Source organism: Anomaloglossus baeobatrachus, chromosome 8 (genome assembly GCF_048569485.1).
Source record: "Anomaloglossus baeobatrachus isolate aAnoBae1 chromosome 8, aAnoBae1.hap1, whole genome shotgun sequence".
In the NCBI taxonomy this organism is placed as follows: domain Eukaryota; kingdom Metazoa; phylum Chordata; class Amphibia; order Anura; family Aromobatidae; genus Anomaloglossus; species Anomaloglossus baeobatrachus.
This window is the reverse complement of record NC_134360.1, coordinates 20173410-20245498: the sequence shown is the minus strand read 5'-3', so window position 1 is coordinate 20245498 and position 72089 is coordinate 20173410.

The window sequence follows — 72089 nt, the reverse complement described above, 5'->3', positions numbered from 1 at the left end:
CCTGTACAAAAGATGAAGTTTATAGACAAGGATGAATGATGGGGGAACCTAAACTGGCCCTCAGGCTAGGGGAACACTGGCTCACTTTGATCCCAAAAATACATCTGAAGGTGATGATGATTGGGCCACCTTCCTAACCTTTACTTCTGAATAACCCTGGTCTAGTGGTCTCCCTCTACCCAGGAGAGGACAAGGACAGGAGTGATTAATCTTACACAAATTAACAGACTGGGGGAAACCAAAACTCAAACTCACAGCAACCACTCACAGAGGTATAGACAACACGTGATCAGGAGGAAACTAAAGGAAGCGAGGCGTAACGGGATAGTAGATGGAACTGGCACTAACAGGCTGACCCTAAGTCTGGGAGCCCTGCCCTGTCCCTTATCCCAACAGTAAACTTAGAGGTTGTAAGGTTCGAGTAACCAGCGTAGCCCTGTCTCCTGTCCAGCCCCTAACAAGTCCCCACCACCCAGGGGATTGACCTGGATGGAGCCCAACAACTCAACAAAGAAACAAACGGGGGTAACAAAAACCTATAAACACCAATAACGTGCATCGGGGAATGACCATGGAGTAAAGGTAAGGGTATAACAAAAGGAGGTAGAAGAAACCACTTAACTTGCACTAATCACAGCAGACAGCAAAGCAGCAACCACCACGTCCTCTCTTCTCCAGGTTAGCTCCCAAAATGAATTGAATAACCAGCAAGGTCTCCAGGAAGTAGAGGGATTAAATTCAGCCCGGAAGTGCTCAACTGAACGCAGCTGAGTAATGGCCACTTTACACGCTGCGATATCGGTACCAATATCGCTAGCATGAGTACCCGCCCCCATCGGTTGTGCGACACAGGCAAATCACTGCCTGTGGCGCACAACATCGCCCAGACCCGTCAAACTACTTACCTGCCTAGCGACGTCGCTGTGACCGGCGATCCGCCTCCTTTCTAAGGGGGTGGTCCGTGTGGCGTCACAGCGACGTCACTAAGCCCAATAGAAGCGGAGGGGTGGAGATGAGCGGGATGTAACATCCCGCCCACCTCCTTCCTTCCTCATTGCGGGCGGGACGCAGGTAAGGTGAGGTTCTTCGTTCCTGCGGTTGTCGCGGGCGGAGGAGGGGACGCCGCGCTCTCCCACTGCTCGGGTCCGGCTGCCGCGGCTGCTGCTGCTCGGTGGCTCGAGCGATGGGCCGGATCCCGGGGACTCTAGCGGCGCTCCTCGCCCGTGAGTGAATGGGGATTTTTGGGTGTGGGGATTGGTTATTGTCCGTGACGCCACCCACGGTTGTGGTGATTTGCTGACACCACCGCTGCTCTGTATGGGGATCCCGGGAAGGATGGTATAGAGCAGCCAGTTGTTGTGTTGCCCCTCCGTGGGTAGGGGTTGGTGATCCCGGGGCCCAGTGATTAGGTGGGTGATGCAGGGCTTGGTGGGGTGCAGGGACGCGGGGGCAGCGCTGTGCCTTGCGGCACTGTGGTACTCACTCAGCCTGAGACGTTGACACAGTTTTCGGTAAAACACACGGCTGGAAAGATGGTTCCCACGGACGGCTGCACTTGCTTTCCCCAGTAGGTGACGGTCCCTCTGTCCTGCACCTAAGTTGATGATGGTTCCCACCGGTAACCCGCTCCCCGGCTTGGATATGGGCCGGAGGAGCCCTACTTTGCCCGCAGGTGCTGGCCCTGAGAAACTGGTGCCCTGGCGGTGGCGGTGTCTCTCCGTAACGGTCGGACTGTTGCCTTCAATCGGGACTTGGTTGTTTGGAGACAGACGTCCCCTTCACTGACGGATTTGGCAAATTATGGCGACTCCTAGCCTTGCCGGGATCCGAAAGGCCCCTGCCCTGGTGCTGACTGTTCTTCGTATACTGCTCCAGACCGCCGGGCCACTACCCGTCCGCGGTCCTTCCAGTAACCTCCGAGTAGTCACCCCTGCGGACTCTCAGCGCCGTCTGCTGACCTTGCTGGCACTGTCCGGGGCACACACCCGGACCAACTTCAGGCTTTACTACTGTCACTTCAGCTTCTCTCTTTAGCTTTACTACTACTTCCTTCCACTTCACTTCACTTTCCTCCCTCCACTGTTTACTCTTCACTCTCCTAAACTGTTCTCCACTCAAGCTCTGCCTGAGCTAAACTGTCTGGTTCCTCCCGCCTCCAGGGCTGTGAACTCCTCGGTGGGCGGAGCCAACCGCCTGGCCTACCCCCTGGTGTGAACATCAGCCCCTGGAGGAAGGCAACAAGGATTTTGGTAGCTTGGGTGTTCCTAACTGGGGTGTAGGGTGTGGTGGTGTTATGACCTGTGACCCCTGGCTTGCCCAGGGCGTCACACGGTGTCACACAGAGCGATGTGTGCTGCAGCAGGAACGACAAACTACATCGTTACTGCAGCAGCAACGATATTCGAGAATGGACCCCCATGTCACTGATGAGCGATTTTGACAGTTTTTTCGACGATTCAAAATCGCTCATAGGTGTCACATGCATAGACATCACTAAAGCGACCGGATGTGTGTCACAAATTCCGTGACCCCAACGAGATCACTTGAGCGATGTCGTAGCATGTAAAGTGGGCTTTAGTCTGCTGCTAAAGCAAGGAATGAATTAACCCTTAATTGCTCAAAGAAAAAATAGAAACGCTAAGTTCTGCATGGTCTCAGATGGTAATTGAGAACTCAGATCCTGAGACTGTCCTTATACACGTGACAGAAGGAAATAATCAGAAAGCAAAGGTATTCCCACAACACACCAAACAGAACACAGAGGTTCCCTAGCAACTGGATATCAAAGCACAAGGACCGGGATCGCATAAAGCTAGTGTCAGCATGGGAGAACAGGCTCCACCATCTTAAAAAGGGGGGGAGGTGACTGTGATAGGTCTTCTGAAACATGTGACTCTAGTAGCAATCCACAGGCTAGCAGAAAGTAACTCTTGCAAGAATGATTACTAACAAGAGCACAGCTGGTCGATGCCCGAGCCTGTCTGTGCAACGCAAAAGCAGTGTGTGGAGTGTCTGACTCTGCTGTGTGAAAAGTGTCAGAAATAGTCCTGAAATTAGGAATCGGACACCGTGTGACATATCGCTATTGTTTTGGAAACAAAGGTCCATGACGGTCAAAATTCATTATTAATTAGTGTTCAGGTGAAAAATTATGAAGAACAGGAACTTCAGCTCTCATCACCCCCTAGCAGATACCAGTCTATATTGCCTTTGCCACCTGCACTATCTCTTATTCCCTACGTAGAAACACCATTTTCATCACTTCTATCCTCCTGTCCCTACTTAATCAACATCCCGGTATTATTTTACAATGACTGGTCTTCTCAGCTGGCTGCTATTTTTCATTTCATGGGATCTATAGTAAATCTCTGTAGTAAAACTATCAGCCGAGAAGGTCTTTAGATAATTTAAATTGGTTTTACACTTATGTGAGCTGTAAATGTGGAACCGTAGGGTCGTTTTTCTTAAAAAACATTTTTTTTGAGGCCATAAATTGTCAAGGAATAAACAAGTTGTCATGGTAACTAATGTGGCATAAATACTCTAATATCGCATTTCTTCTTTCCACCTGTTTTTATTTTGTACATATTCCCCCGAGTGTGCAAAAGGCGATGCAATATCATAAATTAATTAGAAGTAAAACAATCTCCTTGGCGGAGGATGCGAGAAATGGAAATGTGTCTCAACGGAAGATTACCTTTAATCTTAAATAAAACAAAATTTTTAGTTTTACTTAATGCTAAAAATTTGCCCAAATATTAACCAGTTCAAGATCGCGTCCATTTACCTCCGTTCCTGACCATGCAACATTTTCCGTTTTTTTCATACATAGAACTTTAAACTGTTTTCTCGCTTGAATTTTCAAATAATATTTGTATCTTTCCTTAACCCCTTCACCCTGGACCATTTTCCGCTTTACAGTTTTTTTTCCCAGAGCCATAACTTTTTTATTTTTCCATCAACCTAGCCACATGATGGGTTGATTTTTGCAACACGAGTTCTACTATTCATTCTGCAATATATTGTACTGAGAAATGGTAAAATAGTAAAAAAAAACTCCAAGTGCGGTGAAATTGCAATTCCATGATAGTTTTTTGGGGTTTTTCACTTACCATGTTCACTATATAATAAAGCTGACCTAGTAGTATGATTCCCTAAGTCAGGACCAGTTCGTAGATAGCAAACATGTATAGTTTTATCTAAGTGGTGAAAAAAAAATTCAGAAATTTGTTAAAAAAACAATTGCGCTTTTGTCACCATTTTCCGAGACCTGAAATGTACTCGTACAGTTAGGTCCAGAAATATTTGGACAGTGACACAATTTTCGCGAGTTGGGCTCTGCATGCCACCACATTGGATTTGAAATGAAACCTCTACAACAGAATTCGAGTGCAGATTGAAACGTTTAATTTGAAGGTTTGAACAAAAATATCTGGTAGAAATTGTAGGAATTGTACACATTTCTTTACAAACACTCCACATTTTAGGAGGTCAAAAGTAATTGGACAAATAAACCAAACCCAAACAAAATATTTTTATTTTCAATATTTTGTTGCGAATCCTTTGGAGGCAATCACTGCCTTAAGTCTGGAACCCATGGACATCACCAAACGCTGGGTTTCCTCCTTCTTAATGCTTTGCCAGGCCTTTACAGCCACAGCCTTCAGGTCTTGCTTGTTTGTGGGTCTTTCCGTCTTAAGTCTGGATTTGAGCAAGTGAAATGCATGCTCAATTGGGTTAAGATCTGGTGATTGACTTGGCCATTGCAGAATGTTCCACTTTTTTGCACTCATGAACTCCTGGGTAGCTTTGGCTGTATGCTTGGGGTCATTGTCCATCTGTACTATGAAGCGCCGTCCGATCAACTTTGCGGCATTTGGCTGAATCTGGGCTGAAAGTATATCCCGGTACACTTCAGAATTCATCTGGCTACTCTTGTCTGCTGTTATGTCATCAATAAACACAAGTGACCCAGTGCCATTGAAAGCCATGCATGCCCATGCCATCACGTTGCCTCCACCATGTTTTACAGAGGATGTGGTGTGCCTTGGATCATGTGCCGTTCCCTTTCTTCTCCAAACTTTTTTCTTCCCATCATTCTGTTACAGGTTGATCTTTGTCTCATCTCTCCATAGAATACTTTTCCAGAACTGAGCTGGCTTCATGAGGTGTTTTTCAGCAAATTTAACTCTGGCCTGTCTATTTTTGGAATTGATGAATGGTTTGCATCTAGATGTGAACCCTTTGTATTTACTTTCATGGAGTCTTCTCTTTACTGTTGACTTAGAGACAGATACACCTACTTCACTGAGAGTGTTCTGGACTTCAGTTGATGTTGTGAATGGGTTCTTCTTCACCAAAGAAAGTATGCGGCGATCATCCACCACTGTTGTCATCCGTGGACGCCCAGGCCTTTTTGAGTTCCCAAGCTCACCAGTCAATTCCTTTTTTCTCAGAATGTACCCGACTGTTGATTTTGCTACTCCAAGCATGTCTGCTATCTTTCTGATGGAATTTTTCTTTTTTTTCAGCCTCAGGATGTTCTGCTTCACCTCAATTGAGAGTTCCTTAGATCGCATGTTGTCTAGTCACAGCAACAGCTTCCAAATGCAAAACCACACACCTGTAATCAACCCCAGACCTTTTAACTACTTCATTGATTACAGGTTAACGAGGGAGACACCTTCAGAGTTAATTGCAGCCCTTAGAGTCCCTTGTCCAATTACTTTTGGTCCCTTGAAAAAGAGGAGGCTATGCATTACAGAGCTATGATTCCTAAACCCTTTCTCCGATTTGGATGTGAAAACTCTCATATTGCAGCTGGGAGTGTGCACTTTCAGCCCATATTATATATAGAATTGTATTTCTGAACATGTTTTTGTAAACAGCTAAAATAACAAAACTTGTGTCACTGTCCAAATATTTCTGGACCTAACTGTATTTCAGGATCTGGGGCTCAGTGATAGCTTATTTTTTGCATCTTGAGTTCACATTTTGAGTTATACCATTTTTGGGTAAATAAAATGTTTTGATCTCGATTTTATAATGTGGCGATACCAAATGTGTATTTTTTTTTATTGTTTTATTTTCAATGTAGCAAAAGGGAGGTGATTTTAACCTTTTTCATATTTTTATAACCTTTTTTTACTTTTTATTGATTTTAATATATATGTCCCCTAACCTGGACCCATCCTGGTATATATGTCCCCTATCATGGTGAATATGTCCCCATCCTAGTACATATGTTCCCCATCCTGGTATATATGTCCCCTAACCTGGGCCCATTCTGATATATATATGTCCCCTATCATATTGAATGAGTGCCCATCCTAGTAAATATATTCCCCTCCTGGTATATATGTCCCCTATCATGCTGATATGTCCCCATGCTGGTACATATGTTCCCCATCCTGGTATATATGTCCCTCAATCTGGGTCCATCCTGGTATATATGTCCCCTATCATGGTGAATATTTCCCCATCCTGGTACATATGTTTCCCATCTTGGTACATAAGTTCCCCATACTGGTTTATATATCCCCCAACCTGGGCCCAGCATGGTATATACAGTCAAATGATAAAGTTTGGGCACCCCTATTAATGTTAACCTTTTTACTTTATAACAATTTGGGTTTTTTCAGCAGATATTTCAGTTTCCTATATCTAATAACTGATGGACTGAGCAATATTTCTGGATTGAAATGAGGTTTATTGTACTAACAGAAAATGTGCAGTCCGCATTTAAACAAAATTTGACAGGTGCAAAAGTATGGGCACCTCAACATAAAAAGTGACATTAATATTTTGTAGATCCTCCTTTTGCAAAAATAACAGCCTCTAGTCGCTTCCTGTAGCTTTTAATGAGTTCCTGGATCCTGGATGAAGGTAGATTTGAACATTCCTGTTTACAAAACAATTCCAGTTCAGTTAAGTTTGATGGTCGCCGAGCATGGACAGCCGCTTCACATCATCCCACAGATGTTCAATGATATTCAGGTCTGGGGACTGGGATGGCCATTCCAGAACATTGTAATTGTTCCTCTGCATGAATGCCTGAGTAGATTTGGAGCGGTGTTTTGGATCATTGTCTTGCTGAAATATCCATCCCCTGCGTAACTTTAACTTCGTCACTGATTCTTGCACATTATTGTCAAGAATCTGCTGATACTGAGTTGAATCCATGCAACCCTCAACTTTAACAAGATTCCCGATGCCGGCATTGGCCACACAGCCCCAAAGCATGATGGAACCTCCACTAAATTTTACTGTGGGTAGCAAGTGCTTTTCTTGGAATGCCGTGTTTTTTTGCCTCCATGCATAACGCCTTTTTGTATGACCAAACAACTCAATCTTTGTTTCCTCAGTCCACAGGACCTTCTTCCAAAATGTAACTGGCTTGTCCAAATGTCCTTTTGCATACCTCAGGCGACTCTGTTTGTGGCGTGCTTGCAGAAACGGCTTCTTTCGCATCACTCTCCCATACAGCTTCTCCTTGTGCAACGTGCGCTGCATTGTTGACCAATGCACAGTGACACCATCTGCAGCAAGATGATGCTGCAGGTCTTTGGAGGTGGTCTGTGGATTGTCCTTGACTGTTCTCACCATTCTTCTTCTCTGCCTTTCTGATATTTTTCTTGGCCTGCCACTTCTGGGCTTAACCCCTTCACCCCCGGCCACTAAAACACCCTAATGACCAGGCCATTTTTTGCAATTCTGACCAGTGTCACTTTGACAGGTTATAACTCTGGAACGCTTCAACGGATCCTGGCGATTCCGAGATTGTTTTTTCGTGACATATTGTACTTCATGTCAGTGGTAAATTTAAACCGATAATTTTTGCGTTTATTTGTGAAAATTTAGGAAATTTTGCAAAAATTTTGAAAATTTCGCAATTTTCAAACTTTGAAAATTTATGCCCATAAATCTGAGAGATATGTCACACAAAATAGTTACTAAATAACATTTCCCACATGTCTACTTTACATCAGCGCAATTTTCGAAACAAAATTTTTTTTCGTTAGGATGTTAGAAGGGGTCAAAGGTCATCAGCGATTTCTCATTTTTCCAACAAAATTTAGAAAATAATTTTTTTTAGGGACCACATCACATTTGAGGTGACTTTGAGAGGCCGAGGTGACAGAAAATACCCAAAAGTGACCCCATTCTAAAAACTGCACCCCTCACTCTGCTCAAAACCACATCCAAAAAGTTTATTAACCCTTTAGGTGCTTCACAGGAACCAAAGCAATGTGGAAGGAAAAAATGAAAATTTTATTTTTTAACACAAAAATGTTACTTTAGCCATAAAATTGTCATTTTCACAAGGGAGAAAAGAGAAAGTACATCATACAATTTATTGTGCATTTTCTCCTGAGTACGCTGATACCCCATATGTGGTAAAAATCAATTGTTTGGGCGCACAGCGGAGCTCGGAAGGGAAGGCGCGCCATTTGAATTTTTGAACGCAAAATTAGCTGCACTCATTAGCGGACGCCATGTCGGGTTTGAAGACCCCCTGAGGTGCCTAAACAATGAAGCTCCCCCACAAGTGACCCCATTTTGGAAACTAGAGCCCTGAAATATTTTTTCTAGATGTTTGGTGAGCACTTTGAACACCTGGGGGCTTCACAGAAGTTTATAACGTTGAGCCGTGAAAAGAAAAAAAAATTTTTTTACCACAAAACGGTTGCTTCAACTAGGTAGCTTTTTTTCCCACAAGGCTATCAGGAAAAAATGCACCATAAAACGTATTGTGCATTTTCTCCTGAGTACGCAGATACCTCATATGTGGTGGAAATCAAATGTTTGGACACACGGCAGTGCTCGGAAGGCAAGGAGCGCCATTTGAATTTTTGAGTGCAAAATTAGCTGCACTCATTAGCGGACGCCATGTCGGGTTTGAAGACCCCCTGAGGTGCCTAAACAATGGAGCTCCCCGACAAGTGACCCCATTTTGGAAACTAGAGCCCTCAAATATTTTTTATAGATGTTTGGTGAGCACTTTGAACACCTGGGGGCTTCACAGAAGTTTATAACGTTGAGCCGTGAAAAGAAAAACATTTTTTTTTACCACAAAACTGTTGCTTCAACTAGGTAGCTTTTTTTTCACAAGGGTATCAGCAAAAAATTCACCATAAAATTTAGAGTGCATTTTTTCCTGAGTACGCAGATACCTCATATGTGGTGGAAAGTAATTGTTTGGGCGCATGGCGGGGCTCAGAAGAGAAGGAGCGCAATTTGACAGCAAAATTGGTTGGAATCATTAGCGGACGCCATGTCACGTTTTGGAGACCCCTATGGTGCCTAAACAGTGGAGCTCCCCCACAAGTGACCCCATTTTGGAAACTAGACCCCTCAAGGAGTTTATATAGATGTTTAGCGAGCCCCAAGGGGCACCACAGAAGTTGATAATGTTGAGCCATGAATACAATTTTTTTTTTTTTTCATTACAAAACTGTTACTTGAACCAGGTAGCTTTTTTTTCACAAGGGTATCAGGAAAAAATGCACCATAAAACGTATTGTGCAATTTCTCCTGAGTACGCAGATACCTCATATGTGGTGGAAAGTAATTGTTTGGGCGCATGGCGGGGCTCAGAAGAGAAGGAGCGCCATTTGACAGCAAAATTGGTTGGAATCATTAGCGGACGCCATGTCACGTTTGGAGACCCCCTATGGTGCCTAAACAGTGGAGCTCCCCCACAAATTACCCCATTTCGGAACTAGACCCCTCAAGGAATTTATCTAGATGTTTGGTGAGCCCCTTGTACTCTCAGGGGCTCCACAGAAGTTGATAACGTTGAACCGTGAAAATTATTATTTTTTTTTTAACCACAAAATTTTTGTATCAACCAGGTAGCTTTTTTTTTTACAACGGTATCAGGAAAAACTGCACCATAAAACGTGTTGTGCAATTTTTCCTGAGTACGCAGATACCTCATATGTGGTGGAAAGTAATTGTTTGGGCGCACGGCGGGGCTCAGAAGAGAAGGAACGTCATTTAACTTTTCAAACACACAGACGCGGTACACTGATCGGCCGCTGCAGGATGCACGGTAGGATGAGATACAAAAAGCGTTGGGGATATGGAAAAAAAAAGGTCACTCCAAAAATTGAGCAGGGATGCAGATCCGTTATGTGCATCCCTGATCAACGCTTGGCGGGACGCACGGACGGATGCGATACAAAAAGCGTCGGAAATACGGAAAAAAGTCACGCCAAAAATTGAGCAGGGATGCCGATCCGTTATCTGCATCCCTGATCAGCGCTCGGCGGAACGCACGGATGGACGCGATACAAAAAGCGTCGTGAATACGGAAAAAAAGTCACGCCAAAAATTGAGCAGGGATGCCAATCCGTTATCTGCATCCCTGATCAGCGCTTGGCGGGACGCACAGACAGACACGATACAAAAAGCGTCGTGAATACGGAAAAAAGTCACGCCAAAAATTGAGCAGGGATGCCGATCCGTTATCTGCATCCCTGATCAGCGCTCGGCGGGACGCACGGACGGATGAGGTGTAAAAATGGACAGGATACAAGAAAAAAAAAAAAAGTTATACTCACAGTACCAGGAGGATCACTGACCAGAAGAGCTGCACAGGAACAAGAAGGCAGTGAGATGGACAGCTTTACAGCAGCAGCAGGCAGGACGTTGGACAGATCAGCAGAAGGACCCAGCGATGGAGGCAGATGTGATCGGGCCAGTGAAGACCTCGGACGACCCGTGAAGGCAGGTAAGAGGACGTCGGGGGGGGGGAGCAGAGGGGGATGGGGAGAGGGGGGGCAGATGGGGGGGGGCAGAGGGAGAGCAGAGGGGGCGGAGAAGCAAAGGCAGAAGGAAGGAACCTTGGAAGCAGATGACAGAGGAGGCAGGCAGATCGCGTGGGGAGCAGATCGGGATGCCGGGGGGCAGATCGGGGCGTAGAGGGGGCAGATCGGGGCGTAGGGGGGCAGATCGGGGGGGGGCACGGGCAGGGGCCTTCACGGGAGCGCGCAGGGGCCTTCACGGGAGCGCGCAGGGGCCATCGCTGGAGCGCAATACTTACCATTGGAGCAGGCGCGGTGACAGCAGAGGCGGCGTCTGCGGCGGCAGCAGCGGTGGCGTGGTACCAAAAGTACCAGCCACTCCACGCTGCAGACATGTTGGGGGAGGGTCCCCAGACCAGGACAGGCCTGGGGAGGGCGGCCACCTCCAGATCAGACCGCCCCACTGCACACTGATTGGAGCGATTGCGCGTCATAGCACGATCGCTCCAATCAGTGCTGCAGGGGCTGGGGGCGACATGTTTGAGGTCCACCTATGATATGCTGCAGCAGCTGCGGCATCTCATAGCTGGATCTCACAGTCTTGCACTAATTCCGGCATTATTTTTGCCGAAATTAGTGCGAACGATGTGGTTGGCGGTTCAGATTTGAACAGCCAATCACATCGATCGCCTATGGGGGGTGGCGATGCCACCCCCCCTGGGGTCAAGCAAAGGTCCCCTGCTGTAAGAAACAGCAGGGGACATCATTTGAAAGCCGTTGCTATGGCCACGGCAATCAAATGAAGTTTAGGCAGTAAATTTACGTCCCTGGTCGTTAAGTCACGTTAAAATAGGACGTAATTTTACTGCCCGCGGTCGTGAAGGGGTTAACAAGAACTGTACCTGTGTTCTTCCGTTTCCTTACTATGTTCCTCACAGTGGAAACTGACAGTTTAATTCTTTGAGACAACTTTTTGTACCTTCCCCTGAACAACTATGCGGAATAATCTTTGTTTTCAGATCATTTGAGAGTTGTTTTGAGGAGCCCATGATGCCACTCTTCATAGGAGATTCAAATAGGAGAACAACTTGCAAGTGGCCACCTTAAATACCTTTTCTCATGATTGGATACACCTGCCTATGAAGTTCAAAGCTCAATGAGGTTACAAAACCAATTTAGTGCTTTAGTAAGTCACTAAAAAGTAGTTAGGAGTGTTCAAATCAAGAAATTGATAAGGGTGCCCATACTTTTGCACCTGTCAAATTTTGTTTAAATGCGGATTGCACATTTTCTGTTAGTACAATAAACCTCATTTCAATCCAGAAATATTACTCAGTCCATCAGTTACTAGATATATGAAACTGAAATAGCTGCTGCAAAAACCCAAATTGTTATAAAGAAAAAAGGTTAACATTAATAGGGGTGCCCAAACTTTTTCATATGACTGTATGTCCCACATCCTGGTTTGTATGCCTACTATTTTTAACACACAAAAAAACCCTATTCCTCTCACCTTACCTCTGCTCCCCCTTTCTTGCAGCATTCTCTTTTGAAGCCGGCAACTAACTTCGGCATCCAAGTGATGGACAATGCATGACATCACAGGCACCCAGATATCAACTGACGATCTCTGTTTGGCCTGCAGCTTGTATTGCTGTGCAGGGACCTGACGGGTCTCTGTGCAGTAATACACGTCAGCTGAATATCTATCTGGAACAACATTCAGCTGAAAAATGAACTAGTGCTGGCAAGCCCCCACCACCAGGCCCATTCGCGATTGTGACCTCTACAACAGGGAACATTATGCTCCTGCCCTTATTCATTGTACTGTTCCCTGATTTTTATTGGCCTGGCTTACTGATCTCATAAAAGTGATGGAAGATGGCTAGGATGTTCTATCTGTTTATGATCATGAGACGTCTGACTTCTCGTCAATTCTGTACATGCTGCGTCCCCTTCCCATTTTTCTTCCTGCACAGACGCCACCGTGCAGGGAGCAGCAGTGCAATCCCATTCAAGTAAATGGAACCGACTGCAATTTACTACACATCCATGTAGCTGGGAGTGTGGCTGTGTAGGGAAGGATATGCACAGCACCTGAGGGCTCTGTGGCTACTAAATTCTCAGGTGGACGTCCCCTTAAGGCCCCCTTCACACGTCAATGAATCCGGTACATCCATTTTCATACGTACCGGAGACACGGACATATGCAGACCCATTAAAATCAATGGGTCTGCGCACACATCCGTGTTTTCATGAGGACCGTATGTCCATATGGAACACATGCATGCCCAAGTGTTCCGCACGGAGACAAGTCAGTTTTTCTCCGACACCATTCATGTCACACGAACCACACAGTGATGTGATCCGTGTGAAACGTACTGGAGAAAACACGTATCTTTGAAATAAAATACATTTCTGTACTCACCTGTCTGCGGCGCTGCTATCTCCGGCCGCTGCTGTCTCCTGCTTCCAGGCCCGCTTATTGTGCTCATGAATATTCACTGCACTGTGGACCCGGAAGTATCAGTGCCGGAGACAGCAGCGCCTGGGACAGGTGAGCAAAAAGTTCCTGCTCTCCGCGTGCTATCATGGATAGCATATGGAGAACACATGTGTACCAAAATCATGGTACACGGATGGGCCATACGCACCTTCAACATGGTCGTGCAAAACGTCAGTGTTTTGCATGGACATATGAAAGCGGCCTAATGCCTCTTTCACACATCCGTGAAAGTCATGCACGCTTTCACGGACGTGTCAAAGGTGCTTATTGCCCTCGATGAGCTGTGTGTATGGCACATGTGTGTTCTCCAGAGTGTTCTCTACTCACCTGTCCCTGGCGTCGCTGTCCGTGGTGCTGATCTTCGGTCTCCGGTCCTGCCGACTCCCCGCTGCTGCTGCTTCCGGCCGCAGTGAAGTGAATATTCAATGAGCATAATGAGCGTGGGTCGGCAGCAAGTGACAGCAGCGGCAGAGACTGCAGGGCTGGAGAAGGTGAGTAATGTTTTTTTTTTTCTCACAGGCACATGTCTTTTCTCCGGTGCGTGTCCCACGGAACACACCGTGTGACCCGTTTGCGTTCCGTGTGACACCCGTGATGCCGAAGAGAAAACGGACATGTTGCCGTGAGAAACACACGGACACACGTATGTACGGAACGGACACACGTTCCGTGCGTAATAGATTTGTGTATCCAAATCCATTGGAATACCTAGGTCTACGTGTGTACGTGTCTCCGGTACGTGCGGAAACTGACCAAACACGTACCGGAGGCACGTACGTGTGAAAGAGGCCTAAGAAAGTGTAAGTAGACCCCAACATGACCACCTACCTGAAACTTTGAGGAACGGTGGAAGATACACCTAAATTCTGTCTTAATAGCTCAGAATATGTTACAAAGTTTATTTTTTAACGTTTTCGTATTTTGGAAAGATGAAGGGTGGTCTTGTTTATCCCAGAAGAGAAGAAAATGCAATTAGTGCTGCAAGTCTTTAATTTATGAAGCTTTGGACAGGCGGTTGTTGAAGTGATATGAAATGCATGCGATTATGTCTGTATGCCGAAATAAAACATCTGGTATTTGTTCAGAATTTGTACCGAGAACACCCTCTTGTTAATGGCCCATAGCGCAATGTGGCATCTGTTAATCGACTCCACTGTCATCTCTGCAATGAAAGTCGCTGCAAATCACTAATGGGCCCACGAGCCCGGCTGCTGCTCCGTCTTTTCATATCTGACAATTAATGTAAAGGTATGTCTATTACCAGCCCCGCACAACGCCATTAGCATCGCAGAGTCTTTTATCCCCGGGAATTATTACCCTCTTCTAACAACAAACAATTTTTAAAGGAAATTGTTAATTTCTTGGAATAGGTTCCTGGAAGCTACGGGGAGGAGGAATTGTGACGGTTCAGCATTCGAGGAAGACTTTCCAGGCGAAGACAATGGAAGAAACTAATAGAACATTTCTTAATAAGTTATAACTGTCGGGGGCGGGGGCCGGATTCCCCGGTCGCGGGGGCTGCTCGGGGAGATCGCGCTCGGGTCCGGTGCCTTCTGCTCGATGGTTCGAGTGGGCCGGACCCGGGGCTCGAGCAGCGCTCCTCGCCCACGAGTGAAAAGGAGGAGTTGGACTGTTGGGATATGTATAGAGTTCGTGACGCCACCCACGGGTTGTGGTGATGGTGGGCACCACCGCTGCTGGTGACGGGCCTCCCGGGAGCGATGGCAGGGAGCAGCTAGGTATTGACCCCTCCGTGGGTAGGGGCGGCTGGTCCCGGGGCCCGGTGGGAGAGAGAGAGAGTTCCGTAGCAGGGGTTTGCAGGGTGCAGTGCTGCGGTGCAGCGCAGCGTGGTGCCGGATGGCACAGGTGTACTCACTCAGACACAGATTGACAGAGTCTCTGGTTAACCAAACGGCTGGATGGACGGGGCCTGCAGCCGGCTGCGGTGTTCTCCCTGGACGGGCTGATGGTGGCTGTCGTCTCCTGGCATCTATGTGTTGTATCTTGACTCCAATACCTGGTCACCGGTAGTCCGCTCCCTGACGTATACGTGCCGGAGGAGCCCGTTTGCCCGCAGATGCTGGCCCCTTGGATCTCTGGCCCTTGGCGGTGGCCTTATCTGGAATGGTTGGGCTGTTGCCTTCAATCGGGACTTGGGTGGGAATGAACCCCTGAGGTCCAGACTGCAATCAGAAAATTCGACTAAAGGTTGGCTTCAAGCCTAGTCGGGGTCTGAGTACCCTGCCTGGTGCTTGGCTCCAATCGGCTCCCCGGTTCGGTACCAGCGGGCCACCACCCAACCCCGGTCCTACGGTTCCGCTGACCGTCACCAGCTCCTGCAGATCGCCACCACCGTCTACCGACCTTGCTGGAAGTGCCTGGGCTCCAACCCAGACACCAACAGTTCTGCTCCTTACTCTCCACTGCCCACAACTGGACTCTCTAACTGACTGACTGTGTTTTTTCCGCCTCCAGGCCTGTGAACTCCTCGGTGAGTGGGGCCAACTGCCTGGCTCCGCCCCACCTGGTGTGAACATCAACCCTGGAGGGTGGCAACAAGGATTTCATGTGTGACTGGTGTGACCTGTAAAGGGAAGGGGGTGTGTATGATGTTGTAACCTGTGACCCCTGGGGTCCAGGGCATCACATAACACGTTCAGTTTTTGATGCAATATTTCAGCCAAATCATGGAATGCATTAAAAAAAAAATAAGGCCCTCTGCGCACGGTGCAGTTTTTGATGCGTTTTTGGTGCAGTTTATCATGCAGTTTGTTGCTCAAATCTGCATGTCTATCCTTATCACGTTGCTTCTTTTTCCTTGTCAATTGTTGGTCTCTTTTTTCCAACATTATTAAGACCTTCCAGCCATTGAATTCACTAAAAAATGCACCAAAAACACTTGCGTTTTTTGTGCGTTTTTCATCCACAAACTGCATTTTTTAGTGCAGAAAATTTCTGCAGCGTTTGCACATACAAGTGCATCTCAATAAATTAGAATATTTAGATGTTCTGCATACATCTGTGTGTGGTGGCTCTTGAAGCACTGACTCCAGCAGCGTCCACTTCTGGTGAATCTCCCCCAAATTTTTTAATGACCTTTTCTAAACAATCCTATCAAGGCTGCGGTTATCCCGGTTGCTTGTGCACCTTTTTCTACCACACGTTTTCCTTCCACTCAACTTTCCATTAATATGCATGGATACAACACTCTGTGAACAGCCAGCTTCTTTAGAAATGAGCTTTTGTGGCTTACCCTCCTTGTGGAGTGTGTCAATGACTGCCTTCTGGACATCTGTCAAGTCAGCAGTCTTCCCCATGATTGTGTGGCCTACTGAACCAGACTAAGGCGGGCTTTGCACGTTGCGACATCGCAAGCCGATGCTGCGATGTCGCACGCGATAGTCCCCGCCCCCGTCGCAGGTACAATATCTTGTGAAAGCTGGTGTAGCGAAAATTATCGCTACGCCGGCTTCACATGCACTCCTCACCTGCCCTGCGACCGTCGCTCTGGCCGGCGACCCGCCTCCTTATTAAGGGGGCGGGTCGTGCGGCGTCACTGCGACGTCACACGACAGGCGGCCAATCGGAGCGGAGGGGCAGAGATGAGTGGGATGTAAACATCCCGTCCACCTCCTTCCTTCCGCATATTCTATGGAAGCCGCAGTGACGCCGGTAGGAGATGTTCCTCGCTCCTGCGGCTTCACACACAGCGATGTGTGCTGCCGCAGGAGCGAGGAACAACATCGGACCGTCGCGTCAGCGTAATTATGGATTACGCCGATGCTGCACCGATGATACGATTACGACGCTTTTGCGCTCGTTAATCGTATCATTGAGCCTTTACACACTACGATGTCGCATGCGATGCCGGAAGTACATCATTTTCAATTTGACCCCACCGACATCGCACCTGCAATGTCGTAGTGTGCAAAGCCTGCCTTAGGTTCCATTTTAAATGCTTAGGAAGTCTTTTCAGGTGTTTTGTTGCAATTCTTCTAATTTTCTGAGATAATGACTTTTTCATTGGCTGTAAGCCATAATCATCAACATTACCAGAAATAAATGCATGAAATAGATCCCTCTCTGTGTAATGACTCAATATAATATATAATAATCACATGAACTAGATCCCTCTCTGTTTAATGACTCTATACAATATATAATAAACACGTGAAATAGATCAATTGTGTGTAATAACTGTATATAATATATAATAAACACGTGACATACATCCCTCTGTGTGTAATAACTCTATATAATATATAGGAATAGATTCTTCTGTGTGTAATGACTCTAGATAATATATAGGAATAGATACCTCTGTGTGTAATGACTCTATATAATATGTAAGAATAGATCCCTCTGTGTGTAATGACTCTATATAATATAGAAAAAACACGTGACATAAATCCCTCTGTGTGTAATAACTCTATATAATGTATAGGAATAGATCCCTCTGTGTGTAATGACTCTATATAATATAAAGGAATAGATCCCTCTATGTGTAATGACTCTATATAATATATAAAAAACACGTGACATAGATCCCTCTGTATGTAATAATTCTATATAATATATAGGAATAGATCCCTCTGTGTGTAATGACTCTATATAATATATAGGAATATATCACTCTGTGTGTAATGACTATATAATATATAGGAATAGATCCCTCCCTGTGTAATGACTCTATATAATATATAGGAATTGATCCCTCTGTATGTAATGACTCTATATAATATATAGGAATAGATCCCTCTGTGTGTAATGACTCTATATAATATATAGAAAGATCACTCTGAGACTACACCTCAGCCCCATCCAACACCTTTAAGAACTAAACTGGAGATTATGATTAGGCCTTTCCTCAACATCAGTGTTACATCCCAAACATTTTTCTGGTTGAACAAGCAAGATACCCAAAGACACCTCAAAAACCTTGTAGAAAGTCTTCCTAGATGAGCTGAAGCTGTTGTAGTTGGAAATGGTGACCAACCCACCATCGATGTGCATGGATTAAAAATTGAATGTTAAGACATGGTTGGATGAGTTTCATGTGTGAGAACTTGACCGGCCACACAAAGCCCAGACCTCAACCTCATCCAACACCTTTGTTAAGAACTAGACTGGAGATTATAAATTGGCCTCTTCCCTACATCAGTGTCACCTTACAAATGCGCTTCTGGTTGAATGAGCAAAATACCCAAAGACGCCTCCGAAACCTTGAGAAAGTCTTCCTAGAAGAGCTGAAGCTGTTGTACTCCTAAGTAATGACCAACCCAACATCGATGAGCATGGATTAAAAATTGAATGCTAAAGAACTTGACTGGCCTCATAGAGCCCATACCTCAACCTTATACAACACATTTGTTAAGAACTAGACCGGAAATTATGAGTTGGCTTCTCCTCAACATCAGTGTCACATCACAAATGCGCTTCTGGTTAATTGAGCAAAATACCCAAAGATGCCTCCAAAACCTTGAGAAAGTCTTCCTAGAAGAGGTGAAGCTGTTGTATTCCGAAGTGTTGACCAACCCAACATCGATGTACATGGATTAAAAATTGAATGTTAAAGAACTTGACCGGCCTATCAAAGGCCATACCTCAACCTCATCCTACACCTTTGATATGAACTAGACTGGAAATTATGAGTTGGCTTCTCTTCAACATCAGTGTCACCTCACAAATGCGCTTTTGGTTAATTGAGCAAAATACCCAAAGATGCCTCCGAAACCTTGAGAAAGTCGTCCTAGAAGAGGTGAAGCTGTTGTATTCCGAAGTGTTGACCAACCCAACATCGATGTACATGGATTAAAAATTGAATGTTAAAGAACCTGACCGGCCTATCAAAGGCCATACCTCAACCTCATCCTACACCTTTGTTATGAACTAGACTGCATTTGTCACCTCACGAATGCTCTTCTGGTGGAACAAGAAAGATACCCAAAGATGCCCCCAAAACCTTTATAGAAAGTATTCCCAGAAGAGATGAAACTGTTGTAGTTGTAAAGTGGCAATCAGCTCCATATCATTGCCTGTGTATTTAGGGTAGGACGTCATAAGCTCCGGTGGGTGTCCCAATACTTTTGTCCATAGAGTGTACACTTGATTGTAAGCTTTGCTGAGACTTGGACTTTTTAAGTAAATTTTTGGAGAATATGCAGGTTCTATGTAAATATAGAGTCATAAAATTGCAAAGCCAGTGGTGCACCATCTGTATAATGGTGCTATTAAATCTTTTCGTGCCATTAGTTCTGTTAGAATTTGGTCCCTTTGAGTTGCTTTTTTAACGAATACAATAAATTATATCTCACGATGCAATTAGCAAGATACAGAACCAAGTGTAACTATTTTATGATCTTTTTGACGAAAGCCCCCATATAAACCGTGTGATTTAATCCATCCTTTCCTTCATAAATATTAATAATGAAGTAAAGCCAAAGCCAACATGATTCTGATGAACTCCGTCTGACCCGAGATGAAATACCCCGGTCCCCACTTTAATGGCATGTTATAAATAAAATTATCTCTCAATGCCGCAGCTAAAAAATCAATTGTATCTCATGTCAGGTACACTTATAGCTAGATAGTCATACGTCAGTGAGGTCAGACGTGAAAATGCGGCTGCTTACAGCTCGGAGCTAAACATTTTGTCTTCTTCTTCAATTATATTTCCTCAGACTACTTGAGACATCTATATAATATCGCGGGTCGTCACAGAGATGAGTGAAAGTGATGTAAATCGATCTGGAGATACTTGCGTTGCCGACCCCATTGGTTCTTGCTATTATCAAAAACAAGTCCGTGACTTTTATGTATACTGAAGTTTTCTCTTTTAACTTTATACTTATTTTTATAGAACTGGACCAGGTTTTCTTTTGCCTCGAGCAAAGATTTAATCCGGTGATTCAACCTCGCTAAGAAAAAAAGATCTTTCCAAGATTAATTTTCTAGAAGAACAGCAAGACCCACATACAACTGACGGACTATCAGTTACATATGGTACTGTGTTTCTCTGAAAATAAGCCATCCCCAAAAATAAGCCCTAGCAGGAATTTTTGGTGTAAGGCTTAAATATAAGCCCTTATGATAAACAGAAGCGGTTCCGCACTGAACCGTGCAGTACCTTACACCAAATACCTTGGAACAGCCTCAGTCCTCCTTTTAGAAGAAATGGTAATGGGTGCACATGGACGAGGAGAAGAGATATCCAGAACAAGAGTCCATGAAGTAGAAAATCACGGCATACACCATCCAAGATCCAAAAAGTGCTTTTATTCCGTATAATGTGCAGGTAAAATAGCGGAAAGGAGAGAGCCGGGTGCAGGCCCCCCAAGGACGATGGCCGTTTCGCACCTTGTGCGCTTCTACAGGTCCAATATAGACCCGTAGAAGCACACAAGGTGCGAAACGGGGGGGACGACGGCCGTTTCGCACTTTGTGTGCTCTTAGGGGTCCAATATGGACCCGTAGAAGCACACAAGGTGCGAAACGGCTGACGTCCTTGGGTGCCTGCACCCGGCTCTCTTCTTTCTGCTATTTTACCTGCACATTATATGGAATAAAAGCACTTTTTGGATCTTGGATGGTGTATGCCATGGTTTTCTACTTCATGGACTCATGTTTTAAATATAAGCCCTAGTCGCGGTTCAATAATGAAGTGTTCATGCAGCTAAAAAATATTAAAGAATACTGCAGGACACTTCATTATAGAAAGCAGACACCTCCAAAAGAGAGAAGAAAGAAGAAAGAAGACCCCACAATTATACTCACCAGACCTCGAACGAGAGGACCTGCAGTGGAACACATCAAGGATTTGGGGTGGAATGCACACACACATACACATATACATCAAATCGCGCACACACACTCACCACATCCAGCGATATTGAGTGCATCCAGCCGGCTAGGGGAACCTGGAATGCTGTGTAGAGGAGAACGAGGACCTGCGGTGGAATTGTGGCGCCCCTAAGGCTTCCGTCACCACAGGCCATTGCACCCCACCAGCAGTGTGATGCCCCATTCTGGGAGAGGAAGAGAGTGAACTCCGGTCCCCTGGTAAATCCACACTACACCCATTGCTAGGGACACACAGGACCAGGGAAAGTGGCTGGCAACCCTCCCATGCTGCATGCTGGGAGGGGCCGTAAGACCCATCCCTGCTCCCATAGGTTACAGCTTAGCAACTGGGGAGGTGGGAGGAGCCAAGGAGAGCAGACAGAGATAGGAAGGTCAAGTTTAGTCAGTTCCCTCGGGGAGTGAGAGAGTGAGGAGTGAGCATGTAGTTGGAGGAGAAGAACGAGAGCAAGGAGGGAGGAGGAGGCCTGCTGGAAGCAGGCAAGGAGGAGAAAGAAGAGAAGGAAAGAAAGGGTCGCAGGGCCGCGGGTAGTCCTGTAGGTACCACGAGCAGTCCTTGTTGGGTACCGAAGCCGAGGGCCCAGAGGCGCTACGAGTAGTTGCAGGCTGCGGTGGCCTGTTCCACATTAACATCGGTGGAGTGATTAAGCTGCGACAGGGGACGGTCCCTAGAGACTGGAGGAGTGCAAAGACAATCTCCAAACAGTAAAAACCGAGGCCCAGGGACGTTGTAAGCTCCCAGGGCCAGAACCCAGAGCAGACCTTCAGAAAAGGGGTAATCAGCCGACAGGTGACCCCCCAGCCTGGAGGCTGTAATGGAGGCCAAGCCAGGTCCATCTTAACTAAGGCAAGGCTAGTGAAGACAGCAGAGAAAGAGACACTAAGAGGAGGGTACCGGATTTCACGCTCTGAATCACCTAGAAGGCGGAGGTCCCTGACAGAGGTTCCAGCAGTCTAAGGATCCTGCTGCCCTGACAAGAACTGTGAGTAAAGAACTTGAACTGCACCCTTGAAGTTGCCTCAGTTATTTCAGCTGCATAGACATTCACAAGCACCAACTGTGCCCCGGGCATTGCTCCACCTGTGGGGAGCAGTACCACCATTGCTGCCATAACATCATCCCGGAGGCCTCACACAGCAGCGGCGGCTTATTAGCCGCATACCACAGGTGGCGTCACGAACACAACCATTAACAAGCAAGCCACATATTCAACTGACACCCACCAGGGCCACGGAGCCGGGCCCAGCCACCACTGACTACCACCGGACTAGTCCGGCCCGGCACCGGGTGTCCCATAGCCCTGGGGTGGGCGAGTCAACTTTGGCGTCACGAACAGGATTTCGTGCCCGGTTTCACCGGGTACTGTGCGCCTGAAGAACCGTGTGACAGACTGTGTACTTTACTGAGAAACCGCCGCCATTAGCGCTGCTGAGAGCGGGAAGAAGGGGGGCGTGCAAGAAGAAAGGGCGCGAAGAGAAGCCCCGCCCCCTTGTCCAAGAAAAGCGCGCGAAGCGGTGCCCGCCATAGAAAGCAGAAGAAAAAGAAGTGGTGACCAAATAAGCTGGCCGGCTGGCAGACAGAGTTTAAAAAGCCAGACCAGCAGACAACGAAAATGTACCTTATCGCAAGCGGAGTGTTGCCGGCCATGATGGGCTGGGCGCCAGTCTGGCGCCAGCTACTCGTACAGCCCCCGGCCCCGCCTCCAAGAAGGGAAAGGGTGCAGCCGAGTGGCGTGGTCGAGCACCCGAGCAGTGTTCCAGGCAGCCCTCTCCAGGTCGGTAGCATGGCGGAGGAGCTGCAGCAAGGTGCACCAGGGACCGGCAGAGAGGATTGCAAGCTGGACCTGCTCCAGGAAGAAGTGAGAGTTCTGGCCCGGAGGCTGAGCAGCATGGAGGCGGACAGGTGGAGAGAGACACCGAGGGTGCCGGAGGATCTGGAACGGTGGATGGATGCCGCGGAGCAAGCGCAGGGTGAGCAACCAGAAACCCCATCCAGTCCGGACCCAGGGCCCCGCCATGAACCCCCGCTTAGCCCCTTCACCGACCCCCTGGCCTTCCCGGCCTACCCCGCGGACGGCCGGTGGGGCACCGGAGGCCTGCCCGAGACCCCCGCAGATGGAGCCTGGGGAGGGGTGGACCCTGAACAACTAGTGGGCCCCCTGCCGAGTCCCCCTGTGAGCCTCCTGGGAATGGCATCCCCGGGAGTGAATTGGGACGCGGCGCCCATAGAAACCAAGGGACTGCAGCGGCCGCTGCGCCCCAAGGAAACTCCCCTGGCCAACGAGCTGACGTGCCGGAGGCTGGTGGTCGAGTACCAGCGGGAGCGGGAACTCCGGGAAGAGAAAAGAAGGGCCCGAGAAGTCGCCAATCTGGCCTCCAAGGAAGAGGTCAGGAAGGCCCTGAAGGGGACCGAGTGCCCAGTAAGACGGGGCACTGTAGTTGATTTCCGGCAGAAAGGTGGCTGGGGCTTCATCCGGGAGCCCGGCCTGGGCAAGGATGTGTTTGTGGCCCGGAGAGACATTGAGGAGCATCTGCCCAGAGGCCACCCAGGGCGCGATACCAAGCCGGGTGATGTAGTGGAGTATACCCGGCTGATGGGGGACCGCGGGTGGTATGCGCTGCACGTGCACATTGTGCAGGAAGAAGCGGCCCCGGAGGAACCGGAGTGGCGCCGCGCCATGCCATCTCGCAGCGATTCCCCTGCCAGCAGCAGCCGCAGCCCTCCCTCCAGACAGACCCAGGCCGCAGAACATTGCAGCGGGCCTACAACAGTTACCCAGGAGACGCAGACCAGGATCTCCATGGCGTGTGTGATGCAGGGGGCCCGGCCGAAGCAGAGCCCTAGAGACCACAGCAACAGCCCCCTGCAGGCAAGCAGCCCTCTGCAGCAGCGCCGTGCAACGCCTACAGGCAGCCCCACTCCAACCCAGGCTGCAGGACAGCGCAGAAGGTCAGGGACCAGTGCTCAAGGGACCCAGACGATGATCTCGTCAGCGTACCTGCTGCCAGGAGCCATGCCGGAGTGGGATCCTGACATCTATCCTCGAGAGTAAGGAAGATGAAGAGCTGCCAAACTGTACATAGCCCCTCATTCTTTTTGAAGAAGTCCCTCGTGTTTTGCCCCTGATTCTTTTCGAAGATGACACCCTTTCCTACTGTACTGCCCCTGATTCTTTTTGAAGACGTCACCCCCCATGTTATGTGTTACCGGGCCACTGAACTGGAATGTGGGCCCCGGTGGAAGTGTATGTGTCATGTCCTACCAGGCCACTGGACTTAGTGGCTGGTATGTTGTTGATATGTCTTATGTACCAGGCCATTGGACTTAATGGCTGGTTGATGATGTCACTTTTGTTTGATTGAAAGAAACGAACTGCCGGGCTACTGGACTTGTAGTAGCCAAAAATGTAATTAGTTGCACCCGTTGTGCCCCCTACCAGAATTATGGGGGATTTGCTTGAACCGTGCAATGGACTGGAAGTGCACACTTAGAGTTTTCTTTATAAGAAGTTTGCAACGTTTATGATATGTGCCTCCCATAAAGGGAAGAAATGTTTTACTGTTTTATGTTATTGCATACAAAAATGTTTTTGCAGTGTCTCCACATGTTTTTGTTGTTTTTCAGCCCGAGGACGTGCTGGGATTTGCTGTGGGGGAGTGTGGCGCCCCTGAGGCTTCCGTCGCCACAGGTCATTGCACCCCACCAGCGGTGTGATGCCCCATTCTGGGAGAGGAAGAGAGTGAACTCCGGTCCCCTGGTAAATCCACACTACACCCATTGCTAGGGACACACAGGACCAGGGAAAGTGGCTGGCAACCCTCCCATGCTGCATGCTGGGAGGGGCCGTAAGACCCATCCCTGCTCCCATAGGTTACAGCTTAGCAACTGGGGAGGTGGGAGGAGCCAAGGAGAGCAGACAGAGATAGGAAGGTCAAGTTTAGTCAGTTCCCTCGGGGAGTGAGAGAGTGAGGAGTGAGCATGTAGTTGGAGGAGAAGAACGAGAGCAAGGAGGGAGGAGGAGGCCTGCTGGAAGCAGGCAAGGAGGAGAAAGAAGAGAAGGAAAGAAAGGGTCGCAGGGCCGCGGGTAGTCCTGTAGGTACCACGAGCAGTCCTTGTTGGGTACCGAAGCCGAGGGCCCAGAGGCGCTACGAGTAGTTGCAGGCTGCGGTGGCCTGTTCCACATTAACATCGGTGGAGTGATTAAGCTGTGACAGGGGACGGTCCCTAGAGACTGGAGGAGTGCAAAGACAATCTCCAAACAGTAAAAACCGAGGCCCAGGGACGTTGTAAGCTCCCAGGGCCAGAACCCAGAGCAGACCTTCAGAAAAGGGGTAATCAGCCGACAGGTGACCCCCCAGCCTGGAGGCTGTAATGGAGGCCGAGCCAGGTCCATCTTAACTAAGGCAAGGCTAGTGAAGACAGCAGAGAAAGAGACACTAAGAGGAGGGTACCGGATTTCACGCTCTGAATCACCTAGAAGGCGGAGGTCCCTGACAGAGGTTCCAGCAGTCTAAGGGTCCTGCTGCCCTGACAAGAACTGTGAGTAAAGAACTTGAACTGCACCCTTGAAGTTGCCTCAGTTATTTCAGCTGCATAGACATTCACAAGCACCAACTGTGCCCCGGGCATTGCTCCACCTGTGGGGAGCAGTACCACCATTGCTGCCATAACATCATCCCGGAGGCCTCACACAGCAGCGGCGGCTTATTAACCGCATACCACAGGTGGCGTCACGAACACAACCATTAACAAGCAAGCCACATATTCAACTGACACCCACCAGGGCCACGGAGCCGGGCCCAGCCACCACTGACTACCACCGGACTAGTCCGGCCCGGCACCGGGTGTCCCATAGCCCTGGGGTGGGCGAGTCAGAATGCATTGATGCGATCCACCACAAGTCCTCTATGTGTTCCACCGCAGGTCTTCCCGTTCCACTGCATTGTGTCCCAGGTTTTCCTGTTGGCTGGATGCAATCGGTATCACTGGCAGTGAATTTTTTCGTGCGTAAAAATGTGATCTAATTTCATCAATGTTTTGGATCAGATTTTCATCAGAGTTTGGCCTGTATGTCAGTTTTTACCACCAGGGTTTCTCAACCCTATCCTATCAAAAAGTCTGAGAAACATGATGCAAACATGGCATCCAATTTTTGACCAACAAACTTGCATTGGCTCAGATTAAAATCAGACATGTCTCCTTTTTTGTGCGGATCTCTCAGTTGGCAGAAAAAAACGAACATGTGGACAGCCCCATGGATTTTAATGGTTACAAGTTCTATTAAAACATGTCATGAGTGTATCGTGCTCGGTGAGACCCCAGGTGAACCTGGTGTCAGAAGGTCACAGCGCCTCGCTGCTGGCAGGTTGACTACTGTTATTCAATAGCATCTCCTTGCTTGTGGTGCTGTAAGGTTTAAGCACCCTTTCCTGCTTGGCTGCGGGCTGTAGCTGCCAATCTCATATGTGGCTCTTTGGGATCACTCCCCTTCCCTATTTAAGTCATGTGATCTGATCACATAATGCCTGTGATAGAAACTGAATCCTCATTTTTATTTGGTCGACTTTGGAAGGAGCCTGCTGTGGAAGTAGTTTATCGTGTTGTGAGCAGCAGTGGTGTTTGCTGCACTGAAGCCACCTGGAGTGTGTTTTGCTTTGCATGTCTATTTCCCCTGTTTGTATTCCTATCCTTGTGTTTCTGGATTGTAGTGGCGAGACTAGTGGTATCGTTGGCCTGCTCACTAGCCAGGGTGAGTGGAGGGCTAACTGACTGCCTAAGGTATCCGGCTTGGCAACAGGTTGCAAGAACCCGTATAGGGGCATTAGGGAGCTCAGTAGTCAGCTTGAGGTGAGGTCGGTTGATGCCCCCTCATCCCTCTCCATTGTATCATGACCTCTGTGTTCCCTGTGGGTTGTTACATCTTCTGGGGGTTTACCAAGTACTAGGTAAACCCTGCTAGTCACATGTGTGACAAAACATGGACAGATCATAAATATAAAGAAACAGTTGTCTGAAGTCTCAATTCCCGTTAGAAATGAAGAAAGGGCAGAACAATTAGGGTATAGCATGTAATCTGGGTGTAACCATCATGGACAGATGGCACAATGCAGATATTTTATATATAGTATTCCAAGAGTATAGAAATATAATAATTATAATCTAGGCAGTCGCCTCCATATTAGTGAGAAGATAAAATATATTTTGCATGATGAAAATAAAAGATCATATCTGTTGTAAATCCGCTCCATGCTCGGATGAGGCACTGTCATCCGCACGGCGGAGATACGTGATGCTCCATCATTGAGTGCAGCAACATGATGCCTCATGACAGACAACATTTTTCCGAGAAAAAGACATTGCCTGTCACACATTTCCCAGCTGGTTACTGTAACCTCTAGCTGTACAAGAAAATGCTGCAAACTTTAAAGTCTGAAATGTCTCTATCTAACATTTCACCGCTGAAATTTGATAAGATGTTACAAAGAATAGTTGAATTCCAATGATCAGTGGTTAGGCCAATAGCCATGAAAAAGAAAAAAGCACGATACGCCTGACTATATATAATGTATAGCTGCCGGGTGACAGGTATCCTTCCCAAACCCCGATACATATGAACGCTTGACTTGGTTAATTATTCATGTTACATAATTACGAAAACAACCCAATGACAAACATCTTTTGGTGGCTTATCTTCCTCGAAAAAAAAAGATTGGCCATGATGAAACCCAATTGTCCGATCCTTCTTTCAACCTGCTGTAGTTTGTGGAAGACTTAAGAGTGCTTTACACGCTGCAACATCACTACCGATATATCGTCGGGGTCACGTCATTGGTGACGCACATCTGGCACCGGGAGCGACATCGCAGCGTATGACACCAAGGAGCGACGATCAAAGATCGCAAAAACGACCAAAATCGGTGATCGTTGACATGTCGCTCCTTTCCTTAATATCATTGCTGCTGCAGGTACGATGTTCGTCGTTCCTACGGCACCACACATCGCTATGTGTGACACCACAGGAACGACAAACATCTCCTTACCTGCGTCCAACGGCAATGCGGAAGGAAGGAGGTGGGCGGGATGTTACATCCTGCTCATCTCCGCCCCTCCGCTTCTATTGGACGGCTGCTGTGTGACGCCGCACGAACCGCCCCCTTAGAAAGGAAGCGGTTCGCCGGCCAGAGCGACATCGCAGGGAAGGTAAGTCCATGTGACAGGTGTAAGCGATGTTGTGTGGCACGGGCAGCGATTTGCCCGTGATGCACGCACGACAGGGGCGGGTGTGATAGCTAGTGATATCGCTAGCAATATCGCAGCGTGTAAAGCGGCCTTTAGAAGCTCCATAAAATAACTCAGGTGGTCACCGTTTCCTGACAAAATAGTTATGCTGGCCCTATTGTTGTATAAAAATAAATAATTTAAAAAAATGACGTAGCACTCCACGGTATTTTTGATTCTCAGTGCAGATAAAGCGGACGGCTACGGGCTGCCACCCCCATCTGCCTGGCTTTACTTTGGCTGGCAATCAAAATAAAGGGAAGCCCATTAATTTTTTTTTAATTATTTAAAAAAATAATTAAAAAAAAATGCATGCGCTCCCGCCGTATTTTGATCGCCAGTCAGGTAAAGCCAGGCATCTGGGGGCTGAAATCCTCGGCAGCCTGCAGCCACCACTGGAAATGGTGCATTGTTTCATGATATTCTTTGAGTGGACTTTTTAGCAACTTTCTAATAGAAAATTGGTTGAATGAAGTTGTAGTTGCGCATGCACAAGTGAGAGGCACAAGACTCCAGGATTCCCTGTTTTAATATTGGTGGGTTCCCAGTGGTAGGATTTCATGATGTTTTTCTAGTGGACTTTTCAGCAACTTTTTAATAGAAACCTGGTTGAATGAAGTTGTGGTTGCACATGCGCAACAGAAAGGCACAAGACTCCAGGACTCCCTGTTTCAATATTGGTGGGATGCCAGTGGTAGGACTTCATGATGTTCTTTTTGTGGGCTTTTTAGCAGCTTTCTAACAGAATCCATCTTCTAAACCAATTCTCAAGATAAGAATTCACTTAAAGTATTTTGTGCTTCACGAATGACAAAGACCTTTATGTGCAGTATAATGCGAGCTGCACAATGAGCAGTCACACATTTACAACTCCGGGATCTGTTCTTGTACAAATTGTGATTGTTAATGAATTTTGCAGGTAAAACAAAAAGTGCAGACAGAATAATAGAATATACTCTCCAAGTTTGCAACATAGATTTCTGTCTATTGTTTAGAACAAATTCCAGAACTACCGGAGCTTGGCGCTGCCACAATATGTCTGTCTGTCACTAATCTCACCGCTGTTGGAAGGAATAAGCTGCATTTCACATTTCTTCGCTTTATAATACTTGATATTATGCACTGTCTAATTTTTAACTAAATTCTTTTGTCTGTATAAGGACGCCATGCAGGTTTTGGTGTAGGAAGAATTTAGGATTTGTTGAAAAGACTTTTGCATTTTTCCATTTTTTTGCATTATAATTATTTTTGCATGGTTATAACTCTTGTAGAATGAGGCCATTTCTGGAGGTGTCTATGGGATTTCACATCTACATTTCAAACTTCTTATTTTATGGCTACTGACTTGTTCTAGACTTAAACATCGTTATTTTTTTTCCTAGTATTTCTTTGAGTTGGTCAGTCTCTGCAAGGAGAAAAGGTTTCCCCTTAGACCCTAATATAGCTTCTCATATAGGAAGGTCAGATCTCATACATAATCTCAGTTTTCCCCAACAAATTCCCCATACAATGGGGCCTAGCTAGGATGGGACCATGGATGACCATCTAGAGGTGGAGCCACTCCAGTCCACTAGTTGACCAGGTGTAAGCGGCAGACTGCAGAGAGTAGTCGGGAACACAGGAAGTCAGTAGTGAGAACAGCAGGGACAGTGAAGGTGAATGGTGACTGAGCAATGTCCTGACTCAGGTTGACGGTGACCTGGTACCCAAGAGAGGTGGTTGCTGGTGGAGTACGGTGGATTACTCCCGGAACTACGCACCGACGGGGTACAGGACCCTTGGACAGGAAAGAGCTTCAAGCCGACCTGTTAACACCTGCACAGCAAAGGGGACCATCAAGGACCTTGCTGACCCTAAAGAATCCGAAGACTCAGTAGCAAAGAGAGAGTCGGGGACAGGACCAGAAACTCCATCCCCATAGGGTTCACGCTACTGTCAGGCAGACAGAGGTGGAAAAACCACAAACCAGGGACCCCCAGTGTTTCATACCATGGGGACCTACTTACCAGAAGGTACCAGAGAACCAGACTGGCACTGGGACGAAGGGGACCTGGAGGCGAAACCAGCCGGCCTCGGGCAACCAGCTAACACCGAAAAGTGAGTAAACCAGTTGCACTGAATACCTGTCTGGACTCCTTCTTCAGACTTCTACTGCACCAAACACCTGCTGCACATTCCATCAGCCCCAGCAAAACCTGCAGCGGCGGCTCCCTACACTTAGCCGCATCACCGCAAGTGGCGTCACAAATAACTTTATTCACAAATTCCCTGTTAATATCCCCCATTACAAAAAGGGCCCAGGGCACGGAACCGGGAACGGCCACCATCGTGACATTCCCAATAGAGACACTGCCTGGAACTGAGTACCCCATATAGTCATGTTCATCATGACTAAGACTATGTGTCGAAACGCGTAGTTCGATGGGGTCCTAAAATAAATATATCCATTTAATCTGCTGACCGCGATTTATCTTTTATGGAATTACTATAATAAACCTTGGATTTTAATCTACAATTTGAGGACTGCGCTGGATGCTTTTCTTTCTCCAAAATTACTTGTAGTCCACATTTCTTTAATGGCCTTCAACTTGATCTCGAGCCATGGTGACTTAATGGATGAAGACTCTATAGGAAATTCCATCTAGTACAGCTTAGATAGTTCCACCAGGGTCTTCTCCATTTAGGTCCTATTCTCCCATTGACTTCCGGAATCATCGCTGCATCTTCAGTGATCATCGATCCAAGTAGGTTGAAGTCGTTTACAATTTTCAATTCATAAATGTTTCCCGGTCGTACCTGGCAGTAGCCAATATCTTTGTCTTCTTTGTGTTGAGTAGGAGTCCCATGTTTCCATGTTGACACTCCGTAAGTTCTTCCTTCCATCTACACTTGATGCTACCAATGTTGCTTCACCTACATTTGTAAAATTGTGGAAGATTCATCTAGCAATTTTGATTCCATCTTCTTTTTGGCAAGTCCAGCCTTCCTGAAAATGGCTTCAGCATATAAATTGAAGAGGAATGGTGACAGGGTGCCGCCTTGTCTGACGATGTGTTCTTTTTTGAGCCATACCATGTTGCCATGTTCCGTAGGGCACATAGTCTTAGGATCCTTTCCCACTGTGTTATGACCTACGTTCACTGGTACCGTCGGGGCTTCTGTCCGAATCTTCCCGTAAAACGAGTTTCAGACGCATCTGCCACCGGGGCCATTTACTATAATGGTTAAGACAGAGTCAGTGTGTGCTCTGTCTGGCACTATTTTTGAATAAAAAGGAGAACCTGTGGACGAAGAGGCGCAATAGGGTCTTACCTGGTATATAAGAGGAGAGGAGGTGAAGGAAGGTACTCACCTGTAGGGGTTATGAAAGGTCACAACACCTGGAAGAACATCTAATGGTGGAGATAGCTGCAGCACCGGAGAATCAGGCAGATAGGATCATCAAGGGAAAACTGGTATTTTTTGCCGCGCTTGTCACCACTCCAGAAACGGAAATTAATACATCCAAGTCTTTATTGAGAGCACTATATACAGGTCAACGCGTTTCTGGGGTCATAGCCCCCTTCTTCAGGACAAAAATAGCACTGACAATTACTATCCTTGTCAGTGCTATTTTTGTCCTGAAGAAGGGGACTGTGACCCCAGAAACGCTTTGACCTGTATAGAGTGTTCTCAATAAAGACTTGGATGTATTAATTTCCGTTTCTGGAGTGGTGACAAGCGTGGCGAAAAAAAATGGTTTTCCCTTGATGTTCCTATCTGGCACCATTTTGGGGCGTATATGCTTTCTGCAGGCGGACACCCTAGTCTGGGTGTCCGCCTGCAGAAAGCATATATGCCTGAAATCTGAAAATGGTGCAAAACAGAGCACATGGTGACTCCGTCTTCACCATTATAGTCAATGTACCCATTGGCGCATGCATTCCAAACCCATTTTGCCGGGGGTTCGGACAGAAGCCTCGATGGGACCAGTGAACGTAGGTAGTAATGCAGTGTGAAAACAGCCTTATTTAATAATGCACTTTAGTGTCCAATTCCACTGTCGAATTTGCCAGAGATTGTTCTTTACTAAATTATGCGCCTTGGGGGTTGCCAAGCAGTTTGGTGCACCTTGCCACCTGCTTTGTTTCCATCTATCTCTTCCCTCTCTTCCCTGATTGACAGCACAACTTAACAGGAGCCAGGGGAGGGCAGAGATAGATGGAAAACAAGTAGCTGTCAGTACGTGCTGCACCCATGATGCACAAAACATCTCACGAGTATATTTGATCTAAGTACGTTGGCACTTAAGTCATGATTTATACGAGCGCTACGTCCCAAGAACACGTTGCGCTTGATTTCAAAAGTCAACAGACTTCCTTTTAAAGGAATGTAATTTTTGTTCCCTAAAAATAGTTAAAAACACCTAAATTAACAACTACAGGTAAAATGAATCAAATTGAAGTTTTCTTTTCTTCTTGAACATTAGATTTTTACCATAAAGTCTTGATTTAATCCAACATTTGTTTTCCTTAGCGTAGACCAGATGTTCTTTGACAACCATCTCCACTGTCAACTGGGAAAGCCATCTTCATTTTCAGCTGGGACAACCCATCAGCCAGCACAATAATACAGGGAGCAAGCCAAGAATAGCACCCAGGGAAGAGCTGTCAAGAGATAGTAGACAAGACGAAGAGAAACACCGGACTGTCTGAAATGTTAGCGGTTTCGGAAGGTTTAACTGGATGTTGTGTTTATATACAGCGGATCCTATATATAGCACTTCTTAACACTTATCTTGTCACAAAAATATAACAATATTGTGAATTAGCACAATAAATACTCGAAACTATTCAAAATAATTCATTATGGGAAAGTGTCATCCTCTATGTATCCTTTACAGTTCAGACCAAAAGTATTGGCACCTCTGCAATTCTGTCAGATAATACTCAGTTTCTTCCTGAAAATGATTGCAATCACAAATTCGTTGGTATTATTATCTTCATTTAATTTGTCTTCAATGAAAAAAAAATAAAAAAAATTGTCATAAAGCCAAATTGGATATAATTCCACTCCAACATAAAAAAGTGGTGGACAAAAGTATTGGCACTGTTTGAAAAATCCTGTGATGCTTCTGTAATTTGTGTAATTAACAGCACCTGTAACTTACCTGTGGCACCCAACAGGTGCTGGCAATAACTAAATCACACTTGCAGCAGGTGACATGGATTAAAGTTGACTCAGCCTCTGTCCTGTGTCCTTGTGTGTACCACATTGAGCATGGAGAAAAGAAAGAAGACCAAAGAACTGTCAGAGGACTTGAGAATCCAAATTGTGAGGAAGCATGAGCAATCTCAAGGCTACAAGTCCATCTCCAAAGACCTGAAAGTTCCTGTGTCTACGGTGCGCAGTGTCATCAAGAAGTGTAAAGCCCATGGCACTGTGGCTAACCTCCCTAGATGTGGAAGGAAAAGAAAAATTGTCGAGAGATTTCAACGCAAGATTGTGCGGATGGTGGATAAAGAACCTCGACTAACATCCAAACAAGTTCAAGCTGCCCTGCAGTCCGAGGGTACAACAGTGTAAACCCGTACTATCCGTCGGCGTCTGAATGAAAAGGGACTGTATGGTGGGATACCCAGGAAGACCCCACTTCTTACCCCGAGACATAAAAAAGCCAGGCTGGAGTTTGCCAAAACATACCTGAGAAAGCCTAAAACGTTTTGGAAGAATGTTCTCTGGTCAGATGAGACAAAAGTACAGCTTTTTGGGAAAAGCCATCAACATAGAGTTTACAGGAAAAAAAAAAAGAGGCATTCAAAGAAGACGGTCCCTACAGTCAAACATGGCGGAGGTTCCCTGATGTTTTGGGGTTGCTTTGCTGCCTCTGGCACTGGACTGCTTGACCGTGTGCATGGCATTATGAAGTCTGATGACTACCAACAAATTTTGCAGCATAATGTAGGGCCCAGTGTGAGAAAGCTGGGTCTCCCTCAGAGATCATTGGTCTTCCAGCAGGACAATGACACAAAACACACTACAAAAAGCATTACAAAATGGTTTGAGAGAAAGCACTGGAGACTACTAAAGTGGCCAGCAATGAGTCCTGACCTGAACCCCATAGAAAACCTGTGGAGAGATCTCACAATGGCAGTTTGGAGAAGGCACCCTTCAAATCTCAGGGACCTGGAGCAGTTTGCCGAAGAAGAATGGTCGGAAGTGGTTGTTTGCAGTTATTTTGGCTAAAGGTTGTGCAACCAAGTATTAGGCTAAGGGTGCCAATACTTTTGTCTGGCCCATTTTTGGAGTTTTCTGTGACATGATCAATGATTTGATTTTTGTTTCATTCTCTTTTGTGTTTTTCCATTGCAAGCAAAATAAAGTTAATAATACCAAAGAATTTGTGATTGCAATCATTTTCAAGAAGAAACTGAGTATTATCTAACAGAATTGCAGGGGTGCCGATACTTTTGGCCAGCACTGTATATATTTCAACAACCTTTCTCATTCTGCAGAAATGTAACCCAATTCATCTCATCTCAACTTTTTAGAAGGGCACTTACAGGTTACATTTTGTGTGAATGACCCATTTTTTCATACATTTCTAAAATCTGGAAAAATGTATATCCTGTGTATAAACTATGTAAAAAAAGTGAGTACGTATAGCACCCAAGGGACAGGGGGTTGTCAGGCATGGGGCGTCTCGTACCTGCGTTACTCGTCACTGGGCTGGTGTGATGATCTGGGATGTTGAGGTTGCCTGCCCAGCTTCGTGCCCTGAGGTGTACACCAATAAGGAGGGAAGATGATGGGGGTAGTGGTAGGATGACTGTCATGACGCCACCTGTGGTATGCGGCCAGGGATTTAGCCACCGCTGCTGTTGCTGTCCTTGTGCATGTGTTTAATGCTGCCTCAGTTTGAGTCCTTGTCTATCTCTGCATTCTTGCCTTATCTTTGTAAGGTAAACTCCACTCGCCATGTTTGGAGGAAGAAGAAGGATAAGTACAATCTCAAGAGCCATCCCAACTGTGACACATGGGGATAGAAACATCAAACTGGGGGTGATTTTCAGCAAAGGGGACAGGACAACTGCAGCGTATTGAAGGGAGGATGGATGGGGTCATGTATCGTGAGATTTTGGCCAACAACCTCCTTCCCTCAATAAAGGCCGCTTTACATGTTGCGATCTCGCTAGATCGCTAGTGTGCGTACCCGCCCCCATCGGTTGTGTGTCACGGGCAAATCGCTGACCGTGGCGCAGTGGCGCACAACATCGCTTAGACCCATCACACTACTTACCTGCCTAGCGACGTCGCTGTGACCGGCGAACCGCCTCCTTTCTAAGGGGGTGGTTCGTGCAGCGTCACAGCAACGTCACTAAGCGGCCGCCCAATAGAAGCGGAGGGGCAGAAATGAGCGGAACGAACATCCCGCCCACCTGCTTCCTTCCTCATTGCCGGTGGCCACAGGTAAGGTGAGGTTCCTCGTTCCTGCGATGTCACACATAGCAATGTCTGCTGCCGCAGTAACGACGAACAACATCGTACCTGCAGCAGCAACGATAATTGAGAATAGGGGAGCATGTCAACGATTAACGATTTTGCTCGATTTTGCGACCTTTTTCGATCGCACGTAGGTGTCACACGCAACGACATCGCTAACGAGGCCGGATGTGCATCACGAACTCTGTGACCCCAACGACATTGCTTTAGCTTAAGCAGCCTTAAGAGCATTGAAGATGGGTCATGGCTGACAATGACTCAAAACACACAGTCTGGGCAACTAAGGAGTCATTCTGTAAGAAGAATTTCAAGTCCTAGAGTGGCCTAGCCAGTCTCCAGACCTGAACCCAATAGAACCCAATAGAAAATCTTTGGAGGGAGCTGAAACTCAATGTTGCCCAGTTACAGCCCTGGAACCTGAAAGATCTGGAGAAGATCTGTATAGAGGCAGGACCTGAAAGATATGAAGAAGATCCGTAGGGAGCAGTGACTGAAAGACCTGGAGAAAATCTGTATGGAGGAGTGACCTGAAAGATCTGGAGAAGATCTGTATGGAGGCGTGACCTGAGAGACCTGGAGTAAATCTGTATGGAGGAGTGACCTGAAAGACCCGGAGAAGATTTGTATGAAGGCGTGACCTGAAAGATCTAGAGAAGATCTGTATGGACACGTGACCTGAAAGATCTGGAGAAGATTTGTATGTAGGCGTTATGTGAAAGATCTGAAGAAGATCTGTAATTAGGAGTGACCTGAAAAACCTGGAGAAGATCTGGATAGAGGAGTGACCTTAAAGATCTGGAGAAGATCTGAATGGAGGAGTGACCAGAAAAATCTGGAGAAGATCTGTAAGGAGGAGTGACCTGAAAGATCTGGAGAAGATCTGTATGGAGGAGTGATGTGATGTGTGGAGAGAAGTGGTGTGATTGTGCAATATGTGAGTATTTAGGGCCTGACTTTAATCTTTTTCCAAGGTACCCACTTTGTACAAAACCAGCCCTGTATGTATGAGAGACCTCACAGCAGCTTGTCTCCATCCACTAGCTCAGAGTCAAATGAAATTAGAGATAGATCTGTATAGAAATTGAATAAAAGACAGGAATAGTTTTATTCCTCATGTACATAATTTATTCTGAAATGTTCCTTGAAAAGCATTAGTAAAAAAAAAATCATCTGAATTTAGACAATTTTAAGGGGCAAATTGCTCCCACTGATTAAGTATTATTCAGTTTAATTAGAAAAAATTGCACAGTGCTACTTAAAGCAATTTACCTCTTATTCAAAATCCATTCCGGTCTCAAAAATATATTGTATTGTGTACAACTCGTTGCCTAGAATAATGGCCATCTGTGTAATCTCTCAGCGATGGCCAGTTTCCTAAGCCAGGAGCACAATGCTTGGAAGCTCTTTGTCATAGAGCCTACAAGTGCTGCTCCGAAGCGCACTGGGTCTTGGTTAGAAATTCGTCAAATCTAAGACAAGGTTTAGATCTAATTTAAGGAAATGGGTACTTCTTTGAGACCTCAATCTTGTTCTACATCGCCTATACGAAGCTTCTTTCGAATCCTTCTCATTGGTTGTGTTGGAGTTAAAGACTCTCAAAACAATTTTTCCTTGTTGGAATAACCTGAGCAAGAGGAATTGGAGACATCCGGGTACTGTCCGTCAAAGGACTGTCTCAGAACACTGGACTTCAGAGTTATTCTGAAACTGGATTTGTCATTCCTTCGAAAAGTGCCTACTGCTTTTTATAGAAGTCAAGAGATTGTGCGCACATCTTCTTGTCAAAATAAAGCAACAAATAAATCAGAAGGTTGAGCGTTTCTATTCCACGGATGCACATTGTAAGAGGCTGTTCTCTACTACAGTTAGGTCCAGAAATATTTGGACAGTGACACAAGTTTTGTTATTTTAGCTGTTTACAAAAACATGTTCAGAAATACAATTATATATATAATATGGGCTGAAAGTGCACACTCCCAGCTGCAATATGAGAGTTTTCACATCCAAATCGGAGAAAGGGTTTAGGAATCATAGCTCTGTAATGCATAGCCTCCTCTTTTTCAAGGGACCAAAAGTAATTGGACAAGGGACTCTAAGGGCTGCAATTAACTCTGAAGGCGTCTCCCTCGTTAACCTGTAATCAATGAAGTAGTTAAAAGGTCTGGGGTTGATTACAGGTGTGTGGTTTTGCATTTAGAAGCTGTTGCTGTGACCAGACAACATGCGGTCTAAGGAACTCTCAATTGAGGTGAAGCAGAACATCCTGAGGCTGAAAAAAAAGAAAAAATCCATCAGAGAGATAGCAGACATGCTTGGAGTAGCAAAATCCACAGTCGGGTACATTCTGAGAAAAAAGCAATTGACTGGTGAGCTTAGGAACTCAAAAAGGCCTGGGCGTCCACGGATGACAACAGTGGTGGATGATCGCCGCATACTTTCTTTGGTGAAGAAGAACCCGTTCACAACATCAACTGAAGTCCAGAACACTCTCAGTGAAGTAGGTGTATCTGTCTCTAAGTCAACAGTAAAGAGAAGACTCCATGAAAGTAAATACAAAGGGTTCACATCTAGATGCAAACCATTCATCAATTCCAAAAATAGACAGGCCAGAGTTAAATTTGCTGAAAAACACCTCATGAAGCCAGCTCAGTTCTGGAAAAGTATTCTATGAACAGATGAGACAAAGATCAACCTGTACCAGAATGATGGGAAGAAAAAAGTTTGGAGAAGAAAGGGAACGGCACATGATCCAAGGCACACCACATCCTCTGTAAAACATGGTGGAGGCAACGTGATTGCATGGGCATGCATGGCTTTCAATGGCACTGGGTCACTTGTGTTTATTGATGACATAACAGCAGACAAGAGTAGCCGGATGAATTCTGAAGTGTACCGGGATATACTTTCAGCCCAGATTCAGCCAAATGCCGCAAAGTTGATCGGACGGCGCTTCATAGTACAGATTGACAATGACCCCAAGCATACAGCCAAAGCTACCCAGGAGTTCATGAGTGCAAAAAAGTGGAACATTCTGCAATGGCCAAGTCAATCACCAGATCTTAACCCAATTGAGCATGCATTTCACTTGCTCAAATCCAGACTTAAGACGGAAAGACCCACAAACAAGCAAGACCTGAAGGCTGCGGCTGTAAAGGCCTGGCAAAGCATTAAGAAGGAGGAAACCCAGCGTTTGGTGATGTCCATGGGTTCCAGACTTAAGGCAGTGATTGCCTCCAAAGGATTCGCAACAAAATATTGAAAATAAACATATTTTGTTTGGGTTTGGTTTATTTGTCCAATTACTTTTGACCTCCTAAAATGTGGAGTGTTTGTAAAGAAATGTGTACAATTCCTACAATTTCTATCAGATATTTTTGTTCAAACCTTCAAATTAAACGTTACAATCTGCACTTGAATTCTGTTGTAGAGGTTTCATTTCAAATCCAATGTGGTGGCATGCAGAGCCCAACTCGCCAAAATTGTGTCACTGTCCAAAGATTTCTGGACCTAACTGTATGTAGAATCTATTGGCTCTTGGCATTTGAGCCCCAACTGGTTCATTCAATGTTCATCAACGAAAATGGGGAAAAAAGTGTCCGATAGTATTTATACAAGATGGATAACTTCTACCATCCAGCAGGATTATACCTGCTGGATCCATAGGATAACTCAAGCCTTAAATTTCAGAGCCCCTTCCACATGAGTATTTTTACTTTATGGGCATAAAGAGTGGACGCTACAGTTCACCAAATTTGCAAAGTAGCCACTATGTCAAATAATCCCATCTTCTATAAACATTAAACAGGGGACACTGTTTCTTCCTCCCGAGGCTACTTATTTGGCAGTGCTCCAGTGGTGCTGTCATGAGGGAATTCCTGGAAAGTAGGAATTAGTCAGAAGATTGTCATGACAGAACTTGTGTTTTCCCTCCCAGTTTACAATTCTATTGTCATGGGTGACAGACAGTTCTGTGGTGTCCGGCTTTAGAAGGTCACAGCATTTCGCTACACAAACTACTTCCAGACCTTCTATTATTTCTGCTTGGTTTTCATCTCTTTCCCTTTAGGACCCTGCAGAGTTCCTCAGCCTTTTAGCTGCTTTTCATCAGCACTTGCCTGGGGGCTTTATATACCTTTACTTCCTATTACTCTTTGATGGTGATTGTTTTAACTTCCTAGAAATCCTGAGTGCAAGCAGTCGACTTGCAATCATCTGGAGTACTTTGTTGCTTATTTTGTACTTACTTTGAGATAAGTTGTTTGTTATTTTCCCTTGTTTGTGATCCCTGTGTGTCCTTTAGCATCTAGAAGAGTTTACGAAGATCTCATCCCATTGACTCCCAACCTAAGGCCCAGATCAGGGTCAGCCTAGAGCCAAGTATCTGGCTTGGCGTATAGGTGCGGAACCTATCTAGGGCAGTGAGGGAACCCAGGGCCCAGCAGTAGGCTTGTTTCGGGGTCACCATCTCCCCCTTCCCTTGACACAGGGTTTCTCTTCCGCTTGGTAGTTCCCCACACCTAGCGTGAGATCTGCTATATGATATTAAGATATATAGTAAATCGGGCCACATGGTGGTCAGTGGTTATCACTGTTGCTTTGCCACGCTGGAGTCCCGGGTTCTAGTTGACCAAGAGCAACATCTGCCGATACTTTGTATGTTCTCCCCGTGTTTTGTGTGGCTTTCCTCTAGGTTCACCGGTTTCTTCTCACACTTCAGAGACATATTGGTCGGAAATCTAGACTGTGAGCCCCAGTGGCGACAGTGAGGATGATGATGATGTTTGTAAAGTGCTTTAGAATATGTGACACAATATAAGTAAGCAAAATAGAAACATTGTATCCATATATATTGTATCCAACCATAAATACTTTGTGTCCAATATATAGTATCCATCCTGGTGTAGTAAGTGGGAAATCACTGGAGGCTGGTAGCGGGAGGTGGGAGGTTTAACCTCTCTATGTTCTTGACCTGAAGGACATCCTCCTCCTGTGGTGCTGCCATAACTCCCGGAAAATCAATTACCGTTAGGACTAATTTCTACTTTCGGAAGCCGTTTTGAAAATGAAAGAAGCAATAGATCAAATGTCTATGGGCCACCCCACCACTTTTTCCACTCCGTCCGCTTTGATACATCTACCCCATGGTCTCCAAACAGCAAAATCTATTAGTCCCCCCCCTTTTTTTTTCTTTTTTACTAAATTAGAAGTGCAAGTTGATTAATTTGATTTATTCCTTTCTTTTTACAGCAGGCCACGTATTACTTTTCATCACATTTGTCTATTTAAACCCGTCAATTATTCAGCAACAAACTGCATACGAAATGATGTTCTTAAAAATTAATGCGCAACATATTTAATGCTAAATTATGTACTAAAAGTACTGACTTCATGACCTTTTTGAAAGCTTTAAAGAATGTAAAAATGATTTCGCTATTAATCTATTTATATGCAAATGGCAGAAATTAATGCATTGATTCCAATTACTAATTTACAGCATGCTTTATTATGGCTGACCTTTTTGACTTTTTATATTCCCCATGTGAGATGTCCTCTTGTGTCTTTCAATCAGTTTATGATTATGAAAACAGATGCCTCTGACTACTGTCAATAATGGTGATAGCGGCAGCAGAGTTGGCGGTGTGTACAGAGCCGATTATCCTGCGATTTTTAGACACATTGTAACATCTTAACATATGTAGAGCGCACTGAGTGACTAATGATCTATTCCTTTAACTCTTAGGGGTACTTTGCACGCTGCGACATCGCAAGCCGATGCTGCGATGTCGAGCGCGATAGTCCCCGCCCCCGTCGCAGCTGCGATATCTTGTGATTGCTGGCGTAGCGAACATTATCACTACGGCAGCTTCACATGCACTCACCTGCCCTGCGACGTCGCTCTGGCCGGCGACCCACCTCGTTCCTAAGGGGGCGTGTCGTGCGGCGTCACAGCGATGTCACACGGCAGGCGGCCAATAGCAGCGGAGGGGCGGAGATGAGCAGGATGTAAACATCCCGCCCACCTCCTTCCTTCCGCATTGCAGCCGGGACGCAGGTAAGGAGAAGTTCCTCGCTCCTGCGGCTTCATACACAGCGATGTGTCCTGCCGCAGGAACGAGGAACTACATCGTACCTGTCGCTGCACCGGCATTATGGGAATGTCGGACGCTACACTGATGATATGATAACGACGCTTTTGCGCTCGTTAATCGTATCAAAAAGGATTTGCACACTGCGATATCGACTGCGACGCCAGATGTGCGTCACTTTCGATTTGACCCCACCAACATCGCACCTGCGATGTCGTAGTGTGCAAAGCCCGCCTTAAAGGAACACCACAGACAAAACTGATACATGGTGCTACGTCTAGTTGTGGCTCCAAGGAGTTAAATTCTTTGCCAACCAAAGCCCAGTGACCCTACTGTCACAAGGAGTTTGGCTCTAAACTTGCTGAGTGTAATGGCTGTATCAGACGCTGTTCAGACTACAGACTCTGACATTCATCACTCTACCGTCGACCAGCTGTGGGTTCATTAGTGATCTGAACAGCAGAAGTTAATTTCTGCTAGCCTGCTGGTTACCTTTTGGATCACATGTTGCAGGAGACCTATCACAATTACTCCCAGCCTCTTTAAGATGGAGTAATTTGTCTTCATATGCCGACTATAGCTTTGTGCTAAACTGGTCCTGTCTCGCCTCTCCCCAGAGTAGGGAGAGAGGGGGTATTAGATCAGGGCTGGTCAGGAGCAGGGTCAGGCTGGAGGCTGACATTCTCACCATCAGAGGTAACACTGAGATAAGGGATAGTCAGGGGCCCCCGAGTCAGAGGGCTAGTCTCAGAACCCTCTTTAAGATAGAGGAATTTGTCTTCCCATGCCAACTATAGCTTTTTGCTAAACCGGTCCATGTGCTGTTGTGTTCCAGTAACTGGTGATGTTGCTTGGTGTGCTGTGGAATTCCTTCTGTTGTCTGGTTATTTCCTCCTTGCTCTTTGTTTTCCTCGTCATTTGTTGTCTGATAACTCTGAGTGTGCTGTGCGATAGAGCTTTGGTTAGCCCTGTTTGTCTATCCCTGTTGGTGTTAACACTCTTCTGTCTCGCCTCTCCCCAGAGTAGGGCGGGAGGGGGTATTAGATCGGGGCTGGTGAGGATCAGGGTAAGGCTGGTGGCTCAGACATCCTCACAATCAAAGGTAACTCTGAGATAAGGGTCCCCTAGTCTGAGGGCCAATCTTGGAGCCCCATCCCCACTCTGTCCCAGTCACCATGACACCTACCCTACTGAATTATTTTTTGCTTTGACTATTTCTTTAAACAGCAACAGGAGATGTACATTGTTGTCATTGCTATCTATAGAAGTAACTTAGAGAGCTTGTCTTCTAATTTTTCATATTTTTAATAGTCCAATCATGGTCATAACATAAAAAACCACACATACTCACATACTGTTTCTCGGTACTGATGCTGGTGTCTCTTATTACCAGTTTCCGGCTTTTCTATTTCAAAGAGTGGCTTCAGGTGACCGCTGCAGTCAATCAATGGCTTCTGAGTTACGGCAGTTGTCATCTGATGCCCCCTACCAAAAGAAGACTTCAGAAGACTTAGGAAGAACACCAGTCACACAGCAAATGAATGGTAGTGGTTTATTAGGTGATAAGTCTTTTTAAGTTTGGGATCATTCTTAAAGGGGTTGTCCCAAAAACAGAGTTAATTTTAAGCAATAGATCTTGGAAATTAAAAATTAGTTTGACAATTGGATGTGATTAAAAACAATGTTCCTGTACTAAGATAATCTTATATATGTGTTCCTGCTGCGTACTGTGTAATGGTCGTGTCTGACCATACAGGGACATGGTCTGATCATACCACATCTCTTGGGTCGGGGAGGAAGTAAAAAAGTATACAAACATTACAGCACAGGATCATTGATGATTCTTTCTGTGAGGTAAAACATTTTCCTGCCTGTTTTTAAGTAATGTTTTACCTGAAAGAAAGAGTTATTTGTGATCCAGAGCTGTAATGTCTGTATACTTTTTTACCTCCTCCCTGGCCGAGATGATGTGGTTTGATCAGACCTTGTCCTTGTAGGGTCAGACACAGCCATTACACAGTAATGGGACACATATATAAGATTATCTCAGCGCAGGTGTAATTGTGCATTTTGATGAATTTTTGGACTGAAAAGGGACAATAATTGTGTTTGCACAGCGGTCCTTTTCTGTCAGTGCCCGCCAGTAGTAGACTGAAGGCTGGTGTCTATGGCACCAATGATATTGGGAAGATAATAGTAGGATACAAGTCAGCCTTTTTTCTCCCCTTCATTTATGTGTGGATACTTTTACAAATGGGAGAAATCTGGAACTAACCGTCCATTCCTGCAAAAAGCAGTCCACACGTGGAAGTGGTGGAACAAAGGATGTGTGGCCGATACAAAATAAAAATGACAATGGTTGTTCAAATGCCCATCATTGTTAAGCGGGCTTTACACGCTACGACATCACTAGCAATTGTTAGCAATATCGAGCGTGTTAGCACCCGCCCCCGTCGTGTGTGCGATTTTGTGTGATCGCTGCCGCAGCGAACATTATCGCTACGGCAGCGTCACATGCACTTACCTGGTCGTCGTCGTCGCTGTGACTGCTGAACAATCCCTCCTTCAAGGCCCCTAATTTTACCACAAACAAACTGGGAAAATGTATTGACTCTAGTATAAACCTTTGATGGGAAATTCAGCAGCTACTGGTAATTTCAAAAATAAATACCAATAAAATGTAATGTGCCCATTGTCCTCCCCTTGTAGTAATGTGCTCCATCCTTGTCTCTTGTGATTATGTGCACCATCCTTGTGCCTCATTCTGTAGTAATGAGCCCCATCTTTTTCTCCTGTACTAATGTGCCCCATCCTTGTCTCCTGTGATTATGTGCACATCCTTGTGCCTCATTCTGTAGTAATGTGCCCCATCCTTGTGCCCTGTAGTAATGTGCCCCATCCTTGTGCCCTGTAGTAATGTGCCCCATCCTTGTGCCCTGTAATAATGTGCCCCATCCTTGTGCCCTGTAGTAATGTGCCCCATCCTTGTGCCCTGTAGTAATGTGCCCCATCCTTGTCTCTTGTGATTATGTGCACATCCTTGTGCCTCATTCTGTAGTAATGAGCCCCATCTTTGTCTCCTGTACTAATGTGCCCCATCCTTGTGCCCTGTAGTAATGTGCCCCATCTTTGTCTCCTGTACTAATGTGCACCATACTTGTGCCCTGTAATAATGCGCCCCATCCTTGTGCCCTGTAAAAATGTGCACCATCCTTGTGCCCTGTAATAATGCACCCCATCCTTGTGCCCTGTAATAATGCGCCCCATCCTTGTGCCCTGTAATAATGTGCACCATCCTTGTGCCCTGTAATAATGTGCCCCATCCTTGTGCCCTGTAAAAATGTGCACCATCCTTGTGCCCTGTAATAATGTGCCCCATCCTTGTGCCCTGTAATAATGTGCCCCATTCTTGTGCCCTGTAATAATGTGCCCCATTCTTGTGCCCTGTAATAATGTGCCCCATCCTTGTGCCCTGTAATAATGCGCCCCATCCTTGTGCCCTGTAATAATGTGCCCCATCCTTGTCCCCTGTAATAATGTGCCCCATCCTTGTCCCCTGTAATAATGTGCACCATCCTTGTCCCCTGTAATAATGTGCCCCATCCTTGTCCCCTGTAATAATGTGCACCATCCTTGTGCCCTGTAATAATGTGCCCCATCCTTGTGCCCTGTAATAATGTGCACCATCCTTGTGCCCTGTAATAATGTGCACCATCCTTGTCCCCTGTAATAATGTGCCCCATCCTTGTCCCCTGTAATAATGTGCACCATCCTTGTGCCCTGTAATAATGTGCCCCATCCTTGTGCCCTGTAATAATGCGCCCCATCCTTGTGCCCTGTAATAATGTGCACCATCCTTTTGCCCTGTAGTAATGTGCCCCATTCTTGTGCCCTATCCTGTAGTAATGTGCCCCATAGTAATGTGCCTCTTCCATGTTTCCTGTAGTAATGTGTCCATCCTTGTGCCCCATAGTAATGTGCCCCATCCATGTCCCCTGTAGTAATGTGTCCATCCTTGTACCCCATAGTAATGTACCCCATCCATGTCCCCTGTAGTAATGTGCCCTATTCTTGTTCCCATCCTATAGTAATGTGCCCATCCTTGTGCCCTATCATGTAGTAATGTGCCCATACTTTAGTAATGTCCTCATTCCAGTCCCATTCTTGTCAGCTATTATGCCATTGTTCACATACACAAAAAATAATATTCTCACCTGTTCTCCGTTCCTGCGGTGTCCTCTTACCTGCTTCTTGCGGACTGCAGACACATAGACCGCGGCGCGGTGCATTGGGCCGCTTCTGATGTCATCACTTTACTTCAGTTGAATATTTTGCGGTGCCGCAAAGCAATCAACTGAAGTAAAGCGCTGATGGCAGACGGAGCCACTGCAAAGTATTCAACTGAAGTAAAGTGATGACAGCAGCGGCAGCCCCCTGCACCGGCCACAATCATTGAGTGGTTTATGCGCCTGCAGTCCTCAAGAAGCAGGTAAGAGGACACCATGGGAACGGATGACAGGTGACAATATTTTTTGTGGGAACCTCACTCGAGTATAAGCCGAGGGGCGAGAATAAACGGTAAATGTATTTATGCACATTGCATTCAAATGAATGGGACAGTCACCATCATTTTTGCAACAAATCTGGCAAATGTGAATATACCCAAAAGGCACATTATCCATTAAGTGCATTTTTCGAGGTAACTGATGCTTTAGCCGGTTGTACACTCATTGACTTCTACGACTTTGCTTATTTTTAATAGACCTGTTTATTTTGCAATAAATTTTGAAGAGTTTAGTACATCAGCGGTGTGAACACATTGTACCAGCAAGACAATAACACATATAATTAAATGCTTCTACTACCCGGCACAAAAATCCTCTATAAATATGTATTTTATCTACAGCCATTGCCTGCAACAATAAAAGCTAATAACATCTGATTAAAAAATATTAACAAAAGCCCAGTGGGTAATTATTATCATTGACAAATTGATTTTTTTTCTTTAATTCTGAACTTGGAATATTGGCTTTGAATTAGATTTAGGAAGAATACTATATAAAATGAAAACAAAATAGATGATACAAATAAACTCTGAATTATTGAGAACAATAACACTTTAAGAGAAAACCAACCTTTATAAGGGAAGTGAGTATTGGCTGAGGTCTTTACAAAGTAACGGATTGTCGATGACTACAGGTGAAAACAGCACCATAATTGTCCGCAGGCTGTGTCTGCTATTGTAGCTTGACCCCTATTTAAGTGGCCTTATCACCACAAACTTGTATAGGTAGGATGCTTATATTTTAAGGGGTTGTCCACTTCTTTTACATGATGGCCTATTCTTAAGATAGGTCATCAATGTATGATTGGCCGGGGTCCAACACCCGGAACCCATATCGATCAGCTGTTTTTGTTGTCGGTGGCAGCAGCAGGAGGCCGGAAATGCTCATTTTCGGAGCTGCCTGCCTTCTGATATTGGCCACAACCGGGTACTGCACAACAGGAGGCGGATGTGCAGTACCAGGCCGCGGCCACTAAGAGAAGACAGAGCAGCTCCAGAATTAAGCATTTATGGCCACAGACTGCAACTGCCCATGCCGGGAACAGCTGATTGGCAAGGGTACCGTCTGTCAGACTGCGGCTGATCAGACATTGATGGCCTTTCATAAAGATAGGCCATCATGTAAAAGAAGTGGACAACTCCTTCAAATATCAGTATTCTATATCCGATCTATGTTTGTGGTGATAAGGCCACTAAAATAGGGTGCTGTTTGTTACATCCTCGCTGATCTGACATTGATCCTAAGGGGTACTTTGCACACTATGACATTGCAAGCCGATGGTAGCGATGCCGAGCGCGATAGTCCCTGCCCCCGTTACAGCTGCAATATCTTGTGATAGCTGCCAAAGCGAAAATTATCGCTACGGCAGCTTCACATGCACTCACCTGCCCTGCGACGTCGCTCTGGCTGGCGACCCACCTCCTTCCTAAGGCGGCGGGTCATGTGGCGTCACAGCGACGTCACACGGCAGGCGGCCAATAGAAGCAGTGGGGCGGAGATGAGTGGGACGTAAACATCCCGCCCACCTCCTTCCTTCCTCATTGCAGCCGGGACGCAGGTAGGGAGATGTTCCTCATACACAGCGATGTGTGCTGCCGCAGGAACGAGGAACAACATCGTAACATCGGTCCTTCCGAAATTATGGAAATGACCGATGCTACACTGATCATAGCTTTTGCACTCGTTAATCGTAGTAAAAAGGATTCACATACTCCGATGTCGACAGCGACGGCGGATGTACGTCACTATCAATTTGACCCCACCGACATCGCACCTGCGATGTCGTAGTGTGCAAAGTACCCCTAAGGGTAGGCCATCATGTAAAAGAAGTGGACAACCTCTTTCATGCTAGAGAAAGGAGAATTTCAAGGAGTGTTCCAGTTGGAACAAGTTATCACCTGTCCACTAGTTAGATCATATATTTTTGATCTGTGGAAGTCCCATCACAGATAACCAGAATGAGGCAATTGTATTGGTTAGAGAAGAGAGGCAATGTGCCTGCTCGACCACCGATTTATTCATTTCCCTATGAGACTGTATGAGAAAACTGAACATACTGTAGCTCTTCTATAGTCCCATACAAAATGAATGCATCAGCGGTCGCACACAAGCATCATTCTCAAAGGGATAAAATTATCCCATTATGATAATCAATGGGGGTCCCAGTGATTGGAGGGGAGCCACATCGCCATGACAGGTTAATGGAGCATTGAGTATAATAGGTTTTAATTTTTTAACCTCTCCATTTATTATGTTCCAGGATTTGGAAAGACCATCGAGTAAAATAAACTTTTTTTGTTTTAGCGATTCAATTTGAGTCAAAGAACTTCAATGCAAATCAAATTTCCCAGACAAAATTGAGCAAATCTGAAGAATTCAGTTTTGGCAGAGCTCCTCATCTCCAGTTATCACTTTACTATAGATAGGAGACAACTCATTTCTTGTGGGATTCCTTTAAACAGCTTCATGACATATGCCGTTATTTTACTTCTTACGTTTGGTCCCCTTCTTTGATGTCAGCTTGCACTCCGAGCTTGCATCTTTGTCTGCACATGATGGCTGATTTAATCGGCCATCATGTGCCTCTAACAGGTGCGGGTAGACAGAATATCTGCCCACGGCTGTTAAATCCCTGTGTGAATCTCTGACGGCCTGGATTTAATAAGCAGCAACGGGGAGCATATCAATCTCCACTTCCATCAGTGTGCCCATGATGTAATTGAGGGTAGCTGATGGGTTGTCATGATAAACAAAGGTCAACCGATGACCCCTGTGTCTGTCATTACGCTGTCATAATGCTGACCGATGCTGATGCTAATGCTGAGGCAATCTGATGCTGACTCTTAGGGGTACATTGCACGCTGCGACATCTCTAGCTGATGCTAGCAATGCCGAGCGCGATAGTCCCCTCCCCCGTCGCAGATGCGATATCTTGTGATAGCTGCCGTAGCGAACATTATCGCTACGGCAGCTTCACATGCACTTACCTGCCCTGCAACGTCGCTCTGGCCGGCGAACTGCCTCCTTCCTAAGGGGACGGGTCGTGTGGCGTCACAGCGACGTCACACGGCAGGCGGCCAATAGAAGCAGAGGGGCGGAGATGAGCGGGACGTAAACATCCTACCCACCTCCTTCCTTACGCATTGGCGGTGGAGGCAGGTAAGGAGATGTTCCTCGCTTCTGCGGCTTTATACACAGCGATGCGTGGACCTGCAAGAACAAGGAACAACATCATATCTCCTATTGGTGCGACATTATGAAAATGTCCGATGCTACACAGATCACCGATTTACAACGCTTTTGCGATCGTTTATCGGTGCATCTAGGCTTTGCACGTTGCAACGTCATTACTGGCGCCGGATGTGCGTCATTTTCGATTTAATCCCGATGATATCGCAGTAGTGATGTCGCAACGTGCAAAGTACCCCTTATACTGATGCTTACACTAATGCTGATGCTGACAGTTATGCTGATGCTGACTGAGTCTAATACTGACTGATGGTGACGTGAATTTTGATGATGAAGTCTGATGCTGATACTGTTGCTGATGCTGACTGATGATTACACTAATGTTGATGCAGTCTGATGCTGATGCTTATGCTGATGCTGATTGATGCAGGTCAGAGACAGGTAAGTATACAAGTTTGTGCTATCTGGATTTTTACACGTCTAGCACATGGACAGCACACTGACTGATGACACACACACTGACACACGGATGGCCCATGGAACTCTACAATGAACCGTACTAAACATTTGTTTTTTGCATGGACGAGTGTCATGTGGTGTTTGGCGTTGCACTCACTGGGTGTCATGGCGGCGTCATACTCTGTTCACACTGCAAAGTCCAACAAACAGCCTGGGTTCCCTGAGTTGCACAGCCTGTCATGGGCGTCGGCTGGTTCTGGCTTCACTGCCCCCCAGTACTACATGAGTTAATTCCTGCTGGCTTGTATCATTTGCTAGAGAAGCTCAGTCTGCTGATGACCATCCTCAGCCACCTTCACCCTTTATAAGGTTTTGGTTTCTGGGGCTGAGTGCCGGATAGAGCTTCTAATACCTCAGGTCCTGTGATTATCTAGTTCTATGGTGATCTACAAGTTGTGGTTCTGCGTGGTGTTTGCGTTCTCCAGTTGTGCATTTATTTCCTACCCATTTTGTGTTACTCACCAGTTCACATGCTGTCCCTCCTTAGTGTTTGTGTGCAGTGTGCATGAGTTTTCCTTTACCCTAGTCTGTGACCGTCTGTGGGGGTTTCGTTACAGGGCTTCTGAGTGGGGGAGGAGTAGTATCAGGGCTTGGACATGAGACAGGGTCATGCTGGGGGTTTGAACCTGGCTACCATCAAGCCTATCTTTGAGATAAGGGACAGCGTAAGGGCCTTAGGGGTACTTTGCACGCTGCGACATCGCTAGCTGATGATAGTGATGCCGAGCGCGATAGTACCCGCCCCTGTCGCACATGCGATATCTTGTGATAGCTGCCGTAGCGAACATTATCGCTACGGCAGCTTCACACGCACTTACCTGGTCGGCGACGTCGCTGTGACTGCCGAAGAATCCCTCCTTCAAGGAGGCGGAGTGTTCGGCGTCACCGCGATGTCACCGCGATGTCACTAATCGGCCGGAAAATAGAAGCGGAGGGGCGGAGATGAGCGGGACGTAAACATCCCGCCCACCTTCTCCCTTCCGCATTGCCGGTGGACGGCGGGTGCAGGTAAGGAGATGTTTGTTGCTCCTGCGGCTTCACACACAGCGATGTGTGGAGCTGCAGGAACGACAAACAACATCGTACCTGCGGATGCACCGACATTATGAAAATGACCGACGTGACACAGATCACCGATTTTTGACTGTTTCACGCTCGTTCATCTTCTCTCCTAGGCTTTACACGTTACGACGTCGTTACCGGCGCCAGATATACGTCACTTTCGATTTGACCCTGACGATATCGCAGTAGCGATGTCGCAACGTGCAAAGTACCCCTTAGACTTAGGGCGGCTTTGCACACTACGACATTGCAGGTGCGATGTCGGTGGGGTCAAATTGAAAGTGACGCACATCCGGCATCGCATGCGACATCGTAGTGTGTAAAGCCTAGATGATACGATTTACGAGCGTAAAATCGTCGTAATCGTATCATCGCTGCAGCGTCGGCGTAATCCATAATTACGTTGACGCGACGGTCCGATGTTGTTCCTCGCTCCTGCGGCAGCACACATCGCTGTGTGTGAAGTCGCAGGAGCGAGGAACATCTCCTACCGGCGTCAACGCTGCTTCCGTAGGATATGCGGAAGGAAGGAGGTGGGCGGGATGTTTACATCCTGCTCATCTCCGCCCCTCCGCTGCTATTGGTCGCCTGCCGTGTAACGTCGCTATGATGCCGCACGACCCGCCCCCTTAGGAAGGAGGCGGGGCGACGGCCAGAGCGACGGTTGCAGGGCGGGTGAGTGCGTGTGAAGCTGGCGTAGCGATAATTTTCGCTACTCCAGCTATCACACGACATCGTACCTGCGACTGGGGCGGGGACTATCGCGTGCGACATCGCAGCATCGGCTTGCGATGTCGCAACGTGCAAAGCCCGCCTTAGTGTCAACTTAGGAGCCCCTTTTCCATTGATACATACCCTGTGACAATGAGTGAGGATTTCATGTGGATTAGTTACAGATTTTTATTTATTGATTATTTTATCCTATATTGGGAACGAGTGAAAACCATCACAAATTGACACGTTCCAGATTCAAGATCCGCACGGCCGTTCGTTGTCCACTCTGAATTTTTCTTTGCACCATGTAGATCAAATTTGATAAAAATTTACCAATTTACCAAGAATTAGCTCTTGAGTCCAAGTTGTAATTTCGCATCTCAATGTCCACCTTGTAAAATATAGATGTATTCTCTCTCTGCTTACTATAAGCTATAAATTTACCGGAGTAGAGGTCCTTCTATGTTATAATCCTCTAAACATTAATACTTTACAACTGGTGACTTTCCAGCCTAGAATGATATTGATCTTAAGAGAAACATATATATGTAATTTTTTTTTCAAGTTGGAAATAGTAAGTATGACTGACATGTACGTCCAACTATATTACAGTGGTAAATATGTGCATTTTGCTGAGATAAGAAGAGCAGAGTAAAGGTTTGTACAATTTCCAGTATATTTGTTGCTAGTATTCGATCACCATGAGCCGCTTTAGAGGACATGATGGAGCTGAGACCGGGAGAGAATACATAATGTGAACATGCCGGAGCCGGGTCCAAACTTCTGGCTGTAAGACAAAGGTACTTAGAATGATAATTAATGTTTAGAATGCTTTCTGCATTCTGATCTCCGTTCAGTGGTCCCATCGGGGCTTCCATCCGAAACCCCCGCAAAATGGATTTCGGAAGTATGCTCTGACGGGGCCATTGACTATAAAGGTGCAGACAGAGTCACCGTGTGCTCTGCCGTGCACCATTTTCGGGTTTATACGCTTATTGGAGGCGGACACCCAGACGCAGTCTACTACATCTGAGAAAGTGTATACTCCCAATAATGGTGCAAGACAGAACACATGGTGACTATAGTCAATGGCTCCATCAGAGCATACTATCACGTCCCCTCCGGAGTCCACTCCTGTGACTTCTGCTTTAGTCACCAGGTGCCGTCGTATTTTTTTCCGTGTACAATGCTGGTGATAGGGGGAGGAATCAGTGGCTCTGGTGGGTGCAGGCTCTGCCCATCCACTGAGCTGGGTTTCCCTGGGATCTGCAGTACCACTGACTGGCGGTGGGGGTGTGTGTCTTCCAGCTGAAGTTACCACCTTTCAGCTACAGCCAATGGAAAGACAGCACACCCTTCTTATTCTTCCTCTTGTCTACTGGTTGCTAACAGATATAGTCTTGTAGCTCACTGCTTGTCTCTGGTTCTCGCCCTGTTCTGAATATTGATTCCTGTGTTTTGACCCTTGCCTGCTCGTTGACTACTCTCCTGCCTGCTATTTTTGGACTTTGCTGCCATCTCCAGTTTTTGACCTTAGCCTGATTCCTGACTACGCTCTTGTCTGCCAATTTTGTCCCTTTTCTGTATCTTCTGGTTTGACCCAGCCTGACAACTACTCTTCTTGGAATGACAGCCTTCCACAGGCAGTGATCTCCTGGATCCTGTAGTAATTCCAAATCCCTGTATAGGGGTTAAAGGGTTTCGGTGTTCTCAGGATCCTGCTTAGTGAGCGGCTTGCCTCTAGCCTTTCCGTGATAGCCATCCTGAGACCATGATTCTAGGTAGTCCTAACACATACATCCGAAACCCATTTTGCGGGGGGTTCAGACTGAAGCCTCGATGGGACAACTGAATGGAGATCAGAACGCAATGTGAAAGGGGCCTTAGCATTTCCATTTTTACAGATATGAGAATGTACACTGATTGGCCAGAACACTGACAGGTAAAGTCGTTATCGTCCGACCATGAAACCTGTCAGGGTTGGGCTATTTCTTAAATGACATGATGGAAGCAGAAAGTAATATGGACAAATGTAAAACTCTGAGTGACTTGACAACGGATGAATAAAAGGATGAAATCTTTTCCAAAATAGACGGTCTCGTGAGGTGCTCCTTCTAAAAGTGATTCAAGAAGAACGGCCAACACGCAACGCTCATTAATACACACGGGAGTTTTTCTATGGAATCATTTGGTCTGAGTCTAGTGACCATGTTGACAGTTGCCCGTCTCCAAAAGGGACAACAATACAAGCAAGAGCATTATACCTGGATGGTGGAGCAATGGAGGAAGATGGCCTGGGTTGATAAATCACATTTCTTTTCCATCATAAGGATGTTCCTGTGCTTGAGGAAGAGATGGCTCAAGAACAAGAAGACAAACTGTCAGATGCAGTGTAATGTGAACAATGTTCTTCTGGAGACCTTGAGTCTCGACATTGTTACTTTGACAAATACCATTGACCCAAACATTGTTTAGACCAATTACTCCCAACAGTTTTCCTTAATGGCCACGGCCCCTTTCAGCAGATTAATAACACTACAAAAATAGGTTCAGAGGAACATGACAATATGATCAAGGTGTTGATTTGGCCACCATATTCACCAGCTCTCAACTACATCTGTGGAAATACAAATATCAAGACAAGTGATGAGTGAATATGGAAAAAATTTGAATTCGATAGTTAACTCATATTTGAAAAGGAAATTCAATTTGCACGGAGATTATTTGTATTTCCCTCATTATAGGGTTTCTCCATATCCTAGGGAATAATAAACATGTGTAGTAAAATGAAATGAATAAATAGTACCATGCCGCTCTCCCATTCTACCATCAAGGCCTACCATCTAGTCCTTCACTTTGTCCAGCCTCTTCTTTCCTTTGGTGCTAAATGTCCTCTTCAAGCATCTCCACTCTGTGCCATGGGATCACTGGTTCTGGCTTCACTGCTCTCCAGTACAGCGGGAATTAATACCTGTTGGCTTGTGATCATCTGCTGGGAGCTCAGGCAGCTGATACTGGATACTGGGGCTGAGTGCCGGATATAGCTTTGCTTCCTTGGTTCCTGTGGCTATCCTGTCCTATGGTGATCTACAAGTTGCAGTTCCGCGTGGTGTGTGAGTTCTCCAGTTGTGCATTTATTTCCTACCCCTTTATGCTTTACTTCACAGTTCACATACTGTTCCCCCTTTGTGTTTAAGTGCAGTGTAGGTGAGTTTCCGTTTTACCCTTGTCTGTGCCTATTTGTAAGATTTTGGTTACTGGACTTCCAGCCCACTCCGAGGGTGGAGGGAGTAGTATTAGGGCTCGGACAAGAGTCAGGGTCATGCTGGGGGTTGAACCTAGCTACTTTCGAGCCCACCTTCGAGATAAGGGACAGCGCAGTGGCCCCAGTCTTAAGGCCGCTTTACACGTTACGATTTATCTGATGATATGCCGTCGGGGTCACGGATTCCGTGATGCACTTCCGGCATCGTTAACGACGTCGTTGCATGTGACACCTACGTGCGACTCTGAACGATCGCAAATGGGGTGAAAATCATTCATCGTTGACATGTCGTTCAGTTTCAAAATATTGTTCGTCATTTGGAACGCAGCAGACATATTGCTACGTTTGACACCCTGCCAACGACGAACAACATCCACACGACCGCCTTGGTCAAACAATATATCGCTGAATGATGTAGCGTCGTTTGCCAGATGTGTACATGTGTACAAAACGACCTATGAGCGATCTCGGCAAATCGTAACAACGATCTGGGCGTGTCACATCGCTAACAAGATCGCTAGCGATATCGCTGTGTGTAAAGCAGCCTTTAGAGTCAGTCTTGGAGCCCTTCTTCCATCTGTACTTTCCCCATGACAGTCATGATGTTGTGATGTCACGACATGAGTTGTGACATCAGAGGTCTACTCAGCTCCAGATTTTCCGGTGTTATGATCCCCAAAATAGGCTTTGTGGAATGAAGGAAAGAGAAGGCCGGATGGAACGGAAAACCGGATGATGTCCTACGTGAGTAAGACAGTTGAGTGGTGAATATAAATTTTTTTAACTCCTTTCTCTGTCCTCTAAAGTTCATCAAAATGTTGTTGATTCCCCAAATCTGCAAAAACAAACTCAAAAGAATTAAATTTTCTAGAATTAATAATAATAATAATAATAATAATAATAATAATCTATTTTTTGTAAAATTTGAGACAAATTTAATGAAACCAATTTGCTCATTTTCAATCAATACAAAACACCAGAGAGCGGCAATGTTTTAAGAAAAAGAAAGAAACGTCACTCTCTATTAATATTTTAATCAAGTCTCGCTCTAATACACAAGACAAGTCTAATACATAACACAGCGGCAATTATACACAGACCTATTGTTTATTGTTAGGCAGTGAGGGGGAATAAAGGGAAACCAATTTTCATGTAGGGCGATTTATACATCACACATACGTATTTAGTAGCTCGCCTCTTGGTGGGTTTTTTGCTCACTTTGTTAAATAAAGCAATGTAATTGCAGTAGCTCGGCCGTAATAGATGGAGAAATGTTATTGAAAGCCGTTCTACATCTTATTCATACATGACAAGCCTCTCTGTGCTGTAAATATACCCAGGTCTCTGCCTGTTTAATTATGTCTGTGTAGTTGTGAGACCGCAATTCATTCCTCCCGGGATCGCCGGCTATGATTCTAATGCATTATAGCGCTATTAATTATGCAAATTTAGGCGGGTAGGAGATGTTTTAGATGTTTCAAAGTACAGGACTGGAATGTAGAATTTAGCAAGATGTTAAAAGATCTGTCAACGCTATATACGGAATACGCGCGCCTGTCGCACCGGCATTGTATCATTCTTCTTGTCAATGTGATTTCTAATTCATGAAATGAGCTTATATATGTATCTAGAGAGAAAGTGAGAAAAAGAGAAGAAAGAGAGGGAAGAAGAGAAGCATGACGGATGGGAAGAAGGAAGAGGACAAGAATGGCAGGAGAGGAGAAAGTGTAGATGGGAAGAAGGAAGAGGACAAGAATGGCAGGAGGGGAGAAAGTGTAGATGGGAAGAAGGAAGAGGACAAGAATGGCAGGAGAGGAGAAAGTGTAGATGGGAAGAAAGAAGAGGACAAGAATGGCAGGAGGGGAGAAAGTGTAGATGGGAAGAAGGAAGAGGACAAGAATGGCAGGAGGGGAGAAAGTGTAGATGGTAAGAAGGAAGAGGACAAGAATGGCAGGAGAGGAGAAAGTGTAGATGGGAAGAAGGAAGAGGACAAGAATGGCAGGAGGGGAGAAAGTGCAGATGGGAAGAAGGAAGAGGACAAGAATGGCAGGAGGGGAGAAAGTGTAGATGGGAAAGAAGGAAGAGGACAAGAATGGCAGGAGAGGAGAAAGTGTAGGTGGGAAGAAGGAAGAGGACAAGAATGGCAGGAGAGGAGAAAGTGTAGGTGGGAAGAAGGAAGAGGACAAGAATGGCAGGAGGGGAGAAAGTGTAGATGGGAAGAAGGAAGAGGACAAGAATGGCAGGAGGGGAGAAAGTGTAGATGGGAAGAAGGAAGAGGACAAGAATGGCAGGAGGGGAGAAAGTGTAGATGGGAAGAAGGAAGAGGACAAGAATGGCAGGAGGGGAGAAAGTGTAGATGGGAAGAAGGAAGAGGACAAGAATGGCAGGAGAGGAGAAAGTGCAGATGGGAAGAAGGAAGAGGACAAGAATGGCAGGAGGAGAGAAAGTGTAGATGGGAAGAAGGAAGAGGACAAGAATGGCAGGAGGGGAGAAAGTGCAGATGGGAAGAAGGAAGAGGACAAGAATGGCAGGAGAGGAGAAAGTGCAGATGGGAAGAAGGAAGAGGACAAGAATGGCAGGAGAGGAGAAAGTGTAGATGGGAAGAAGGAAGAGGACAAGAATGGCAGGAGGGGAGAAAGTGTAGATGGGAAGAAGGAAGAGGACAAGAATGGCAGGAGGGGAGAAAGTGCAGATGGGAAGAAGGAAGAGGACAAGAATGGCAGGAGGAGAGAAAGTGTAGATGGGAAGAAGGAAGAGGACAAGAATGGCAGGAGGGGAGAAAGTGCAGATGGGAAGAAGGAAGAGGACAAGAATGGCAGGAGAGGAGAAAGTGTAGATGGGAAGAAGGAAGAGGACAAGAATACCAGGAGGGGAGAAAGTGTAGATGGGAAGAAGGAAGAGGACAAGAATGGCAGGAGGGGAGAAAGTGTAGATGGGAAGAAGGAAGAGGACAAGAATGGCAGGAGAGGAGAAAGTGTAGATGGGAAGAAGGAAGAGGACAAGAATGGCAGGAGAGGAGACAGTGTAGATGGGAAGAAGGAAGAGGACAAGAATGGCAGGAGAGGAGAAAGTGTAGATGGGAAGAAGGAAGAGGACAAGAATGGCAGGAGAGGAGAAAGTGTAGATGGGAAGAAGGAAGAGGACAAGAATGGCAGGAGAGGAGAAAGTGTAGATGGGAAGAAGGAAGAGGACAAGAATGGCAGGAGAGGAGAAAGTGTAGATCGAAAGAAGGAAGAGGACAAGAATGGCAGGAGGGGAGAAAGTGTAGATGGGAAGAAGGAAGAGGACAAGAATGGCAGGAGGGGAGAAAGTGTAGATGGGAAGAAGGAAGAGGACAAGAATGGCAGGAGGGGAGAAAGTGTAGATGGGAAGAAGGAAGAGGACAAGAATGGCAGGAGAGGAGACAGTGTAGATGGGAAGAAGGAAGAGGACAAGAATGGCAGGAGAGGAGAAAGTGTAGATGGGAAGAAGGAAGAGGACAAGAATGGCAGGAGAGGAGAAAGTGTAGATCGAAAGAAGGAAGAGGACAAGAATGGCAGGAGGGGAGAAAGTGTAGATGGGAAGAAGGAAGAGGACAAGAATGGCAGGAGGGGAGAAAGTGTAGATGGGAAGAAGGAAGAGGACAAGAATGGCAGGAGGGGAGAAAGTGTAGATGGGAAGAAGGAAGAGGACAAGAATGGCAGGAGAGGAGACAGTGTAGATGGGAAGAAGGAAGAGGACAAGAATGGCAGGAGAGGAGAAAGTGTAGATGGGAAGAAGGAAGAGGTCAAGAATGGCAGGAGAGGAGAAAGTGTAGATCGAAAGAAGGAAGAGGACAAGAATGGCAGGAGGGGAGAAAGTGTAGATGGGAAGAAGGAAGAGGACAAGAATGGCAGGAGGGGAGAAAGTGTAGATGGGAAGAAGGAAGAGGACAAGAATGGCAGGAGGGGAGAAAGTGTAGATGGGAAGAAGGAAGAGGACAAGAATGGCAGGAGAGGAGAAAGTGCAGATGGGAAGAAGGAAGAGGACAAGAATGGCAGGAGGAGAGAAAGTGTAGATGGGAAGAAGGAAGAGGACAAGAATGGCAGGAGGGGAGAAAGTGCAGATGGGAAGAAGGAAGAGGACAAGAATGGCAGGAGAGGAGAAAGTGCAGATGGGAAGAAGGAAGAGGACAAGAATGGCAGGAGAGGAGAAAGTGTAGATGGGAAGAAGGAAGAGGACAAGAATGGCAGGAGGGGAGAAAGTGTAGATGGGAAGAAGGAAGAGGACAAGAATGGCAGGAGGGGAGAAAGTGCAGATGGGAAGAAGGAAGAGGACAAGAATGGCAGGAGGAGAGAAAGTGTAGATGGGAAGAAGGAAGAGGACAAGAATGGCAGGAGGGGAGAAAGTGCAGATGGGAAGAAGGAAGAGGACAAGAATGGCAGGAGAGGAGAAAGTGTAGATGGGAAGAAGGAAGAGGACAAGAATACCAGGAGGGGAGAAAGTGTAGATGGGAAGAAGGAAGAGGACAAGAATGGCAGGAGGGGAGAAAGTGTAGATGGGAAGAAGGAAGAGGACAAGAATGGCAGGAGAGGAGAAAGTGTAGATGGGAAGAAGGAAGAGGACAAGAATGGCAGGAGAGGAGACAGTGTAGATGGGAAGAAGGAAGAGGACAAGAATGGCAGGAGAGGAGAACGTGTAGATGGGAAAGAAGGAAGAGGACAAGAATGGCAGGAGAGGAGAAAGTGTAGATGGGAAAAAGGAAGAGAACAAGAATGGCAGGAGAGGAGAAAGTGTAGATGGGAAGAAGGAAGAGGACAAGAATGGCAGGAGAGGAGAAAGTGTAGATGGGAAGAAGGAAGAGGACAAGAATGGCAGGAGAGGAGAAACTGTAGATGGGAAAAAGGAAGAGGACAAGAATGGCAGGAGAGGAGAAAGTGTAGATGGGAAGAAGGAAGAGGACAAGAATGGCAGGAGAGGAGAAAGTGTAGATGGGAAAGAAGGAAGAGGAAAAGAATGGCAGGAGAGGAGAAACTGTAGATGGGAAGAAGGAAGAGGACAAGAATAGCAGGAGAGGAGAAAGTGTAGATGGTAAGAAGGAAGAGGGCAAGAATGGCAGGAGAGGAGAAAGTGTAGATGGGAAGAAGGAAGAGGACAAGAATGGCAGGAGGGGAGAAAATGTAGATGGGAAGAAGGAAGAGGACAAGAATGGCAGGAGGGGAGAAAGTGTAGATGGGAAGAAGGAAGAGGACAAGAATGGCAGGAGGGGAGAAAGTGTAGATGGTTAGAAGGAAGAGGACAAGAATGGCAGGAGAGGAGAAAATGTAGATGGGAAGAAGGAAGAGGACAAGAATGGCAGGAGAGGAGAAAGTGTAGATGGTAAGAAGGAAGAGGACAAGAAGGGCAGGAGAGGAGAAAGTGTAGATGGAAAGAAGGAAGAGGACAAGAATGGCAGGAGAGGAGAAAGTGTAGATGGGTAGAAGGAAGAGGACAAGAATGGCAGGAGAGGAGAAAGTGTAGGTGGGAAGAAGGAAGAGGACAAGTATGGCAGGAGAGGAGAAAGTGTAGGTGGGAAGAAGGAAGAGGACAAGAATGGCAGGAGGGGAGAAAGTGTAGATGGAAAGAAGGAAGGGGACAAGAATGGCAGGAGAGGAGAAAGTGTAGATGGGAAAAAGGAAGAGGACAAGAATGGCAGGAGAGGAGAAAGTGTAAATGGGAAGAAGGAAGAAGACAAGAATGGCAGGAGAGGAGAAAGTGTAGATGGGAAGAAGGAAGAGGACAAGAATGGCAGGAGAGCAGAAAGTGTAGATGGGAAAGAAGGAAGAGGACAAGAATGGCAGGAGGGGAGAAAGTGTAGATGGGAAGAAGGAAGAGGACAAGAATGGCAGGAGAGGAGAAAATGTAGATGGGAAGAAGGAAGAGGACAAGAATGGCAGGAGAGGAGAAAGTGTAGATGGTAAGAAGGAAGAGGACAAGAAGGGCAGGAGAGGAGAAAGTGTAGATGGAAAGAAGGAAGAGGACAAGAATGGCAGGAGAGGAGAAAGTGTAGATGGGTAGAAGGAACAGGACAAGAATGGCAGGAGAGGAGAAAGTGTAGGTGGGAAGAAGGAAGAGGACAAGTATGGCAGGAGAGGAGAAAATGTAGGTGGGAAGAAGGAAGAGGACAAGAATGGCAGGAGAGGAGAAAGTGTAGGTGGGAAGAAGGAAGAGGACAAGAATGGCAGGAGGGGAGAAAGTGTAGATGGAAAGAAGGAAGGGGACAAGAATGGCAGGAGAGGAGAAAGTGTAGATGGGAAAAAGGAAGAGGACAAGAATGGCAGGAGAGGAGAAAGTGTAAATGGGAAGAAGGAAGAAGACAAGAATGGCAGGAGAGGAGAACGTGTAGATGGGAAGAAGGAAGAGGACAAGAATGGCAGGAGAGCAGAAAGTGTAGATGGGAAAGAAGGAAGAGGACAAGAATGGCAGGAGGGGAGAAAGTGTAGATGGGAAGAAGGAAGAGGACAAGAATGGCAGGAGAGGAGAAAGTGTAGATGGTAAGAAGGAAGAGGACAAGAAGGGCAGGAGAGGAGAAAGTGTAGATGGAAAGAAGGAAGAGGACAAGAATGGCAGGAGAGGAGAAAGTGTAGATGGGTAGAAGGAAGAGGACAAGAATGGCAGGAGAGGAGAAAGTGTAGGTGGGAAGAAGGAAGAGGACAAGTATGGCAGGAGAGGAGAAAGTGTAGGTGGGAAGAAGGAAGAGGACAAGAATGGCAGGAGAGGAGAAAGTGTAGGTGGGAAGAAGGAAGAGGACAAGAATGGCAGGAGAGGAGAAAGTGTAGATGGGAAAAAGGAAGAGGACAAGAATGGCAGGAGAGGAGAAAGTGTAAATGGGAAGAAGGAAGAAGACAAGAATGGCAGGAGAGGAGAAAGTGTAGATGGGAAGAAGGAAGAGGACAAGAATGGCAGGAGAGCAGAAAGTGTAGATGGGAAAGAAGGAAGAGGACAAGAATGGCAGGAGGGGAGAAAGTGTAGATGGGAAGAAGGAAGAGGACAAGAATGGCAGGAGAGGAGAAAATGTAGATGGGAAGAAGGAAGAGGACAAGAATGGCAGGAGAGGAGAAAGTGTAGATGGTAAGAAGGAAGAGGACAAGAAGGGCAGGAGAGGAGAAAGTGTAGATGGAAAGAAGGAAGAGGACAAGAATGGCAGGAGAGGAGAAAGTGTAGATGGGTAGAAGGAACAGGACAAGAATGGCAGGAGAGGAGAAAGTGTAGGTGGGAAGAAGGAAGAGGACAAGTATGGCAGGAGAGGAGAAAATGTAGGTGGGAAGAAGGAAGAGGACAAGAATGGCAGGAGAGGAGAAAGTGTAGGTGGGAAGAAGGAAGAGGACAAGAATGGCAGGAGGGGAGAAAGTGTAGATGGAAAGAAGGAAGGGGACAAGAATGGCAGGAGAGGAGAAAGTGTAGATGGGAAAAAGGAAGAGGACAAGAATGGCAGGAGAGGAGAAAGTGTAAATGGGAAGAAGGAAGAAGACAAGAATGGCAGGAGAGGAGAACGTGTAGATGGGAAGAAGGAAGAGGACAAGAATGGCAGGAGAGCAGAAAGTGTAGATGGGAAAGAAGGAAGAGGACAAGAATGGCAGGAGGGGAGAAAGTGTAGATGGGAAGAAGGAAGAGGACAAGAATGGCAGGAGAGGAGAAAGTGTAGATGGGTAGAAGGAAGAGGACAAGAATGGCAGGAGAGGAGAAAGTGTAGGTGGGAAGAAGGAAGAGGACAAGTATGGCAGGAGAGGAGAAAGTGTAGGTGGGAAGAAGGAAGAGGACAAGAATGGCAGGAGAGGAGAAAGTGTAGGTGGGAAGAAGGAAGAGGACAAGAATGGCAGGAGGGGAGAAAGTGTAGATGGAAAGAAGGAAGGGGACAAGAATGGCAGGAGAGGAGAAAGTGTAGATGGGAAAAAGGAAGAGGACAAGAATGGCAGGTGAGGAGAAAGTGTAAATGGGAAGAAGGAAGAAGACAAGAATGGCAGGAGAGGAGAAAGTGTAGATGGGAAGAAGGAAGAGGACAAGAATGGCAGGAGAGCAGAAAGTGTAGATGGGAAAGAAGGAAGAGGACAAGAATGGCAGGAGGGGAGAAAGTGTAGATGGGAAGAAGGAAGAGGACAAGAATGGCAGGAGAGGAGAAAATGTAGATGGGAAGAAGGAAGAGGACAAGAATGGCAGGAGAGGAGAAAGTGTAGATGGTAAGAAGGAAGAGGACAAGAAGGGCAGGAGAGGAGAAAGTGTAGATGGAAAGAAGGAAGAGGACAAGAATGGCAGGAGAGGAGAAAGTGTAGATGGGTAGAAGGAAGAGGACAAGAATGGCAGGAGAGGAGAAAGTGTAGATGGAAAGAAGGAAGAGGACAAGAATGGCAGGAGAGGAGAAAGTGTAGATGGGTAGAAGGAACAGGACAAGAATGGCAGGAGAGGAGAAAGTGTAGGTGGGAAGAAGGAAGAGGACAAGTATGGCAGGAGAGGAGAAAATGTAGGTGGGAAGAAGGAAGAGGACAAGAATGGCAGGAGAGGAGAACGTGTAGATGGGAAGAAGGAAGAGGACAAGAATGGCAGGAGAGCAGAAAGTGTAGATGGGAAAGAAGGAAGAGGACAAGAATGGCAGGAGGGGAGAAAGTGTAGATGGGAAGAAGGAAGAGGACAAGAATGGCAGGAGAGGAGAAAGTGTAGATGGTAAGAAGGAAGAGGACAAGAAGGGCAGGAGAGGAGAAAGTGCAGATGGGAAGAAGGAAGAGGACAAGAATGGCAGGAGGAGAGAAAGTGTAGATGGGAAGAAGGAAGAGGACAAGAATGGCAGGAGGGGAGAAAGTGCAGATGGGAAGAAGGAAGAGGACAAGAATGGCAGGAGAGGAGAAAGTGTAGATGGGAAGAAGGAAGAGGACAAGAATGGCAGGAGGAGAGAAAGTGTAGATGGGAAGAAGGAAGAGGACAAGAATGGCAGGAGGGGAGAAAGTGCAGATGGGAAGAAGGAAGAGGACAAGAATGGCAGGAGAGGAGAAAGTGTAGATGGGAAGAAGGAAGAGGACAAGAATACCAGGAGGGGAGAAAGTGTAGATGGGAAGAAGGAAGAGGACAAGAATGGCAGGAGGGGAGAAAGTGTAGATGGGAAGAAGGAAGAGGACAAGAATGGCAGGAGAGGAGAAAGTGTAGATGGGAAGAAGGAAGAGGACAAGAATGGCAGGAGAGGAGACAGTGTAGATGGGAAGAAGGAAGAGGACAAGAATGGCAGGAGAGGAGAAAGTGTAGATGGGAAGAAGGAAGAGGACAAGAATGGCAGGAGAGGAGAAAGTGTAGATCGAAAGAAGGAAGAGGACAAGAATGGCAGGAGAGGAGAAAGTGTAGGTGGGAAAGAAGGAAGAGGACAAAAATGGCAGAAGAGGAGAAGGTGTAGATGGGAAAAAAGGAAGAGGACAAGAATGGCAGGAGAGGAGAAAGTGTAGGTGGGAAGAAGGAAGAGGACAAGAATGGCAGGAGAGGAGAAAGTGTAGGTGGGAAGAAGGAAGAGGACAAGAATGGCAGGAGGGGAGAAAGTATAGATGGAAAAAGGAAGAGGACAAGAATGGCAGGAGAGGAGAAAGTGTAGATGGGAAAAAGGAAAAGGACAAGAATGGCAGGAGAGGAGAAAGTGTAGATGGGAAGAAGGAAGAGGACAAGAATGGCAGGAGAGGAGAAAATGTAGATGGGAAGAAGGAAGAGGACAAGAATGGCAGGAGAGGAGAAAGTGTAGATGGTAAGAAGGAAGAGGACAAGAAGGGCAGGAGAGGAGAAAGTGTAGATGGAAAGAAGGAAGAGGACAAGAATGGCAGGAGAGGAGAAAGTGTAGATGGGTAGAAGGAAGAGGACAAGAATGGCAGGAGAGGAGAAAGTGTAGGTGGGAAGAAGGAAGAGGACAAGTATGGCAGGAGAGGAGAAAGTGTAGGTGGGAAGAAGGAAGAGGACAAGAATGGCAGGAGGGGAGAAAGTGTAGATGGAAAGAAGGAAGGGGACAAGAATGGCAGGAGAGGAGAAAGTGTAGATGGGAAAAAGGAAGAGGACAAGAATGGCAGGAGAGGAGAAAATGTAAATGGGAAGAAGGAAGAAGACAAGAATGGCAGGAGAGGAGAAAGTGTAGATGGGAAGAAGGAAGAGGACAAGAATGGCAGGAGAGCAGAAAGTGTAGATGGGAAAGAAGGAAGAGGACAAGAATGGCAGGAGGGGAGAAAGTGTAGATGGGAAGAAGGAAGAGGACAAGAATGGCAGGAGAGGAGAAAATGTAGATGGGAAGAAGGAAGAGGACTAGAATGGCAGGAGAGGAGAAAGTGTAGATGGTAAGAAGGAAGAGGACAAGAAGGGCAGGAGAGGAGAAAGTGTAGATGGAAAGAAGGAAGAGGACAAGAATGGCAGGAGAGGAGAAAGTGTAGATGGGTAGAAGGAACAGGACAAGAATGGCAGGAGAGGAGAAAGTGTAGGTGGGAAGAAGGAAGAGGACAAGTATGGCAGGAGAGGAGAAAATGTAGGTGGGAAGAAGGAAGAGGACAAGAATGGCAGGAGAGGAGAAAGTGTAGGTGGGAAGAAGGAAGAGGACAAGAATGGCAGGAGGGGAGAAAGTGTAGATGGAAAGAAGGAAGGGGACAAGAATGGCAGGAGAGGAGAAAGTGTAGATGGGAAAAAGGAAGAGGACAAGAATGGCAGGAGAGGAGAAAGTGTAAATGGGAAGAAGGAAGAAGACAAGAATGGCAGGAGAGGAGAACGTGTAGATGGGAAGAAGGAAGAGGACAAGAATGGCAGGAGAGCAGAAAGTGTAGATGGGAAAGAAGGAAGAGGACAAGAATGGCAGGAGGGGAGAAAGTGTAGATGGGAAGAAGGAAGAGGACAAGAATGGCAGGAGAGGAGAAAGTGTAGATGGTAAGAAGGAAGAGGACAAGAAGGGCAGGAGAGGAGAAAGTGTAGATGGAAAGAAGGAAGAGGACAAGAATGGCAGGAGAGGAGAAAGTGTAGATGGGTAGAAGGAAGAGGACAAGAATGGCAGGAGAGGAGAAAGTGTAGGTGGGAAGAAGGAAGAGGACAAGTATGGCAGGAGAGGAGAAAGTGTAGGTGGGAAGAAGGAAGAGGACAAGAATGGTAGGAGAGGAGAAAGTGTAGGTGGGAAGAAGGAAGAGGACAAGAATGGCAGGAGAGGAGAAAGTGTAGATGGGAAAAAGGAAGAGGACAAGAATGGCAGGAGAGGAGAAAGTGTAAATGGGAAGAAGGAAGAAGACAAGAATGGCAGGAGAGGAGAAAGTGTAGATGGGAAGAAGGAAGAGGACAAGAATGGCAGGAGAGCAGAAAGTGTAGATGGGAAAGAAGGAAGAGGACAAGAATGGCAGGAGGGGAGAAAGTGTAGATGGGAAGAAGGAAGAGGACAAGAATGGCAGGAGAGGAGAAAATGTAGATGGGAAGAAGGAAGAGGACAAGAATGGCAGGAGAGGAGAAAGTGTAGATGGTAAGAAGGAAGAGGACAAGAAGGGCAGGAGAGGAGAAAGTGTAGATGGAAAGAAGGAAGAGGACAAGAATGGCAGGAGAGGAGAAAGTGTAGATGGGTAGAAGGAACAGGACAAGAATGGCAGGAGAGGAGAAAGTGTAGGTGGGAAGAAGGAAGAGGACAAGTATGGCAGGAGAGGAGAAAATGTAGGTGGGAAGAAGGAAGAGGACAAGAATGGCAGGAGAGGAGAAAGTGTAGGTGGGAAGAAGGAAGAGGACAAGAATGGCAGGAGGGGAGAAAGTGTAGATGGAAAGAAGGAAGGGGACAAGAATGGCAGGAGAGGAGAAAGTGTAGATGGGAAAAAGGAAGAGGACAAGAATGGCAGGAGAGGAGAAAGTGTAAATGGGAAGAAGGAAGAAGACAAGAATGGCAGGAGAGGAGAACGTGTAGATGGGAAGAAGGAAGAGGACAAGAATGGCAGGAGAGCAGAAAGTGTAGATGGGAAAGAAGGAAGAGGACAAGAATGGCAGGAGGGGAGAAAGTGTAGATGGGAAGAAGGAAGAGGACAAGAATGGCAGGAGAGGAGAAAGTGTAGATGGTAAGAAGGAAGAGGACAAGAAGGGCAGGAGAGGAGAAAGTGTAGATGGAAAGAAGGAAGAGGACAAGAATGGCAGGAGAGGAGAAAGTGTAGATGGGTAGAAGGAAGAGGACAAGAATGGCAGGAGAGGAGAAAGTGTAGGTGGGAAGAAGGAAGAGGACAAGTATGGCAGGAGAGGAGAAAGTGTAGGTGGGAAGAAGGAAGAGGACAAGAATGGCAGGAGAGGAGAAAGTGTAGGTGGGAAGAAGGAAGAGGACAAGAATGCCAGGAGGGGAGAAAGTGTAGATGGAAAGAAGGAAGGGGACAAGAATGGCAGGAGAGGAGAAAGTGTAGATGGGAAAAAGGAAGAGGACAAGAATGGCAGGTGAGGAGAAAGTGTAAATGGGAAGAAGGAAGAAGACAAGAATGGCAGGAGAGGAGAAAGTGTAGATGGGAAGAAGGAAGAGGACAAGAATGGCAGGAGAGCAGAAAGTGTAGATGGGAAAGAAGGAAGAGGACAAGAATGGCAGGAGGGGAGAAAGTGTAGATGGGAAGAAGGAAGAGGACAAGAATGGCAGGAGAGGAGAAAATGTAGATGGGAAGAAGGAAGAGGACAAGAATGGCAGGAGAGGAGAAAGTGTAGATGGTAAGAAGGAAGAGGACAAGAAGGGCAGGAGAGGAGAAAGTGTAGATGGAAAGAAGGAAGAGGACAAGAATGGCAGGAGAGGAGAAAGTGTAGATGGGTAGAAGGAAGAGGACAAGAATGGCAGGAGAGGAGAAAGTGTAGGTGGGAAGAAGGAAGAGGACAAGTATGGCAGGAGAGGAGAAAGTGTAGGTGGGAAGAAGGAAGAGGACAAGAATGGCAGGAGAGGAGAAAGTGTAGGTGGGAAGAAGGAAGAGGACAAGAATGGCAGGAGGGGAGAAAGTGTAGATGGAAAGAAGGAAGGGGACAAGAATGGCAGGAGAGGAGAAAGTGTAGATGGGAAAAAGGAAGAGGACAAGAATGGCAGAAGAGGAGAAAGTGTAAATGGGAAGAAGGAAGAAGACAAGAATGGCAGGAGAGGAGAAAGTGTAGATGGGAAGAAGGAAGAGGACAAGAATGGAAGGAGAGCAGAAAGTGTAGATGGGAAAGAAGGAAGAGGACAAGAATGGCAGGAGGGGAGAAAGTGTAGATGGGAAGAAGGAAGAGGACAAGAATGGCAGGAGAGGAGAAAATGTAGATGGGAAGAAGGAAGAGGACAAGAATGGCAGGAGAGGAGAAAGTGTAGATGGTAAGAAGGAAGAGGACAAGAAGGGCAGGAGAGGAGAAAGTGTAGATGGAAAGAAGGAAGAGGACAAGAATGGCAGGAGAGGAGAAAGTGTAGATGGGTAGAAGGAAGAGGACAAGAATGGCAGGAGAGGAGAAAGTGTAGGTGGGAAGAAGGAAGAGGACAAGTATGGCAGGAGAGGAGAAAGTGTAGGTGGGAAGAAGGAAGAGGACAAGAATGGCAGTAGAGGAGAAAGTGTAGGTGGGAAGAAGGAAGAGGACAAGAATGGCAGGAGGGGAGAAAGTGTAGATGGAAAGAAGGAAGGGGACAAGAATGGCAGGAGAGGAGAAAGTGTAGATGGGAAAAATGAAGAGGACAAGAATGGCAGGAGAGGAGAAAGTGTAAATGGGAAGAAGGAAGAAGACAAGAATGGCAGGAGAGGAGAAAGTGTAGATGGGAAGAAGGAAGAGGACAAGAATGGCAGGAGAGCAGAAAGTGTAGATGGGAAAGAAGGAAGAGGACAAGAATGGCAGGAGAGGAGAACGTGTAGATGGGAAAGAAGGAAGAGGACAAGAATGGCAGGAGAGGAGAAAGTGTAGATGGGAAGAAGGAAGAGGACAAGAATGGCAGGAGAGGAGAACGTCTAGATGGGAAAGAAGGAAGAGGACAAGAATGGCAGGAGAGGAGAAAATGTAGATGGGAAGAAGGAAGAGGACAAGAATGGCAGGAGAGGAGAAAGTGTAGATGGGAAAGAAGGAAGAGGAAAAGAATGGCAGGAGAGGAGAAAGTGTAGATGGGAAAAAGTAAGAGGACAAGAATGGCAGGAGAGGAGAAAGTGTAGATGGGAAGAAGGAAGAGGACAAGAATGGCAGGAGAGGAGAAAGTGTAGATGGGAAGAAGGAAGAGGACAAGAATAGCAGGAGAGGAGAAAGTGTAGATGGGAAGAAGGAAGTGGACAAGAATAGCAGGAGAGGAGAAAGTGTAGATGGGAAGAAGGAAGAGGACAAGAATGGCAGGAGAGGAGAAAGTGTAGATGGTAAGAAGGAAGAGGACAAGAATGGCAGGAGAGGAGAAAGTGTAGATGGGAAGAAGGAAGAGGACAAGAATGGCAGGAGAGGAGAACGTGTAGATGGGAAGGAAGAGGACAAGAATGGCAGGAGGGGAGAAAGTGTAGATGGGAAGAAGGAAGAGGACAAGAATGGCAGGAGAGGAGAAAGTGTAGATGGTAAGAAGGAAGAGGACAAGAATGGCAGGAGGGGAGAAAATGTAGATGGGAAGAAGGAAGAGGACAAGAATGGCAGGAGGGGAGAAAGTGTAGATGGGAAGAAGGAAGAGGACAAGAATGGCAGGAGAGGAGAAAATGTAGATGGGAAGAAGGAAGAGGACAAGAATAGCAGGAGAGGAGAAAGTGTAGATGGTAAGAAGGAATTGGACAAGAAGGGCAGGAGAGGAGAAAGTGTAGATGGAAAGAAGGAAGAGGACAAGAATGGCAGGAGAAGAGAAAGTGTAGATGGGTAGAAGGAAGAGGACAAGAATGGCAGGAGAGGAGAAAGTGTAGGTGGGAAGAAGGAAGAGGACAAGAATGGCAGGAGAGGAGAAAGTGTAGATGGGAAGAAGGAAGAGGACAAGAATGGCAGGAGAGGAGAAAATGTAGATGGGAAGAAGGAAGAGGACAAGAATGGCAGGAGAGGAGAAAGTGTAGATGGGTAGAAGGAAGAGGACAAGAATGGCAGGAGAGGAGAAAGTGTAGATGGGAAGAAGGAAGAGGACAAGAATGGCAGAAGAGGAGAAGGTGTAGATGGGAAGAAGGAAGAGGACAAGAATGGCAGGAGGGGAGAAAGTGTAGATGGGAAGAGGGAAGAGGACAAGAATGGCAGGAGAGGAGAAAGTGTAGATGGAAGAAGGAAGGGAACAAGAATGGCAGGAGAGGACAAAGTGTAGATGGGAAAGAAGGAAGAGGACAAGAATGGCAGGAGAGGAGAAAGTGTAGATGGGAAAAAGGAAGAGGACAAGAATGGCAGGAGAGGAGAAAGTGTAAATGGGAAGAAGGAAGAGGACAAGAATAGCAGGAGAGGAGAAAGTGTAGATGGGAAGAAGGAAGAGGACAAGAATGGCAGGAGAGGAGAAAGTGTAGATGGTAAGAAGGAAGAGGACAAGAAGGGCAGGAGAGGAGAAAGTGTAGATGGAAAGAAGGAAGAGGACAAGAATGGCAGGAGAGGAGAAAGTGTAGATGGGTAGAAGGAAGAGGACAAGAATGGCAGGAGAGGAGAAAGTGTAGGTGGGAAGAAGGAAGAGGACAAGTATGGCAGGAGAGGAGAAAGTGTAGGTGGGAAGAAGGAAGAGGACAAGAATGGCAGTAGAGGAGAAAGTGTAGGTGGGAAGAAGGAAGAGGACAAGAATGGCAGGAGGGGAGAAAGTGTAGATGGAAAGAAGGAAGGGGACAAGAATGGCAGGAGAGGAGAAAGTGTAGATGGGAAAAATGAAGAGGACAAGAATGGCAGGAGAGGAGAAAGTGTAAATGGGAAGAAGGAAGAAGACAAGAATGGCAGGAGAGGAGAAAGTGTAGATGGGAAGAAGGAAGAGGACAAGAATGGCAGGAGAGCAGAAAGTGTAGATGGGAAAGAAGGAAGAGGACAAGAATGGCAGGAGAGGAGAACGTGTAGATGGGAAAGAAGGAAGAGGACAAGAATGGCAGGAGAGGAGAAAGTGTAGATGGGAAGAAGGAAGAGGACAAGAATGGCAGGAGAGGAGAACGTCTAGATGGGAAAGAAGGAAGAGGACAAGAATGGCAGGAGAGGAGAAAATGTAGATGGGAAGAAGGAAGAGGACAAGAATGGCAGGAGAGGAGAAAGTGTAGATGGGAAAGAAGGAAGAGGAAAAGAATGGCAGGAGAGGAGAAAGTGTAGATGGGAAAAAGTAAGAGGACAAGAATGGCAGGAGAGGAGAAAGTGTAGATGGGAAGAAGGAAGAGGACAAGAATGGCAGGAGAGGAGAAAGTGTAGATGGGAAGAAGGAAGAGGACAAGAATAGCAGGAGAGGAGAAAGTGTAGATGGGAAGAAGGAAGTGGACAAGAATAGCAGGAGAGGAGAAAGTGTAGATGGGAAGAAGGAAGAGGACAAGAATGGCAGGAGAGGAGAAAGTGTAGATGGTAAGAAGGAAGAGGACAAGAATGGCAGGAGAGGAGAAAGTGTAGATGGGAAGAAGGAAGAGGACAAGAATGGCAGGAGAGGAGAACGTGTAGATGGGAAGGAAGAGGACAAGAATGGCAGGAGGGGAGAAAGTGTAGATGGGAAGAAGGAAGAGGACAAGAATGGCAGGAGAGGAGAAAGTGTAGATGGTAAGAAGGAAGAGGACAAGAATGGCAGGAGGGGAGAAAATGTAGATGGGAAGAAGGAAGAGGACAAGAATGGCAGGAGGGGAGAAAGTGTAGATGGGAAGAAGGAAGAGGACAAGAATGGCAGGAGAGGAGAAAATGTAGATGGGAAGAAGGAAGAGGACAAGAATAGCAGGAGAGGAGAAAGTGTAGATGGTAAGAAGGAATTGGACAAGAAGGGCAGGAGAGGAGAAAGT